Genomic DNA, 71,657 nt, shown 5'->3' on the forward strand with positions numbered 1-71,657 from the left:
GTTTGATAAAATTCTCCCAATTTCTCAACCTATTATTTCACCCAGCTCTAATGGAAATTTGATCGAATCCAGAGCTCCTTCCACCTTTCTCCCTTTCTTTCCGCCTTGCTTCATTCCCATCCTCCTTTTCGCGGTTTCCTGCCTCATTGGATAATGAGCCTGACTTTGATGTTAGCTCTGTAATCGACATCTTATCAGTTCCAGTCTTAACCTCGTCTTTTTGCAGATTTATTAAAATCTATTTGATGGAAACTCTCCAACATATAGGGCCAGAAATTCGGTGCCTCACGGATGAGTACGCGCTGGGTATTCTCGTGTAGCGCCAACGAATATGCCGGTTTCATGCATGCACTGCTCATGCACTGGAAACCGGAACTTCCGTTCCCTTGAAGGAAGGGGTTCACAGGTCGAATGCGTGCACCGGAGAGGCAACGAGCACGCCTGGAACTTCGTTTTTTTTACAGGTTTCTCCTGGAGGGTAAGCCTCCAGCAGCTGTGCGTTTAAAAAGCAGTCGCAAAGCCTGCTTTTAATATAGTAAGTGGTGAATTAAATAAAATTATAACATATTTTCCACAGGTTTATTACTTTTAAATACTTAAATGAAATGTAAATTTATTTTGACCCGCGTTAAAAACAGTAATAATTTTTTCAAAATTTAAATTTTTGTTTAAAACAGTTATTTTATGTAATTTATAGTTATTTTAAAAATGTGATTCTTTTTTTAATGTATTTGAAATTTAATGATGTTTTGGGGCTTATACTCTTTATAGGTTTGACAGCTCTTCCTGTCAAATTTATGAATGAAGCATTCCCTGCTACCATTGGCTCTCCATGGCTCACGTGATGCCAGTGGACGCATTGAAATAACTGCGCCCCTGGGATACACAAGAACAGCCTGCCAGCAGTTGGAGGAGGCCCAGGATTGGAACCCCACGCGGGCCCAAAGCACAATGGCCGGCGCGCCAGGTAAGTGCAGGTCAGGGGCTTGCAGCCGCAGGAAGCCCCCGACCCGAATTTCTGGGCCATCACCCGGTCCTGCTCCCGGTGCGCTGTGCTTGCATGTTCCAGTGGCGTAGTTAGTCCGATGCAACCCTGAGATCAAGTGAGCCATGGGCAGCCAATCGGAGGAGCGAAAAGCCCATTCATAAGATTGACAGAAAGCCCTGTCAAACTTATGAATACTCTGGCTCCCAAAACAGTAGTTAACCTTAAAATATGTTTTTATTAAATCACACTGTTTAAATAAACTATAAATTACATTAAATAACTATTTTAAACAATAATATAAATTTTTGAAAAAAATAACTTTATAAAAAAACGGGGCTAAAAATAAACTTACCTTACTTTAAAGTATTTAAAAATAATAAACCTGCAGAAAAATGTTTTAATTTTAATTAATTGGCCAGTTACCTTTTAAAAAGCAGGCCTTACGCCTGCTTTTCAAATATGTAAATCCTATAGGCTTACCCTCATGTGAAAACCTGTAAAAAAAACCTAAGTTCAAAGCGCACACGCAGTCTCACCTGCGCGCGCGTTCCACCTCTGAACCCGTTCTTTCAGGGGAATGGAAGTGCCGTTTTCCCACGCATGCGCAGTGCATGCACGAAACCAACACTTTCGTTCAGTCTACGCGTGAGTACCCCGTGCTTACTCACGTGTTGGGACCCGAATTTCTGGCATGTGTGGGGGAAGGTAAGCGTGATCTTGTATGTGAGAAGAGTGCAGAAACGTTTTGCCTGGAGCTGTCGCCCTTGTGGCAAGCTTTGTGTTGTTGGGTAAACTGCTGCAGTGCAAGCAGAAAATTAAAACAGAAAATGCTGCAAATATTCAATAGCTCAGGCAGCATCTGAAGAGAAATTTTCCTTTTACCAGGACGTCACTGTCCACTTTGAATTATACTTCACGTCACTCATATCTTACAATTTCAACACCTCCGTGCAAGAAACAGTTTGGGCTGAAATGAGGACTTTGCTGATTTGTGCAAATAGAGTGAGGCAGCAAAACAAAACTTCCCACTGCCGATTGGGCAAGGAAAGGACTCAGATACAGGAGTCTTGGATGTGTTGAAAAAGATCTAGTTTTAAATGCAATAACGGTAGAATTCGAAACAATGCGTGTAGAGCACAGCTGATTAGTGACCCACCGCCTTAAACTCTCAACCACCTCGCTCCATAAACACAGCTCAGAAAGCTCTTTTATTTCCTTCTTTCTCAATGCAAAGCCCTTGACTCAATGCAAAAGCAACAGGAGAGCTGGCTTTCAATTATCAGTCGCCAGTATCAGAAATGTGGATATGTTGGTGTGGTAGCGTGGCCGAGCGGTCTAAGGCGCTGGAATTAGTAGTTCAGTCTATTCACGGCCGTGGGTTCGGATCCCATTGCTGCCATAAAATTATGTTGATTTTGTTGTTGTGCGAAGAAATGCTCGCTGCAAAGTTCAAAATAAAAAATATATGATAGATGGAGCGTTGATCAGGTCAAGCAACATCTAGTGAGACAGGCACTTCATCAACAACCCCTTTATTAGGCAACATCATGCGCAAAAAAACTGTTCTTTTTATTCCTTCATGGATTGTGGGCCTCGCTGGCAATCCCTAATTGTCCTTGAGAAGGAGATGGTGAGCCGCCTCCTTGAACCACTGCAGTCCGTTTCATGAAGGTACTCCCACAATGCTGTTAGAGAGGGAGTTCCAGGATTTAGACCCAGCAACGATGAAGGAACGTTGATATATTTCCAACTCAGGCTGGTGTGTGACTTGGAGGGGAACTTGGAGCTGTTGGTGTTCCCAGGCGCCTGCTGCCCTTGTTCTTCTAGGTGGTAGAGTTCGTGGGTTTGGCAGGTGCTGTTGAAGAAGCCTTGGCGAGTTGCTGCAGTGCATCTTGTAGATGGTATACACTGCAGCCACGGTACGCCACTGGTGAAGGGAGTGAATTTTTAAGGTGATGAATGGGATGCCAATCAAGCGGGCTGCTTTGTCCTGTATGGTGTCGAGCTTCTTGAGTGTTGTTGGAGTTGCACTCATCCAAGCAATTGGAGAGTATTCCATCACACACTTGACTTGTGCCTTGTAGATGGTGGAAATGCCTTGGGGAGTCAAGAGATGAGTCAATCGCCGCAGAATACCCAGCATCTGACTTGCTCTCGTATCCACTGTTTTCAGCGGCTCCCAGGCATGCCTCAAGCCGGGACTGGCAGCTCTCCACCGGTAGTGGCTGGATTAGAGAGCGGGGATCCTGGCTGCTGCTGCTTCTGCCTCTTGCACTCCGAGAGCCCAGGTGGCGGTCTGCACCGATCTACCTTCTCTGGATTTGGCATCACTTGCTAACTGTGGACCAATGGTGGAACGCCAGTGTATCTGCATTCGCAGTAAAATGATGTGTGTTTGAATCACTGCGGGATCACTGAGCTTTCACAGTGTGCAGTTCTGAGTTTATATCACGGCAGTGTTTGAAGGATTGAATATCCAGTTTTGGGGCAATAATTATTTTCAGAGTTAAGTGCGCTTTTTCTGTTACTTCTGATTACACTCTCAGTTTATCTATTAGAGAGTATTTTTAAATTTTATATCTGAACAATGTTGAAGGGATGTCCTGCACTCACTGATTGTAGAATAACTCTCTCACCCACTTGATAGAGATTTCTGATGCTGTAACAGAGAGGGTTGATGAGCGCAATGCAATTGACGTGGACTTCCAAAAGGCGTTCGACAATGTGACACATAATAGGCTTGCCAGCAATGTTAAAGCCCATGGAATAAAAGGGAGAGTTGTAGCATGGATACGAAATTGGCTAAGTACAGGAAACAGAGAGTTGTGGTGAACTGTTGCTTTTCGGACTTGAGGATGTTTTACAGTGTTGATCCCGGGCTCGGTTCTGGGATCACTGCTTTTGTTGATATATATTAATGACTTGGGCCTGGGAGTTCAGGGCACAATTTCAAAACTTGCAGCTGATGCAAAACTTGGAAGTATATTGAACAGTGAGGAGGATAGTGATAGAGTTCATGTGGTCATAGACAGCCTGGAGGAATGGGCAGACACGTGGCAGATGAAATTTAATGCAGAAAAGTGCGAAGTGATACATATTGGTGGAAAGAATGAGGAGAGGTAATGTAAACTAAAGGGTACAATCATAAAGGGGGTGCATGAAGAGAGAGACCTGGGGGTATATGTGCACAAATCTTTGAAGGTGGCAGAGCAGATTGAGAAAGCAGTTAACAAATAAGCTGACGGGATCCTGGGCTTCATGAATAGATCTATAGAGTACAAAAGCGTGGTAATTATGATGATGCTGTGTAAAACACTGGCTCGGCTCCAACTGGAGTATTGTGTCCAATCCTGGGCACCGCACTTTATGAAGGATGTGAAGGCCTTAGAGACGGTGTGGAAAAAGATTTACGAGAATGATTCCAGGGATGAGGGACTTAAGTTACGTGGATACACCGGAGAAGCTCAGGTTGTTTTCCTTAGAGCAGAGAAGATTGAGAGGAGATTTAATAGAGGTTTTCAAATTCATGAGGGGTCTGGATAGAGTAGAGATAAACTGTTCCCATTGGCAGAAGTGTCGAGAACCAGAGGACACAGATTGAATATGATTGGCAACAAACCAAAGGTGACTGAAGCACAACCTATTGTTACACAGCGAGTGGTGAGGATCTGGAATGCACTGCCTGAAAAGGTGGTGGAGGCAGATTCAATCATGGCTTTCAAAAGGGAGTTGGATAAGTATCTGAAGGAAACAAAATGCAGGGCTACGGGAATGGGCGGGTGCCAGGGACTAGCTCAAGTGCTCTTGCCGACAGCCGACACGGCCTCGATGGGCTGAATGGCCTTCATCCGTGCTGTAACCATTCCATTCTATGATTCTATGAAAAGCGCTATATATATTCAAGTTGTTGTTGTTTTACAGTTTGTTATAATATTCGTAACATGGAAAATCTAAACTTTACAAAACTAATTCCACACAAAATGTCTGGGGCAATTATTTTGAAGGACATCCATTGCACTTTGCTCCGGGCCGAGTAACACATCTTTCTGTTTATTTGTCTTTCTTCGGTTTGCTGATAAACGTTTAACTGGCGGCCAGTTCCCGTTAATGGTCACAAGCAGTAACAGACAGACAGAGCGTGTCTGACCTCACCGAGATGTGCAAAAGGCATCAGTTTAGGACAAATGCATTTAATGACGCTAATTTCTTATTTCTCTTTAAATTCCACTGAATTAACTGACTGAAGAAATTGCTTCAACTCCACGTAATCGGCTCGGCTCATCCTTGGGCCGACTGGCGAGTGGTGCAAACAAATTCTGCAACTGAATCATTAATGTTCTTCAAGGAAGGGAAACTGCCCCCTACACTTCCTGTTATACAAGTGGCCCCGGTCCATTCCGACTTTCATGATGCTTAATCCCCTCTGAGTTGGACTGACGAACCATTTTCAAGAAGGAGGTTCATCGTCTGCTCGGCTGAAATGTCAATCTGCTGGATGTCCAGCTCTGCCGGACTGAATGTTGTTTCAATCTTTCTTTCCCCTTTTCTGCCCCTTTTGCGGGTTAGATCAGCCCTGGCGATCGATGTAAATGTAGCCCGGCAGCTCCAGCTCTTATTTATTCGAGCATTGTACGGAACTTTAAACAGTATCGCAGCAAGCAGGAAAACCCGAGTGGAATTCAATCCCAACGCATTAACCCTTCCGACCATTGCAGCTGCAAGCGGCAGGTGCTGCAAAGCCGGAGAGCATCGCTGCATGTATTGCTGTGTTATAATTGTATTTGCATTTATTCACGATTTATTTACAAGGAACATAAGTACAAATATATACACAAAATTTACATTAATAACGAATACAGATGCGCCGCAGCCCTGTCTCTGCAATTGTATTTGTTGTAGATCACTGGCAGCTGGCGGCAAAAGCTAGCGGGATATGGGCGCTCACAGGGAATGCTGCTTCTCATGGCTGCCTCACCCCCCGCGGGAGCTGGCGGGGGTTTGAAAGCATTCATGTGTCACACAGTTAGGATTTAAGAAGTGTTGTCTCAAAGTACCACCATAAGAAGGAAGCGCCTCTTTATGGGGGTTTTGGAGACACAACATGATTTGGGGAACTCGCCTGACTCCAGATCATAAGACGACGTGTCTGGGTTGCGGCTAAATTTTTTTACCAGATTGTGTGTGAATAACTCGAAACCCCTCACAATAAACACTGTCACTTTTCACTGTTTAGCGGACGAGTTTCTCGGAGTGATGTGCCTGATCCTCTCATTCATTCGTTTGTACAAACCTCGAGAAAGGACGGAGGTGGAAATGATTTACAGGGAAATTATCAAAACATATCTTCAAGTCTCGCGTTCACCCATAAAGAAGCTCAAACTTACGGATTCAGAATCTTCGAGTGTAATCGGCTCTGTGGGTGAATGGATAGCGCGTTGGCCTTCTAATTAATGGTGGGAAGGTTGTGGGTTGGAGTCCCGCCAGGGTCGCTGTACAGTCAGGTTTTAGTGATGAACTTTTGCAGCAAAACCACAACTCGTTCATTGATGTCCTTCAAGGAATGGAAATCGCCAATGAGTCCGTTTGAATTGTGATTAATTAACATGTCAGCTTCAATCTGCGCACCTCATGTCAGCTTCAATCTGCGCACCTCATGTCAGCTTCAATCTGCGCACCTCATGTAAGCTTCAATCTGCGCACCTGCTGGAAAATTTTTCTTTACTCCACGAGTGTTGTTTCGACAAACCCTGTGCCTTCTGTCCTCTGGAGCTCAAACATTCTCTGGAGAAAAGAGAATCCGACCTTCTGGAACGGTAAAATGCCATCATTTGAACCTGGGAACCTCCCCCATTCATACTTCAGATGAGGGACTGTCAAAATTGGCCGGTTTCACGCCAGATTCAGAATATAAAAAGTGTCGCCCAGATAATTAAAAGACCTTTGTAGGATTTAAACCTTCAATCTTCTGATAACTGTTTCGGTGCCAATCTCAGAGGAAGGAAGAAGGAAGAGAGGGTTCTCAGTCTCCGATTCGCGATCTCATCTCCACTTTCATTCAAGGTGGGTTGAGAAATTTCTTGGAATATTTTAATTTTAACAAGATATGAGCAATGCAGGGGCACAGACCAGCAACACCAGTGCAATTTCCACGAAAATGCATTGCAAGTAAGATTCAGTGAAATGCTTGCAAAGTGCATCAGCATCAAACGTGTAATACAGTAACGACGAGGATGGGATTCGTACCCACGCGTGCAGAGTACAATAGATTAGCAGTCCATCGCCTTAACCACTCGGCCTCCTCGTCTCACCAATGTACGGTTTTCAGACATTCCATTTCTTGCTTTTTACATCCAATTAGAACTACCCTGAAAGAAATTCAACTTCACCGCTTATCCTGCCCGTGCACACAGATCTACAATGTTGAAAATGTACAATCAGCTTAATGAAAGCAACAGGCCTTCCGTTACTTCAGATGAGGGACTGTCAAAAATGGCCGGTTTCACGCCAGATTCAGAATATAAAAAGTGTCGCCCAGATAATTAAAAGACCTTTGTAGGACTTGAACCTTCAATCTTCTGATAACTGAAGAATTTGCAACAGAAGTCAGATGCCTAATCCATTAGTCTATGCGGCCGCTGATGCCGCTGAATCTCTTTTTATGGGGCGAATTGTGAGCAGGTTCAAGGAAACTGCTCGAAAAAAGAAGTGGATTGAGGAAAAGATAAAAATATTTCAACTGTATTAACAGGTCCTCTGTGAGCTGGATTCGCACCAGCGCAGTGAAACTCAATACAAATGGGAAATGACATCGGCGGCTCGTTGGTCTAGGGGTATGATTCTCGCTTTGGGCATTTCACGATTAAAATGCGAGACGTCGCGGGTTCAAATCCCGGACGGAGCCCTGGCACATTTTCTTAAACTCAACAACTCGGTCATCAAAGCTGAAATCGCTCTGCTTCTAAAAAAAACGGCATGATCCGAGATTGTGAGCTCTGCCATTTCAAACAGACACAGAATGATCCGGGGCTGTGAGCACTCGCGGTTTAAACAGACCCAGAATGATTCGCAACTGACCGCGACCCCGCCCATTATAGACAGGCCTGATTTTCAACGCTTATGAAATCTATGGCAACATAAATCGGGCTGTTTCTAAAACGATGCCCGGTTTAATCTTGGACACCAAGTTGAAAATTTACTCCATTATCATTTTTCCCATTATCTCCGTCATTTTACTCCAGCCAAATGAACTGCGTTTAAGTGTCAGCCGTAGCTCAGCGGCAGCATACTTAAGCCTCACTCCAGAGACTTGAGTGCATAATCCAGGCTGACACTCCAGGGCAGTACTGAGGTAGTGCTGCACTGTCGGCAGTGCCGTCCTTCTAGTAAGATGTTAAACTGGGGCTTCAGATCCCATGAGAGAATGCTGAAAAGAACGAGGATTTCTCGCGCATTATTTATCTCTCAACCAAAGACCCAAAAACAGAAAATCTCGTCTTTAAGTTTGATAAATATTTTTGAAATTCCAAAGGAGAAATTTATGTTCCTGTTCCCTAATCATTTGCCTCTGTTGCCGCTAGTCTTTTCATTCGGTTCCAATCTCAAAGGAAGGAAGAAGGAAGAGAGGGTTCTCAATCTCCGATTCACGATCTCATCTCCACTTTCATTCAAGGTGGGTTGAGAAATTTCTTGGAATATTTTAATTTTAACAAGATATGAGCAATGCAGGGGCACAGACCAGCAACACCAGTGCAATTTTCACAAAATTGTATTTCAAGTAAGATTCAGTAAAATGCATCAGCATCAAACGTGTAATACAGTAACGACGAGGATGGGATTCGAACCCACGCGTGCAGAGCACAATGGATTAGCAGTCCATCGCCTTAACCTCTCGGCCACCTCATCTCACCAATATACTGCTTTCAGACATTCCATTTCTTGCTTTTTACATCTAATTAGAACTACCCTGAAAGAAATTCAACTTCACCGCTTATCCTGCCCGTGCACACAGATCTACAATGTTGAAAATGTACAATCAGCTTAATGTAAGCAACAGGCCTTCCGTTACTTCAGATGAGGGACTGTCAAAAATGGCCGGTTTCACGCCAGATTCAGAATATAAAAAGTGTCGCCCAGATAATTAAAAGACCTTTGTAGGACTTGAACCTTCAATCTTCTGATAACTGAAGAATTTGCAACAGAAGTCAGATGCCTAATCCATTAGTCTATGCGGCCGCTGATGCCGCTGAATATCTTTTTATGGGGCGAATTGTGAGCAGGTTCAAGGAAACTGCTCGAAAAAAGAAGTGGATTGAGGAAAAGATAAAAATATTTCAACTGTACTAACAGGTCCTCTGTGAGCTGGATTCGCACCAGCGCAGTGAAACTCAATACAAATGGGAAATGACATCGGCGGCTCGTTGGTCTAGGGGTATGATTCTCGCTTTGGGCATTTCACGATTAAAATGCGAGACGTCACGGGTTCAAATCCCGGACGGAGCCCTGGCACATTTTCTTAAACTCAACAACTCGGTCATCAAAGCTGAAATCGCTCTGCTTCTAAAAAAACGGCATGATCCGAGATTGTGAGCTCTGCCATTTCAAACAGACACAGAATGATCCGGGGCTGTGAGCACTCGCGGTTTAAACAGACCCAGAATGATTCGCAACTGACCGCGACCCCGCCCATTTTCGACAGGCCTGATTTTCAAAGCTTATGAAATCTATGGCAACATAAATCGGGCTGTTTCTAAAACGATGCCCGGTTTAATCTTGGACACCAAGTTGAAAATTTACTCCATTATCATTTTTCCCATTATCTCCGTCATTTTACTCCAGCCAAATGAACTGAGTTTAGGTGTCAGCCGTGGCTCAGCGGCAGCATACTCAAGCCTCACTCCAGAGACTTGAGTGCATAATCCAGGCTGACACTCCAGGGCAGTACTGAGGTAGTGCTGCACTGTCGGCAGTGCCGTCCTTCTAGTAAGATGTTAAACTGGGGCTTCAGGTCCCATGAGAGAATGCTGAAAAGAACGAGGATTTCTCGCGCATTATTTATCTCTCAACCAAAGACCCAAAAACAGAAAATCTCGTCTTTAAGTTTGATAAATATTTTTGAAATTCCAAAGGAGAAATTTATGTTCCTGTTCCCTAATCATTTGCCTCTGGTCTTTTCATTCGGTGCCAATCTCAAAGGAAGGAAGAAGTAAGAGAGGGTTCTCAAACTCCGATTCACGATCTCATCTCCACTTTCATTCAAGGTGGGTTGAGAAATTTCTTGGAATATTTTAATTTTAACAAGATATCAGCAATGCAGGGGCACAGACCAGCAACACCAGTGCAATTTTCACGAAATTGTATTTCAAGTAAGATTCAGTGAAATGCTTGGAAAGTGCATCAGCATCAAACGTGTAATACAGTAACGACGAGGATGGGATTCGAACCCACGCGTGCAGAGCACAATGGATTAGCAGTCCATTGCCTTAACCTCTCGGCCACCTCGTCTCACCAATATACTGCTTTCAGATATTCCATTTCTTGCTTTTTACATCTAATTAGAACTACCCTGAAAGAAATTCAACTTCACCGCTTATCCTGCCCGTGCACACAGATCTACAATGTTGAAAATGTACAATCAGCTTAATGTAAGCAACAGGCCTTCCGTTACTTCAGATGAGGGACTGTCAAAAATGGCCGGTTTCACGCCAGATTCAGAATATAAAAAGTGTCGCCCAGATAATTAAAAGACCTTTGTAGGACTTGAACCTTCAATCTTCTGATAACTGAAGAATTTGCAACAGAAGTCAGATGCCTAATCCATTAGTCTATGCGGCCGCTGATGCCGCTGAATCTCTTTTTATGGGGCGAATTGTGAGCAGGTTCAAGGAAACTGTTCGAAAAAAGAAGTGGATTGAGGAAAAGATAAAAATATTTCAACTGTATTAACAGGTCCTCTGTGAGCTGGATTCGCACCAGCGCAGTGAAACTCAATGCAAATGGGAAATGACATCGGCGGCTCGTTGGTCTAGGGGTATGATTCTCGCTTTGGGCATTTCACGATTAAAATGCGAGAGGTCGCGGGTTCAAATCCCGGACGAGCCCTGGCACATTTTGTTAAACTCAACAACTCGGTCATCAAAGCTGAAATCGCTCTGCTTCTAAAAAAACGGCATGATCCGAGATTGTGAGCTCTGCCATTTCAAACAGACACAGAATGATCCGGGGCTGTGAGCACTCGCGGTTTAAACAGACCCAGAATGATTCGCAACTGACCGCGACCCCGCCCATTTTCGACAGGCATGATTTTCAAAGCTTATGAAATCTATGGCAACATAAATCGGGCTGTTTCTAAAACGATGCCCGGTTTAATCTTGGACACCAAGTTGAAAATTTACCCCATTATCATTTTTCTCATTATCTCCGTCATTTTACTCCATCCAAATGAACTGAGTTTAGGTGTCAGCCGTGGCTCAGCGGCAGCATACTCAAGCCTCACTCCAGAGACTTGAGTGCATAATCCAGGCTGACACTCCAGGGCAGTACTGAGGTAGTGCTGCACTGTCGGCAGTGCCGTCCTTCTAGTAAGATGTTAAACTGGGGCTTCAGATCCCATGAGAGAATGCTGAAAAGAACGAGGATTTCTCGCGCATTATTTATCTCTCAACCAAAGACCCAAAAACAGAAAATCTCGTCTTTAAGTTTGATAAATATTTTTGAAATTCCAAAGGAGAAACTTATGTTCCTGTTCCCTAATCATTTGCCTCTGATCTTTTCATTCGGTGCCAATCTCAAAGGAAGGACGAAGGAAGAAGAGGGTTCTCAATCTCCGATTCACGCTCTCATCTCCACTTTCAATCAAGGTGGGTTGAGAAATTTCTTGGAATATTTTAATTTTACCAAGATATGAGCAATGCAGGGGCACAGACCAGCAACACCAGTGCAATTTTCACGAAATTGTATTTCAAGTAAGATTCAGTGAAATGCTTGGAAAGTGCATCAGCATCAAACGTGTAATACAGTAACGACGAGGATGGGATTCGAACCCACGCGTGCAGAGCACAATGGATTAGCAGTCCATCGCCTTAACCTCTCGGCCACCTCGTCTCACCAATATACTGCTTTCAGATATTCCATTTCTTGCTTTTTACATCTAATTAGAACTACCCTGAAAGAAATTCAACTTCACCGCTTATCCTGCCCGTGCACACAGATCTACAATGTTGAAAATGTACAATCAGCTTAATGTAAGCAACAGGCCTTCCGTTACTTCAGATGAGGGACTGTCAAAAATGGCCGGTTTCACGCCAGATTCAGAATATAAAAAGTGTCGCCCAGATAATTAAAAGACCTTTGTAGGACTTGAACCTTCAATCTTCTGATAACTGAAGAATTTGCAACAGAAGTCAGATGCCTAATCCATTAGTCTATGCGGCCGCTGATGCCGCTGAATCTCTTTTTATGGGGCGAATTGTGAGCAGGTTCAAGGAAACTGTTCGAAAAAAGAAGTGGATTGAGGAAAAGATAAAAATATTTCAACTGTATTAACAGGTCCTCTGTGAGCTGGATTCGCACCAGCGCAGTGAAACTCAATGCAAATGGGAAATGACATCGGCGGCTCGTTGGTCTAGGGGTATGATTCTCGCTTTAGGCATTTCACGATTAAAATGCGAGAGGTCGCGGGTTCAAATCCCGGACGAGCCCTGGCACATTTTGTTAAACTCAACAACTCGGTCATCAAAGCTGAAATCGCTCTGCTTCTAAAAAAACGGCATGATCCGAGATTGTGAGCTCTGCCATTTCAAACAGACACAGAATGATCCGGGGCTGTGAGCACTCGCGGTTTAAACAGACCCAGAATGATTCGCAACTGACCGCGACCCCGCCCATTTTCGACAGGCATGATTTTCAAAGCTTATGAAATCTATGGCAACATAAATCGGGCTGTTTCTAAAACGATGCCCGGTTTAATCTTGGACACCAAGTTGAAAATTTACCCCATTATCATTTTTCTCATTATCTCCGTCATTTTACTCCATCCAAATGAACTGAGTTTAGGTGTCAGCCGTGGCTCAGCGGCAGCATACTCAAGCCTCACTCCAGAGACTTGAGTGCATAATCCAGGCTGACACTCCAGGGCAGTACTGAGGTAGTGCTGCACTGTCGGCAGTGCCGTCCTTCTAGTAAGATGTTAAACTGGGGCTTCAGATCCCATGAGAGAATGCTGAAAAGAACGAGGATTTCTCGCGCATTATTTATCTCTCAACCAAAGACCCAAAAACAGAAAATCTCGTCTTTAAGTTTGATAAATATTTTTGAAATTCCAAAGGAGAAACTTATGTTCCTGTTCCCTAATCATTTGCCTCTGATCTTTTCATTCGGTGCCAATCTCAAAGGAAGGACGAAGGAAGAAGAGGGTTCTCAATCTCCGATTCACGCTCTCATCTCCACTTTCAATCAAGGTGGGTTGAGAAATTTCTTGGAATATTTTAATTTTAACAAGATATGAGCAATGCAGGGGCACAGACCAGCAACACCAGTGTAATTTTCACGAAATTGCATTTCAAGTAAGATTCAGTGAAATGCTTGGAAAGTGCATCAGCATCAAACGTGCAATACAGTAACGACGAGGATGGGATTCGAACCCTCGCGTGCAGAGCACAATAGATTAGCAGTCCATTGCCTTAACCTCTCGGCCACCTCGGCTCACCAATATCCTGCTTTCAGATATTCCATTTCTTGCTTTTTACATCTAATTAGAACTACCCTGAAAGAAATTCAACTTCACCGCTTATCCTGCCCGTGCACACAGATCTACAATGTTGAAAATGTACAATCAGCTTAATGTAAGCAACAGGCCTTCCGTTACTTCAGATGAGGGACTGTCAAAAATGGCCGGTTTCACGCCAGATTCAGAATATAAAAAGTGTCGCCCAGATAATTAAAAGACCTTTGTAGGACTTGAACCTTCAATCTTCTGATAACTGAAGAATTTGCAACAGAAGTCAGATGCCTAATCCATTAGTCTATGCGGCCGCTGATGCCGCTGAATCTCTTTTTATGGGGCGAATTGTGAGCAGGTTCAAGGAAACTGTTCGAAAAAAGAAGTGGATTGAGGAAAAGATAAAAATATTTCAACTGTATTAACAGGTCCTCTGTGAGCTGGATTCGCACCAGCGCAGTGAAACTCAATGCAAATGGGAACTGACATCGGCGGCTGGTTGGTCTAGGGGTATGATTCTCGCTTTGGGCATTTCACGATTAAAATGCGAGAGGTCGCGGGTTCAAATCCCGGACGAGCCCTGGCACATTTTGTTAAACTCAACAACTCGGTCATCAAAGCTGAAATCGCTCTGCTTCTAAAAAAACGGCATGATCCGAGATTGTGAGCTCTGCCATTTCAAACAGACACAGAATGATCCGGGGCTGTGAGCACTCGCGGTTTAAACAGACCCAGAATGATTCGCAACTGAACGCGACCACGCCCATTTTCGACAGGCCTGATTTTCAAAGCTTATGAAATCTATGGCAACATAAATCGGTCTGTTTCTAAAACGATGCCCGGTTTAATCTTGGACACCAAGTTGAAAATTTACTCCATTATCATTTTTCCCATTATCTCCGTCATTTTACTCCAGCCAAATGAACTGAGTTTAGGTGTCAGCCGTGGCTCAGCGGCAGCATACTCAAGCCTCACTCCAGAGACTTGAGTGCATAATCCAGGCTGACACTCCAGGGCAGTACTGAGGTCGTGCTGCACTGTCGGCAGTGCCGTCCTTCTAGTATAGATGTTAAACTGGGGCTTCAGATCCCATGAGAGAATGCTGAAAAGAACGAGGATTTCTCGCGCATTATTTATCTCTCAACCAAAGACCCAAAAACAGAAAATCTCGTCTTTAAGTTTGATAAATATTTTTGAAATTCCAAAGGAGAAACTTATGTTCCTGTTCCCTAATCATTTGCCTCTGTTGCCGCTAGTCTTTTCATTCGGTGCCAATCTCAAAGGAAGGAAGAAGGAAGAGAGGGTTCTCAATCTCCGATTCACGATCTCATCTCCACTTTCATTCAAGGTGGGTTGAGAAATTTCTTGGAATATTTTAATTTTAACAAGATATCAGCAATGCAGGGGCACAGACCAGCAACACCAGTGCAATTTTCACGAAATTGTATTTCAAGTAAGATTCAGTGAAATGCTTGGAAAGTGCATCAGCATCAAACGTGTAATACAGTAACGACGAGAATGGGATTCGAACCCACGCGTGCAGAGCACAATGGATTAGCAGTCCATCGCCTTAACCTCTCGGCCACCTCGTCTCACCAATATACTGCTTTCAGATATTCCATTTCTTGCTTTTTACATCTAATTAGAACTACCCTGAAAGAAATTCAACTTCACCGCTTATCCTGCCCGTGCACACAGATCTACAATGTTGAAAATGTACAATCAGCTTAATGTAAGCAACAGGCCTTCCGTTACTTCAGATGAGGGACTGTCAAAAATGGCCGGTTTCACGCCAGATTCAGAATATAAAAAGTGTCGCCCAGATAATTAAAAGACCTTTGTAGGACTTGAACCTTCAATCTTCTGATAACTGAAGAATTTGCAACAGAAGTCAGATGCCTAATCCATTAGTCTATGCGGCCGCTGATGCCGCTGAATCTCTTTTTATGGGGCGAATTGTGAGCAGGTTCAAGGAAACTGTTCGAAAAAAGAAGTGGATTGAGGAAAAGATAAAAATATTTCAACTGTATTAACAGGTCCTCTGTGAGCTGGATTCGCACCAGCGCAGTGAAACTCAATGCAAATGGGAAATGACATCGGCGGCTCGTTGGTCTAGGGGTATGATTCTCGCTTTGGGCATTTCACGATTAAAATGCGAGAGGTCCCGGGTTCAAATCCCGGACGAGCCCTGGCACATTTTGTTAAACTCAACAACTCGGTCATCAAAGCTGAAATCGCTCTGCTTCTAAAAAAACGGCATGATCCGAGATTGTGAGCTCTGCCATTTCAAACAGACACAGAATGATCCGGGGCTGTGAGCACTCGCGGTTTAAACAGACCCAGAATGATTCGCAACTGACCGCGACCCCGCCCATTTTCGACAGGCCTGATTTTCAAAGCTTATGAAATCTATGGCAACATAAATCGGGCTGTTTCTAAAACGATGCCCGGTTTAATCTTGGACACCAAGTTGAAAATTTACTCCATTATCATTTTTCCCATTATCTCCGTCATTTTACTCCAGCCAAATGAATTGAGTTTAGGTGTCAGCCGTGGCTCAGCGGCAGCATACTCAAGCCTCACTCCAGAGACTTGAGTGCATAATCCAGGCTGACACTCCAGGGCAGTACTGAGGTAGTGCTGCACTGTCGGCAGTGCCGTCCTTCTAGTAAGATGTTAAACTGGGGCTTCAGATCCCATGAGAGAATGCTGAAAAGAACGAAGATTTCTCGCGCATTATTTATCTCTCAACCAAAGACCCAAAAACAGAAAATCTCGTCTTTAAGTTTGATAAATATTTTTGAAATTCCAAAGGAGAAACTTATGTTCCTGTTCCCTAATCATTTGCCTCTGTTGCCGCTAGTCTTTTCATTCGGTGCCAATCTCAAAGGAAGGAAGAAGGAAGAAAGGGTTCTCAATCTCCGATTCACGATCTCATCTCCACTTTCATTCAAGGTGGGTTGAGAAATTTCTTGGAAAAATTTAATTTACCAAGATATGAGCAATGCAGGGGCACAGACCAGCAACACCAGTGCAATTTTCACGAAATTGTATTTCAAGTAAGATTCAGTGAAATGCATGGAAAGTGCATCAGCATCAAACGTGTAATACAGTAACGACGAGGATGGGATTCGAACCCACGCGTGCAGAGCACAATAGATTAGCAGTCCATCGCCTTAACCTCTCGGCCACCTCGTCTCACCAATATATTGTTTTCAGATATTCCATTTCTTGCTTTTTACATCTAATTAGAACTACCCTGAAAGAAATTCAACTTCACCGCTTATCCTGCCCGTGCACACAGATCTACAATGTTGAAAATGTACAATCAGCTTAATGTCAGCAACAGGCCTTCCGTTACTTCAGATGAGGGACTGTCAAAAATGGCCGGTTTCACGCCAGATTCAGAATATAAAAAGTGTCGCCCAGATAATTAAAAGACCTTTGTAGGACTTGAACCTTCAATCTTCTGATAACTGAAGAATTTGCAACAGAAGTCAGATGCCTAATCCATTAGTCTATGCGGCCGCTGATGCCGCTGAATCTCTTTTTATGGGGCGAATTGTGAGCAGGTTCAAGGAAACTGTTCGAAAAAAGAAGTGGATTGAGGAAAAGATAAAAATATTTCAACTGTATTAACAGGTCCTCTGTGAGCTGGATTCGCACCAGCGCAGTGAAACTCAATGCAAATGGGAAATGACATCGGCGGCTCGTTGGTCTAGGGGTATGATTCTCGCTTTGGGCATTTCACGATTAAAATGCGAGAGGTCCGGGGTTCAAATCCCGGACGAGCCCTGGCACATTTTGTTAAACTCAACAACTCGGTCATCAAAGCTGAAATCGCTCTGCTTCTAAAAAAACGGCATGATCCGAGATTGTGAGCTCTGCCATTTCAAACAGACACAGAATGATCCGGGGCTGTGAGCACTCGCGGTTTAAACAGACCCAGAATGATTCGCAACTGACCGCGACCCCGCCCATTTTCGACAGGCCTGATTTTCAAAGCTTATGAAATCTATGGCAACATAAATCGGGCTGTTTCTAAAACGATGCCCGGTTTAATCTTGGACACCAAGTTGAAAATTTACTCCATTATCATTTTTCCCATTATCTCCGTCATTTTACTCCAGCCAAATGAACTGAGTTTAGGTGTCAGCCGTGGCTCAGCGGCAGCAGACTCAAGCCTCACTCCAGAGACTTGAGTGCATAATCCAGGCTGACACTCCAGGGCAGTACTGAGGTAGTGCTGCACTGTCGGCAGTGCCGTCCTTCTAGTAAGATGTTAAACTGGGGCTTCAGATCCCATGAGAGAATGCTGAAAAGAACGAGGATTTCTCGCGCATTATTTATCTCTCAACCAAAGACCCAAAAACAGAAAATCTCGTCTTTAAGTTTGATAAATATTTTTGAAATTCCAAAGGAGAAATTTATGTTCCTGTTCCCTAATCATTTGCCTCTGGTCTTTTCATTCGGTGCAAATCTCAAAGGAAGGAAGAAGGAAGAGAGGGTTCTCAATCTCCGATTCACGATCTCATCTCCACTTTCATTCAAGATGGGTTGAGAAATTTCTTGGAATATTTTAATTTTACCAAGATATGAGCAATGCAGGGGGCACAGACCAGCAACACCAGTGCAATTTTCACGAAATTGTATTTGAAGTAAGATTCAGTGAAATGCTTGGAAAGTGCATCAGCATCAAACGTGTAATACAGTAAGGACGAGGATGGGATTCGAACCCACGCGCGCAGAGCACAATAAACTAGCAGTCCATCGCCTTAACCTCTCGGCCACCTCGTCTCACCAATATATTGCTTTCAGATATTCCATTTCTTGCTTTTTACATCTAATTAGAACTACCCTGAAAGAAATTCAACTTCACCGCTTATCCTGCCCGTGCACACAGATCTACAATGTTGAAAATGTACAATCAGCTTAATGTAAGCAACAGGCCTTCCGTTACTTCAGATGAGGGACTGTCAAAAATGGCCGGTTTCACGCCAGATTCAGAATATAAAAAGTGTCGCCCAGATAATTAAAAGACCTTTGTAGGACTTGAACTTCCAATCTTCTGATAACTGAAGAATTTGCAACAGAAGTCAGATGCCTAATCCATTAGTCTATGCGGCCGCTGATGCCGCTGAATCTCTTTTTATGGGGCGAATTGTGAGCAGGTTCAAGGAAACTGTTCGAAAAAAGAAGTGGATTGAGGAAAAGATAAAAATATTTCAACTGTATTAACAGGTCCTCTGTGAGCTGGATTCGCACCAGCGCAGTGAAACTCAATGCAAATGGGAAATGACATCGGCGGCTCGTTGGTCTAGGGGTATGATTCTCGCTTTGGGCATTTCACGATTAAAATGCGAGAGGTCCCGGGTTCAAATCCCGGACGAGCCCTGGCACATTTTGTTAAACTCAACAACTCGGTCATCAAAGCTGATATCGCTCTGCTTTTGAATAAACGGCATGATCCGAGATTGTGAGCTCTGCCATTTCAAACAGACACAGAATGATGCGGGACTGTGAGCACTCCCGGTTTAAACAGACCCAGAATGATTCGCAAGTGACCACGACCCCGCCCATTATAGACAGGCCTGATTTTCAAAGCTTATGAAATCTATCGCAACATAAATCGGGCTGTTTCTAAAACGATGCACGGTTTAATCTTGGACGCCAAGTTGAAAGTTTACTCCATTATCATTTTTCCCTTCATCTCCGTCATTTTACTCCAGCCAAATGAACTGAGTTTAGGTGTCAGCCGTGGCTCAGCGGTAGCATACTCAAGCCACACTCCAGAGACTTGAGAGTATAATCCTGGCTCACACTCCAGGGCAGTACTGAGGTCGTGCTGCACTGTTGGCAGTGCCGTCTTTCTAGTAAGATGTTAAACTGGGGCTTCAGATCCCATGAGAGAATGCTGAAAAGCACGAGGATTTCTCGCGCATTATTTATCTCTCAACCAAAGTCCCAACAACAGAAAATCTCGTCATTAAGTTTGATAAATATTTTTGAAATTAAATTGCCTCCAAAGGAGAAATTTATGTTTCTGCTCCCTAATCAATTGCCTCTGTTGCTGCGAGTCTTTCATTCGGTGCCAATCTCAGAGGAAGGAAGAGAGGGTTCTCAGTCTCCGATTCGCGATCTCATCTCCACTTTCATTCAAGGTGGGTTGAGGAATTTCTTGGAATATTTTAATTTTAACAAGATATGAGTAATGCAAGGGCACAGACCAGCAACACCAGCACAAGTTTCACGAAATTGTATTTCAAGTAAGATTCAGTGAAATGCTTGGAAAGTGCATCAGCATCAAACGTGTAATACAGTAACGACGAAAATGGGATTCCAACCCACGCGTGCAGAGCACAATAGATTAGCAGTCCATCGCCTTAACCTCTCGGCCACCTCGTCTCACCGAGGCAATGCTCTCAGACATTCCATTTCTTGCTTTTTGCATCTAATTAGAACTACCCTGAAAGAAATTCAACTTCACCGCTTATCCTGCCCGTGCACACAGATCTACAATGTTGAAAATGTACAATCAGCTAAATGTAAGCAACAGGCCTTCCGTTACTTCAGATGAGAGGCTGTCAAAAATGGCCGGTTTCACGCCAGATTCAGAATATAAAAAGTGTCGCCCAGATAATTAAACGACCTTTGTAGGATTTGAACCTTCAATCTTCTGATAACTGAAGAATTTGCAACCAGAAGTCAGACGCCTTATCCATTAGTCTATGCGGCCGCTAATGCCGCTGCATCTCTTTTTATGGGGCGAATTGTGAGCAGGTTCAAGGAAACTGCTCGAAAAAAGAAGTGGATTGAGGAAAAGATAATAATATTTAAACTGAATAAACAGGTCCTCTGTGAGCTGGATTCGCACCAGCGCAGTGAAACTCAATGCAAATGGAAGAATGACCTGGGCGGCTCGTTGGTCTAGGGGTATGATTCTCGCTTTGGGCGTTTCATTATTAAATGCGAGAGGTCCCGGGTTCAAATCCCGGACGAGCCCTGACACATTTTGTTAAACTCAACAACTCGGTCATCAAAGCTGATATCGCTCTGCTTTTGAATAAACGGCATGATCCGAGATTGTGAGCTCTGCCATTTCAAACAGACACAGAATGATGCGGGACTGTGAGCACTCCCGGTTTAAACAGACCCAGAATGATTCGCAAGTGACCACGACCCCGCCCATTATAGACAGGCCTGATTTTCAAAGCTTATGAAATCTATGGCAACATAAATCGGGCTGTTTCTAAAACGATGCACGGTTTAATCTTGGACGCCAAGTTGAAAGTTTACTCCATTATCATTTTTCCCTTCATCTCCGTCATTTTACTCCAGCCAAATGAACTGAGTTTAGGTGTCAGCCGTGGCTCAGCGGTAGCATACTCAAGCCACACTCCAGAGACTTGAGAGTATAATCCTGGCTCACACTCCAGGGCAGTACTGAGGTCGTGCTGCACTGTTGGCAGTGCCGTCTTTCTAGTAAGATGTTAAACTGGGGCTTCAGATCCCATGAGAGAATGCTGAAAAGCACGAGGATTTCTCGCGCATTATTTATCTCTCAACCAAAGTCCCAACAACAGAAAATCTCGTCATTAAGTTTGATAAATATTTTTGAAATTAAATTGCCTCCAAAGGAGAAATTTATGTTTCTGCTCCCTAATCAATTGCCTCTGTTGCTGCGAGTCTTTCATTCGGTGCCAATCTCAGAGGAAGGAAGAGAGGGTTCTCAGTCTCCGATTCGCGATCTCATCTCCACTTTCATTCAAGGTGGGTTGAGGAATTTCTTGGAATATTTTAATTTTAACAAGATATGAGTAATGCAAGGGCACAGACCAGCAACACCAGCACAAGTTTCACGAAATTGTATTTCAAGTAAGATTCAGTGAAATGCTTGGAAAGTGCATCAGCATCAAACGTGTAATACAGTAACGACGAAAATGGGATTCCAACCCACGCGTGCAGAGCACAATAGATTAGCAGTCCATCGCCTTAACCTCTCGGCCACCTCGTCTCACCGAGGCAATGCTCTCAGACATTCCATTTCTTGCTTTTTGCATCTAATTAGAACTACCCTGAAAGAAATTCAACTTCACCGCTTATCCTGCCCGTGCACACAGATCTACAATGTTGAAAATGTACAATCAGCTAAATGTAAGCAACAGGCCTTCCGTTACTTCAGATGAGAGGCTGTCAAAAATGGCCGGTTTCACGCCAGATTCAGAATATAAAAAGTGTCGCCCAGATAATTAAACGACCTTTGTAGGATTTGAACCTTCAATCTTCTGATAACTGAAGAATTTGCAACCAGAAGTCAGACGCCTTATCCATTAGTCTATGCGGCCGCTAATGCCGCTGCATCTCTTTTTATGGGGCGAATTGTGAGCAGGTTCAAGGAAACTGCTCGAAAAAAGAAGTGGATTGAGGAAAAGATAATAATATTTAAACTGAATAAACAGGTCCTCTGTGAGCTGGATTCGCACCAGCGCAGTGAAACTCAATGCAAATGGAAGAATGACCTGGGCGGCTCGTTGGTCTAGGGGTATGATTCTCGCTTTGGGCGTTTCATTATTAAATGCGAGAGGTCCCGGGTTCAAATCCCGGACGAGCCCTGACACATTTTGTTCAACTCAACAACTCGGTCATCAAAGCTGAAATCGCTCTGCTTCTGAATAAACGGCATGATCCGAGATTGTGAGCTCTGCCATTTCAAACAGACACAGAATGATGCGGGACTGTGAGCACTCCCGGTTTAAACAGACCCAGAATGATTCGCAAGTGACCACGACCCCGCCCATTATAGACAGGCCTGATTTTCAAAGCTTATGAAATCTATGGCAACATAAATCGGGCTGTTTCTAAAACGATGCCCGGTTTAATCTTGGACGCCAAGTTGAAAGTTTACTCCATTATCATTTTTCCCTTCATCTCCGTCATTTTACTCCAGCCAAATGAACTGAGTTTAGGTGTCAGCCGTTGCTCAGCGGTAGCATACTCAAGCCACACTCCAGAGACTTGAGTGTATAATCCTGGCTCACACTCCAGGGCAGTACTGAGGTCGTGCTGCACTGTTGGCAGTGCCGTCTTTCTAGTAAGATGTTAAACTGGGGCTTCAGATCCCATGAGAGAATGCTGAAAAGCACGAGGATTTCTCGCGCATTATTTATCTCTCAACCAAAGTCCCAAAAACAGAAAATCTCGTCATTAAGTTTGATAAATATTTTTGAAATTAAATTGCCCCCAAAGGAGAAATTTATGTTTCTGCTCCCTAATCAATTGCCTCTGTTGCCGCGAGTCTTTCATTCGGTGCCAATCTCAGAGGAAGGAAGAGAGGGTTCTCAGTCTCCGATTCGCGATCTCATCTGCACTTTCATTCAAGGTGGGTTGAGGAATTTCTTGGAATATTTTAATTTTAACAAGATATGAGTAATGCAAGGGCACAGACCAGCAACACCAGCACAATTTTCACGAAATTGTATTTCAAGTAAGATTCAGTGAAATGCTTGGAAAGTGCATCAGCATTAGACGTGTAATACAGTAACGACGAGAATGGGATTCCAACCCACGCGTGCAGAGCACAATAGATTAGCAGTCCATCGCCTTAACCTCTCGGCCACCTCGTCTCACCGAGGCAATGCTATCAGACATTCCATTTCTTGCTTTTTGCATCTAATTAGAACTACCCTGAAAGAAATTCAACTTCACCGCTTATCCTGCCCGTGCACACAGATCTACAATGTTGAAAATGTACAATCAGCTAAATGTAAGCAACAGGCCTTCCGTTACTTCAGATGAGGGGCTGTCAAAAATGGCCGGTTTCACGCCAGATTCAGAATATAAAAAGTGTCGCCCAGATAATTAAACGACCTCCGTAGGATTTGAACCTTCAATCTTCTGATAACTGAAGAATTTGCAACCGAAGTCAGACGCCTTATCCATTAGTCTATGCGGCCGCTAATGCCGTTGCATCTCTTTTTATGGGGCGAATTGTGAGCAGGTTCAAGGAAACTGCTCGAAAAAAGAAGTGGATTGAGGAAAAGATAATAATATTTAAACTGAATAAACAGGTCCTCTGTGAGCTGGATTCGCACCAGCGCAGTGAAACGCAATGCAAATGGAAGAATGTCATGGCCGGCTCGTTGGTCTAGGGGTATGATTCTCGCTTTGGGCGTTTCATGATTAAAATGCGAGAGGTCCCGGATTCAAATCCCGGACGAGCCCTGACACATTTTGTTAAACTCAACAACTCGGTCATGAAAGTTGAAATCGCTCTGCTTCTAAATAAACGGCATGATCCGAGATTGTGAGCTCTGCCATTTCAAACAGACACAGAATGATGCGGGACTGTGAGCACTCCCGGTTTAAACAGACCCAGAATGGTTCGCAAGTGACCACGACCCCGCCCATTATAGACAGGCCTGATTTTCAAAGCTTATGAAATCTATGGCAACATAAATCGGGCTGTTTCTAAAACGATGCCCGGTTTAATCTTGGACGCCAAGTTGAAAGTTTACTCCATTATCATTATTCCCTTTATCTCCGTCATTTTACTCCAGCCAAATGAACTGAGTTTCGGTGTCAGCCGTGGCTCAGCGGTAGCATACTCAAGCCACACTCCAGAGACTTGAGTGCATAAACCAGGCCGACACTCCAGGGCTGTACTGAGGTCGTGCTGCACTGTCGGCAGTGCCGTCTTTCTAGTAAGATGTTAAACTGGGGCTTCAGATCCCATGAGAGGATGCTGAAAAGAACGAGGATTTCTCGCGCATTATTTATCTCTCAACCAAAGTCCCAAAAACAGAAAATCTCGTCATTAAGTTTGATAAATATTTTTGAAATTAAATTGCCTCCAAAGGAGAAATTTATGTTTCTGCTCCCTAATCATTTGCCTCTGTTGCCGCTAGTATTTCATTCGGTGCCAATCTCAGAGGAAGGAAGAAGGAAGAAAGGGTTCTCAGTCTCCGATTCGCGATCACATCTCCACTTTCATTCAAGGTGGGTTGAGGAATTTCTTGGAATATTTTAATTTTAACAAGATATGAGTAATGCAGGGGCACAGACCAGCCACACCAGTGCAATTTTCACGAAATTGTATTTCACGTAAGTTTCAGTGAAATGCTTGGAATGTGCATCAGCAGTCGGTTTGCACACTGGGTTCCAACCTGGATCGGACCTGTTTTACACCTGACCATTTCTAACAATCACTGACCTCATGTAACGGAAATATCTAAATTCCTTTTGTTCACAGAAGCTGACTGTACATTTGCAACGCTGTGGATCCGGGTGCAACGGGCAGGACTTGCGGTGAAGAGGACTTTCATGCACATTGTTTCTGTTTGGATGTCATCCTTTTTATCTCCGTCATTTCACTCCAGCCGAACGAACTGAAGGAAGAAGGAAGAAAGTTCTCTCTCTGATTCGCGGTCTCTGTTTAACCTTCTTTGAAGAAGGTGAAGAATTCCAATGGTCTGTGTTGATTTAAACAAGATATGAACAATGAAGGGGCCAAGTCCAGTGGTTTGGACGAGATTAGAATTTAAAGCTAATTTTATGTAAGATTCAGTCAAATGCTGGGAAGGGTTTTCAGCATCAAACATTCAACACAATAAATAAGCACAATGGATTAACATTCCATCGTCTTAACCTCTCGTCTCCCGACTACGACAACTCAGACATTCCATTTCCTGCTTTTTGCATCCAAACAGAAATACTCCACAAGAAAGTCCACTTCACCGCTTGTCCTGCCTGTGCACCCAGATCGACAATGGTGAAAATGTAGAATCAGCTTCTGTAAGCAAAAGGCTTTCCATTAGTTCAGACAGGATGGAAAGTGCTTAAATGAAAGATGAGGTGTGCATCCCGTTTAATCAGACCAGGCAGGCTGCTCATGCCGGTTTGATTCCTGGCCAGTACAGAAACCTGTACGGTTTGAATTCGGCACACATAGGACCAATTCACAAGGCAGCTTCTCACATCCTTTCAGCGCCAGAGAAAGCAGGACTGACCAATATTCAGGGAAGAGGGTGTTTCAAGAAGATTGAAGCTGAATGTAAGTTTATCCCAATTCAGGCGAGCTCATGGATGCAGAAAGAAAAATGTAAAGTTCCTGCATTGGCCGGAATCGAACACGGGTGCAAGGCGTCCAATGAGACACCGAGCAGAATACACCTGGGAGCCTTTAACTTTTCTCAGTTGGTTGGTTTTCAGTTGCTTCAGTGAAGCTCTGTGATTTCGAAAGATATGGACAAAATGACACGAAATCACTTGTTTTTAATAGAAAGTATTTAAGTTTTCTGCAATGTTGATTGGCTAGAAGAAGCTCAGTTTTGACTAAAATGTAGCGGGACTCGTCCGGGATTTGAACCCGGGATTTCTCGCAACTGTGAAACACCAAAGCAAGATTGTGAGCAAACCTGTTTTAGCGGGGCTATAATAGGCCCCAGAGACCAGGTAAGGCCTCACAGCGTCGGCGGGAATCCTGAGCGGCAGAGCGGGGCTATAAAAGTCCCAGAGACCAGGTAAGACCTCACAGCATCGGCGGGAATCCTGAGCGGCAGAGCGGGGCTATAAAAGGCCCCAGAGACCAGTTAAGGCCTCACAGCGTAGATGGGAATCCTGATTGGCAGAGCGGGGCTATAAAAGGCCCCAGAGACCAGGTAAGGTCTCACAGCATCGGCGGGAATCCTGAGCGGCAGAGCGGGGCTATAAAAGTCCCAGAGACCAGTTAAGGCCTCACAGCATCGGCGGGAATCCTGAGCGGCAGAGCGGGGCTATAAAAGTCCCAGAGACCAGGTGAGGCCTCACAGCATCGGCGGGAATCCTGAGCGGCAGAGCGGGGCTATAAAAGTCCCAGAGACCAGTTAAGGCCTCACAGCGTCGGCGGGAATCCTGATTGGCAGAGCGGGGCTATAAAAGGCCCCAGAGACCAGTTAAGGCCTCACAGCGTCGGCGGGAATCCTGAGCGGCAGAGCGGGGCTATAAAAGTCCCAGAGACCAGTTAAGGCCTCGCAGCGTCGGCGGGAATCCTGAGCGGCAGAGCGGGGCTATAAAAGTCCCAGAGACCAGTTAAGACCTCACAGCATCGGCGGGAATCCTGAGCGGCAGAGCTTGGCTATAAAAGTCCCAGAGACCAGTTAAGACCTCACAGCATCGGCGGGAATCCTGAGCGGCAGAGCGGGGCTATAAAAGTCCCAGAGACCAGTTAAGACCTCACAGCATCGGCGGGAATCCTGAGCGGCAGAGCGGGGCTATAAAAGTCCCAGAGATCAGTTAAGACCTCACAGCATCGGCGGGAATCCTGAGCGGCAGAGCGGGGCTATAAAAGGCCCCAGAGACCAGTTAAGGCCTCACAGCATCGGCGGGAATCCTGAGCGGCAGAGCGGGGCTATAAAAGTCCCAGAGACCAGTTAAGGCCTCACAGCATCGGCGGGAATCCTGAGCGGCAGAGCGGGGCTATAAAAGTCCCAGAGACCAGTTAAGACCTCACAGCATCGGCGGGAATCCTGAGCGGCAGAGCGGGGCTATAAAAGTCCCAGAGACCAGTTAAGGCCTCACAGCATTGGCGGGAATCCTGAGCGGCAGAGCGGGGCTATAAAAGTCCCAGAGACCAGTTAAGGCCTCACAGCATCGGCGGGAATCCTGAGCGGCAGAGCGGGGCTATAAAAGTCCCAGAGACCAGTTAAGACCTCACAGCGTCGGCGGGAATCCTGAGTGGCAGAGCGGGGCTATAAAAGTCCCAGAGACCAGTTAAGGCCTCACGGCGTCGGCGGGAATCCTGAGCGGCAGAGCGGGGCTATAAAAGTCCCAGAGACCAGTTAAGGCCTCACAGCATTGGCGGGAATCCTGAGCGGCAGAGCGGGGCTATAAAAGTCCCAGAGACCAGTTAAGGCCTCACAGCATCGGCGGGAATCCTGAGCGGCACAGCGGGGCTATAAAAGTCCCAGAGACCAGTTAAGGCCCCAGAGACCAGTTAAGGCCCCAGAGACCAATCTCCAGTCTGGGAACTCGGAGGGAAGGAGAGAGGTAAAAAGTAATCCAAGTGTGACGTCACCAGAAAGCGTGTAAGTGATTGGTTGGTAAGTATTTCTCCCTTTTTAAGCTTAAATCTCTTCGGTTTATAGTTTCTAAGGTGTGTTATTCACCATCTAGAATCGGGGCAGAGGATATTTAAGAATAATATTAAGAAATTTAATTAATTACATAGAATGGGAGATCAGGTGATATGTTGCTGCTGCAATATGTGGGAGCTGGTGAACACCATTGATGCTCACGGTGATCACATTTGCAGTAAGTGTTGGCTGCTCGAGCAACTCTGGCTCCGTGATGAAGAGCTGGAGTCCAAGCTTCAAACACTGAGACACATCAGGGAGGGGGAGAGTTACCTGGACTCTGTGTATCACGAGGTATTCACACCAATTAGATTAATTAATTCAGATTTGGTCCGTGGCCAGGGTCAGGATGGTGTGACTAGAAGTGAGGCAGGTACGGGAATCCAGGAGGTAGTGTTGGAGGAGGCGCAGCCCTTGCACTTGTCCAACGGGTTCGAGGCTCTTACTCCCTGTGAGGATGGGAACAGGGACTGCAGGGAGGATGAGCAACCTGCTAACAGCACCATGGAGCAGGGGGCCATTTAAGTGGGGGGAGTTAAAAGAAATGTTGTAGTGGTAGGGGATAGTATCGTTAGGGGGATAGATAGAGTTCTTTGCAGCCGAGAGCGAGAGTCCCGAAGGCTGTGTTGCCTGCCCGGTGCCAGGGTTAAGGACATCTCCTCTGGACTGGAGAGAAACTTGGAGTGGGAGGGGGAGGATCCAGTTGTCGTGGTCCATGTTGGTACCAACGACATAGATAGGACAAGGAAGGAGGTTCTGCTGAGGGAGTTTGAGCAGCTAGGGGCCAAATTAAAATGCAGAACCACAAGGGTAATAAACACTTACCTGAGCCACGAGCGAATTTGGCTAGGACAAATAAAATTAGAGTGCTAAATGCGTGGCTCAAAGACTGGTGTGGGAGAAATGGGTTTTGCTTCCTGGGACACTGGCACCAGTACTGGGGCAGGAGGGAGCTGTTCCGTCGAGGGGCCACAGATTGAAGATTTTAGGCAAGAGATTCAGAGGGGGGTGTGAAGACAAAAAATTACGCAGTGAGTGATGATGACCTGGAATCCGCTGCCGAATTCACTCAATGTTTTCAAGGGGAGACTGGATAGGAACTTGAGAGAAATAAAATTGCAGGAATAGGGGGATAGTGCAAGGGAATGGTACTGACTTGATTGCTCTACAGAGAGATGGCACTGGCTCGATATGCCGAATCGCCTCCGTCTGTGCCATTATGACTGTATGATTAAACTGGGTGGGCGCACAGTCAGCATCATCAATTGTATAAGTCTTTTAACATGAGCGCGATTTTAGCTGTGATGATCCAGCTGTTAAGGTTGGCAGGGTTCAGTCCGGGATTTTTAAGTAGTGAAATTCCCTAAGCGAGAATCATACCCCTAGACCAACGAGCCACCGATTTTGGGCTCGAAGTTGCATTAGGTTTCATTGCGCTGCTGCGAACCCAGTTCACAGAGGATATGTTCATTAATTTGAAATATGCTTATATTTTCCTTAATCCAATTATTTTATCAGCAGTTTCCCTGAATCTGCTTACAATTCTCCCATAACAAGAAGTTTGCCGGTAGCAGTGGACGCGTGGCCTAATGGATAATGCATTTGACTTTGATGCGAATTCATCAGTTGTCAGAAGATTGCATGTACGTGTCCTGCCGCGGTCGTTTAAATAACTGGGCGAAACTTTTTCTTCCCTGTTCTGAATCTGGCTTCAAACCGACCAGTTTTGACAGTCTCTCACCTGCAGATAACGGAGGGCCTTTTGCTTACATGAAGCTAATTGCACATTTTCGACATAGTAGATCTGTGTGCACGGGCAGGCCAAGTGGGGAAGGGGAATTTCTTTCAGAATATTTCTGCTTAGATGCAAATAGCAGGAAATGGTACGGCTGAGCGCAGTGGATTCGTGAGATGAGGTGGCCGAGGGGTTAAGGTCATGGACTGTTAATCGGCTGTGCTTTGCACGTGTGATTACGAGTGCCATCCTCGTCTTTATTACGTTGCAAATGTGATGCAGATAAACCTTCCGAGCATTTCACTGAATTCTGCCTCATACAGCCTTTGTGATCGCAATCTCGTCAAAATCGCACTGGTGATTCAAATCTGTGCCCCTGCACTCTTCATATCTTGTTAAAATTAAAACAGAGCACTGGAGTTCTTGAATGAAGGTAGAGCGGGAATCGGAGATTAAGAACCATCTCTACCTGTCTTCGTTCCTCTGCGATTGGCACCAAATGAAAGACTAGAGGGAACAAAGCCAAATGAATAGAGAGCAATAATATAACTTTATCGTTTAGGAGGCAATATAATTTCAAACATATTTATCAACCTTAATGACGAGACTTTCTGCTTTGCTTTCTTTGGTTGAGAGATAAATAATGGGCAGAAATCCTCATTCTTTTCGGCATACTCTCATGGGATCTGAGGCCTCGGTTGAACGTCATAAAGGAAAGACGACACCGCCGACAGTGCAGCACTACCTCAGTACTGCACTGGAGTGTCAGCCTGGATTATGTGCTCAATTCTCTGGAGTGGGGCTTGAGTATGCTGCCGCTGAACCACGGCTGACACCTACACTCAGTTCATTTGGCTGGAGTGAAATGACGGAGATAGAGGGAAAAATGATAATGGAGTAAACTTTCAACTTGGCGCCCTAGAAAATTCGCGCATCCTATTCGGCCGCCCGTTATAGAAACAGCCTGATTTATGTTTCCCTCGATTTCATAAGCAATAATAATCAGGACTGTCTATATTGGGCGGGGTCGTGGTCAGTCAAGGATCACCCTGTGTTTGTTTTAAACCGCGTGTGCTCACAGTCCCGTATCATTCAATGTGTTAGTCTTTTATAAACAAAAGCGATTCCAGCTGTAATGATCGAGTTGGTGAGGTTTAACTAAATGTGGCGGGGCTCGTCCGGGATTTGGACCCGGCACCTGTGGCATTTTAAACAGCGAAGTTCCCAAAGTGAGAATCATACCGCTAGACCAACAAGCTGCCGATTTTGTGTGTGAGCTTGCCTTAGGTTTCCCTGCGCTGGTGCGACCCCAGTTCGCAGAGGACCTGATCATTAATTTGAAATATGTTTATCATTTCTTAAATCCACTTCTTTATATGAGCAGTTTCCCTGAATTTTTTCACAAATCTCCCCATAACAAGAATGTCGGCGACAACCTAATTGTGGATATGGTGTTTGGGCGATTGTCTGTACGTAACTTCCGTCCTTGTATTTCTCAACATCATGTTCAGGTGAATCGTTGTTTGTGTTCAACATGATGTCGGAAACATGTACAGATAACTCGTGAGTTTACACATCATCTCGTTGGTGCCAAAGTCTCAGTCACTGTGTTGAAATCGAAACTCTTTCCAGCACGTTATTGTTTGCCAGATAGTTGCTGGTTTAACAGTTAAAACTGGCCCCACCTTCCCTCCTGTCAATAAGTAACACTGAAGGGCTCCTTTAAAGCTCCCATCAATTATTGCAACACGGTGGGCCGGAGGATCCTAAGCGCCGACGTGGAACAACTAATAACTAGACAGTTTGCGGAATATCACACCGCAAAAACATTAGCTGCTTTAAATGATGCTCGAACTCACAACCTCGGCATTTAGCTCCAAGTCTGATAGTTATTGTTATGAACAGTACCGCACGCTAACCGATTGCGCAACTGGAGCTGTGCTTGACCTGTGCTATTTATCCATGCTCATTTACTTGCACATCTCAGGTTGTCTAATCGTGCGGGGGTGCAATGTTGTTTAATTAAGGCACATTGCCTGGGTTTATATGAAAGAGTGAAGCAGGAGTTACTCTCATGTGTTAGCGAGCTGGTGAATTTACCAAAGGCTGCACCAGATCCTGGTGTCATAAGCACTGAACAGTTTTACCCAACTCCTAAAATACAGTCTGCAATATGAGAACCGATGAAAATTCATCATTTCCAAAACACAAAAAACGTTTTAAAATTTTGTCCATGATTCGTTAACCATGTGAGTTACCGGTTGATTAATGACGATTACAATAACGTTTTCACACAGTCTAAGAGTTTTATGTAATAGAACAGTTTTCTTAAAGCTAACTCCTCGACTGGAATGGAATCCGTCGTAGGGTAAGAGTATTTGTAGATTACAATTGCTGTTCTGAGCTGTTTCTCTAATTATTCAAAGAGCAGCGGTTTCCGAAGTGTAGCGGTTATCACTTCCATCTAAAGTACAACAGGTCCCTGGTTCAATCATCTTTTGTAGCTAGAGATTAATAAAATACATTAACAGCCGTTAATCTATACAGTTCTGTACACACTCAAACGCTACAGAGATACCGACTGTGTGAGAGATCATTACAGGATCCTGCAGCGCTGCCTCGGTCAATAGCAACAGTTCGGAGCCGCATTTCAGGTGCCGCTACAAACCCATGAGTTGGTTTGTTGTTCCCCAGCTCCCGGAGTCCGTGAGGCCGCGACAGCAGCGAAGTTCAGGCCGTCTGTCCGGTCCCGCTCTCGCCAAGCACCCTCTGCCAGCGGAAAGCAGCAATTGCAGCCTCAGAGAGCATAAACTGCCCATCGCTGCGAAACAAAATGTCACTGAAGCAGAGGAGCGCAGAAATTTGCATCTATAGCGTAGTTAAGGATGGTCGAGGTTGATATCGATCGACTCATTGTTGTTGGAACCGCTGAAATTGAATCTTTCTCTGGCAGATGTTGCAGGTTTACGTATGAAATGTGCCCTCGAGGTGCAATCGACAAATTTGGAGATGCGGTGTAGTGTAACAAGTTAAAGGATCAGCACAGTTAATGCCGAGAACAAATTAAACAGTAGCTCAGGTTGATGAACCTTGCACTGGTGAAAATCCTGGATGGAGATTTAGAGGAAGCGACAGTGGGAAGGGCTGTACTGCGATTCTAACACTTCTCCAAGCACATTCCGGGCAAGTCATCGACAGTAAATAGAGGGCTTGGAACCGGAATGGAACTGCGGGCACACGTCTCAGTCAAAATGCAATGGAAAATACATGACAAATCCATTTGATTTTACGTTTGATAACCAGTTGATGAGGCCTGTATTCTAGACAGAGTGACTATTTAATCTAGGTGTAAGAATCTCGCTTTCGGGACTGTAGATTGCGATTTGCGAAAGGTCCCACATGAGCCCCTTTTTAACGTCGACTTCTAATATTGGGCTTGCACTCAAACTTGTTTTAATCCGCCTAAGAAATGATCGTTCAGGACCCAAATCATTCTCTATCAATCTCCAGCTGCTCAGGAGGAACGTCAATGCAGCTGCCATGTAAATATCATGGCTTTAAAGACAAACAATTAAGGTATCTTTTCAGCAAACAATCACGAGTGATGGTTATAAATATATTTGTGTGTGTCCATATTAGATAAAATTAGATAGGTCCCGGCAGACTAGAAAACTGCAAATGTAACATCCTTTTTAAAAAGGGCAATAGACAGAAGGCTGGAAACTATAGACCGGTTAGCCTAACATCTGTGGTAGGTAAAATTTTGGAGTCCATTATTAAGCAGACAGTAACAGGACATTTGGATAATCATAATTTAATAGGACAAAGTCAGCATGGTTTTATGAAGGGGAAGTCATGTTTGACAAATTTGCTGGAGTTCTTTGAGGAAGTAACGTATAGGGTGGATAAAGGGGAACCAGTGGACGTGGTGTATTTAGACTTCCAAAAGGCATTTGACAAGGTGCCACACAAAAGATTATTGCTTAAGATAAAAAATCACGGGATTGGGGGTAATATTCTGGCATGGATAGAGGATTGGCTATCTAACAGAAGGCAGAGAGTTGGGATAAATGGTTCATTCCCAGACTGGCAATCAGTAACTAGTGGTGTTCCGCAGGGGTCTGTGCTGGGTCCCCAACTCTTTACAATCTATATTAACGATTTGGAGGAGGGGACCAAGTGTAACATATCAAAGTTTGCAAATGATATTAAGATTGGAGGGAAAGTAGTGAGTGAGGAGGACATAAAAAACCTGCAAGGGGACATCGACAGGCTAAGTAAGTGGGCAGAGGTTTGGCAGATGGAATACAATACTGGAAAGTGTGAGATTATGCACTTTGGCAGGAAAAGTCGTAGAGCAAGTTATTATCTTAATGGCAAGAAACTGGAAAGTAATGAAGTACAAAGTGACCTGGGGTCCTGGTGCACGAAGCTCAAAAGGTTAGTATGCAGGTGCAGCAAGTGATTAAGAAGGCCAATGGAATGTTGGCTTTCATTGCTAGGGGGATAGAATATAAAAATAGGGAGGTATTGCTTCAGTTGTACAAGGTATTGGTGAGACCGCACCTGGAATACTGCGTACAGTTTTGGTGTCCATACTTAAGAAAGGACATACTTGCTCTCGAGTCAGTACAAAGAAGTTTCACTCTGTTAATCCCGGGGATGATGGGATGGACATATGAGAAGAGGTTGAGTAGATTGGGACTCTACTCATTGTAGTTCAAAAGAATGAGAGGTGATCTTATTAAAACATATAAGATTGTGAAGGGGTTGGATCGGGTGGATGCGGGGAAGATGTTCCCGATGATGGGTGAAACTAGAACTAGGGGGCATAGTCTTAGAATAAGGGGCTGCTCTTTCAAAACTGAGATGAGGAGGAACTACTTCACTCAGAGGGTGGTAGGTCCATGGAATATGCTGCCCCAAAAAGCTGTAGAAGCTACATCATTACATAAATTTAAAACAGAAATAGACAGTTTCCTAGAAGTAAAGGGAATTAAAGGTTACGGGGAGCGGGCGGGAATTTGGACATGAGTCTAGATTCGGATCGGTCATGCCCGTGTGGGTAGCGGAGCGGGCACAGGGGCCGTGTAGCTTGATCCTGCTCCTATTTCGTTTGTCTAATTCTGCTAGATTCAGGAGATGGTTCTGTGATAGTGGATTGGCGGTTAGGATCAGATCAGCCATGATCTTATTGAATGGCGGAGCAGGCTCGAGGGGCCGATTGGCCTACTCCTGCTCCTATTTCTTATGCTCTTATGTTCTTATGTTCTTAAATGTATTTGTGAGTTGCTATTGTGTTAGATGTAAATGCTTTTGCACCACTGTTCGTTTCAAGTATATTTAGATGTATCTGTATTATTTATTATTGTATTGAGTGGGGGAATCTGTGTCAGCTATAAATGTATTGCTGAGCTCTGTAAATGTCCAGTCCGGCCCCATTCTACCTTCTCATTGCCCCCACGTGGGACACGGCAGAACATCTGTTACATTCGGATTTAACTTTTGCTTTAAGTGATACTTAGAAAATGTGATGTTTAGAAAGTAATAACCCTGCATCCAACAGCCTCTCTGATACCTCCTCAGCACCCCTTACCCTGTCTGATAGGCTCTGAGCATCCCTTACCCGCTCCAGAACCTCTTGAGCATCCCTTACCCTGTCTACTACATCCGGAGGGTCCTTTACCCTGTCTGGTACATCGGGAGCGTCCCTCACCCTTTCTGAAACATCCGGAGCGTCCCTTACACTGTCTGGTACATCGGGGGCGTACATTACACAGTCTGGTACATCCGGAGCGTGTCTTACACTATCCGATGCATCCGGAGCGTCCATTACCCTGTCTGATACAGCCGGAGCGTCCCGTACCCTGTGAGATATATCCGGAGCGTCCCTTACCCTTTTTGGTACATCTAGACTGTGCCTTAACCTGTCTGGTATATCCGGAGCGTCCCTTACCCTGTCTGGTAAAACAGGAAAGTCCCTTACCATGTATGGCAAATTCGGAGCGTCCCTGAAACTGCCTGGAACATCCGGAGCGTCCCTTACACTGTCTGTTACATCCGCAGTGTCCTTTACCCTGTCTAGTACAACAGAAGCGTCCCTTACACTGTCTGGTAAATCTGGAGCGTCCCCGAAACAGTTTGGTATATCCGGAGCGTCCCTTCCCCTGTCTATTACGTCCGGAGCGTCCCTTACTCTCCTTCATAAATCCTGAGCATCGAGTTTCCTTTTTGACAACCAGTTTGCCAAAATTGCATATTTCACCCTTCATCCGCAGCAATGTAGCGCTTCCCGTCGCTCACGCTGATCAACTGTTTAGGGAGAAGCATCAACTACCAGGTGAACAAATCCAATTCTTCAGTTAGCCTCCCCAGTGCACTTCATTTCCCAAGGAATGTTCTTGTACAATCGGGCTGCTTTGTTTCCAAAGGCCGGCCCTGCTTTCGCAGAGCTTGTCTGTCGAGAGGTCCCGCAGGTCTAAATCTATCGACTCGCTTCAATGCACCAATTCACATTGGGGCGAATGGGACATGTGCCCCAGGATCAGCGGTGGGAGCAGAGCACACTTAGCGGTTTAAGTAGGAGAAAGTGAATGTTAGATTAAGGTAATACCGCAGGAAAGTTACAATGACATTGAAGGAGGGAAATAAAGGAGGGCTATTGTATGCGCAAGGAAGGGAAATCTGTGCCGTGACTCGGATTCGGACCGAGGTTGCTGCGGCCACAACGCAGAGTAATAACCAGTATATGATCATGGCGCCACACATCAAATACTGGAGCTCTGCTCTGACCACAACAAAGTAACACACGGCACTGCTTAGAAAAGATGGAGAATAGGTGAAGAGTTAAAAATCAGCACCGCCAGAAATTAGGAAGTGGTGAAATTCGACCCAGGCCCCGCAGCGACTGGAGCCTTCATCCAGAATGGGAACTAGTGCAGCCGCAGTTACATTTAAAAGAATTTTAGCCTTTTCACACGAGAAGAAGCTCATCCCTAGAGATTCATTAAAAAAAAATGACCCTGCTGGGAGTCGAACGCAGGATCCCCTGTTTAACTAGACAAACAGCTTGGACCAGCTAAGCCACGGTGCCGAATCCCAATACAATTTCTCGCCTCCACTCATTGATATCTATCAGCTACCATTCACTGTCTTCTGGACTCTCAGGCCGTTTATTATTTCTCCAACTCTCTTGTCTATTCCTCCACGTGTCCCGATGCTGTCTGTACCTCCCACTTAATTTACCTCAGTGTCAATCTGTGAGGTGATTCTGAATGATTACCCTATGTTTGTGCCATATATGAAATAAATGAGGGGATCAGACAATACTTCTTCTGACACTGGGGAACTAATGAGCCAACATTTATAATAAGATATTGTTTATTGTGATGCAGCAAAAATAATATTCCATCTTGAAAGATTCAGGTTCAATTCTATGCAAAAGAAACTTTGACCCCAACGTGTTTGCAATTGGCCGCATTTTAATTTGACGTCACAAACGCCATCATTGCACCTCAAGGTGATTAATATCTAAGAAACAGAGAAGTCATGCAGTGAAAGTGTATTTGTGGAAAGGGTTGTGAGACTGTGGAATGCACTGGCCCAGCAGAGCAGCAGATTTAAAACAAGGTTTAAAAACCGGCTGCGTGTGGGAGGAAGGGGAGAGGGAGGCAAGACATCCACAGAAGATCACAACAGAAAATGCTGGAAAAACTCAGCAGGCCAGGCAACATCCGTGGAGAGAGAAATAGAGTAAAAGTTTCAGGTCAAAACACTTTCCCAAGACTGAAAAACACAGGAAATGAAACAGATTAAAATGCCAGGCTGGGAGAGAACAAAAGAGAAGTGAAGAGACATGAAGGGATATTCAAAATGAGACAAGATGGTGATAGGAGTAGTGGAGACAAAAGGTGGCTCTAGATTAGGTGTGAAATGCGCTGGCAGAATTGGAGACAGCTGGCATGTGGGAGAGAAAAAAAGGGGGAGCGCAAAAACAAAGGTGTGGATAAAAAATATAAGTAAAAATGTAATGGGGGCCGAGGTTATAATTTGAAAATTTTGAATTCTATGTAAAGTGCCTAATCAGAAGATGAGGTGCTGTTCCTCGATCTTACGCTGAGCTTCCATGGAACAATGCAAGAGGCCGAAGATGGTGAGGCCTGAGTGGGAATGGGGCGGTGAATTAAAGTGACAGGCGACCGGAAGTTCAGGGTCATCCTTATGGACTGAACAGAGCAGTTCCGCAAAGCAGTCACCCAATCTGCGTTTGGTCTCCCCAATGTAGAGGAGGCCACATCGTGAGCATCAAATACAGTATACTAGATTGCAAGAAGTACAAGTAAATCGCTGTTTCACCTGGAAGGGGTGTTTGTGGTCCTGGACAGTGGGAAGGAGGGAGGTATAAGGGCAGGTATTGCATCTCCTGCACTTGCACGGGAAGGTGCCAGGTGAAGGGGAGGGGGTGTTGCGGTTATAGAGGAGTGGACTAGGGTATCACGGAGGGAGCGTTCCCTAGGGAATGCTGAAAGGGGAGGTGAAGGGAAGATGCGTTTGGTGGTGGGTTCAAATTGGAGGTGGCGGAAGTGGTGGAGGATGATCCGTTGAAAGTGGAGGCTGGTGGGGTGAAAGATAAGGAGAAGGGGAACCCTACCGTGGTTCTAGGAGGGAGTTGCAGTGGTGAGGGCAGAAGTGCGGGAGATAGAACGGACATGGTCGAGGGCCGTGTCAACCATGGTAGAGGGGATTCATCGGTTGCGGAAAAGGGAAGTCATGTCAGAAGTGCTGGTGTGGAAGGCGACATCCTCGGAGCAGATGCGGCAGAGATAGAGAAACTGGGAGAATGGAATAGAGTCCTTATAGGAGGCGGGGTGAGGAGGAAGTGTAGTCCAGGTAGCTGTGGGAGTCAGTGGGCTTGTAGTGAATTTTGGTCAATAACCTATCCCCAGAGATGGAGACGGAGAAGTCGAGGAAGGGAAGTGGAGATTCGGAGATGGACCGTGTGAGGGTGAGGGAAGGGTCGAAATTGGAGGCAAAGTGAATGAAATGTCTAGTTCAGGGCGAGACTGGAAACTGCACCAATACAGTCATCAATGTACCAGAAAAAGAGGTGAGGGAGGTGTGGTAAATCACTGTTTGTATTCCACTGTGTACATGCCTGTACATGTCTCGGCTGACTCCTTCCACGAGTCCAGGTATAAAGGTGACTGCTCCACAGTCCCTCTCGATTCTGGACCGGTCGACCACTCGAGGCACACCTTCATTCTCTTGTTAATAAAAGCCTGTTAATTACTCGCTTAATCTCAATCTTTTGAGTTATTGATAGCGCATCAATTTTATTAACAAGATTTTATAATGGAGAAGATCCTCACACCAGCATGCCTAGACTTAAACCATCGGGAGGCGGACACATCCACCAAGTTTACTCACTGGCTGAGGTGCTTTGAAAAATTCCTGGTCACCTCCGCTGCAATGGTCAAATCGGACGTGGACAAACTGGATGTCCTGACCTCCAAAGTGAACCACCGAGTGTACTCAGTCATCCAGGACGCAATCTCGTATGCGGATGCAATCAAGCTCCTCAAGGACCAGTACACGCGCCCAGCGAATGAAGTGCACGCCAGGCACCTTCTGGGGAGTCGTAAACAACAACCTGGGGAGTTGACCGAGGAATACCTTCAGGCACTGTCTGTGCTTGGCCGGGCCTGTGGTTGTAAGGATGTAAAGGCTGCCGTGTACACAGAGGAACTTATCCGGGATGCTTTTGTAGCGGGCCACAGGTCCAATTACACCCGACAGCGACTGTTGGAGCAGAGTGACCTCGATCTCAAGAAGGCCACTGAACTCGCACTATCATTGGATGCAGCCTACCGGGGCATGGATGCCTACTCCTCTGCACCGTGGATGCCGCGGGGAACGACAGCCTGGGACACGGTAGGACCGTCTCATAGCGCCGTGCCACCCCAGCCACATCCCAGCAACGGCCCAACTACCGCAGCAGTGTCCCAAGGCCAGACAGCAATGCCCCAAGGCCAGAAATGCTGCTTCTGTGGCCAGGCCAAACACCCCAGAGCACGCTGCCTGGCGAAAAATGCGATCAGCTCGGGCTGCAGGAAGAAGGGACACGACGCCAGCATCGGCAGGACCAAAACCACCCCGAACCCGAGCAGCGCCGCGTGTGGGCCGTGCGGGCCGCCATCTTGGGCCTCCACTGCCATGTGCGATCCACCGGAACAGCAGCCATTTTGGACACCTCCAGCCACATGGGGATCATGGACGCCGCCATCTTGGATGACAGCCGGGACACAGCAGGCCAATGACACCGCCTCATCTGATACTTGCAGCGACACACCGACCCCTACGCTGGCCTCCATTACACTGGACCAAGCGAGACCGCACCAGCTGGCCCGGTCCACAATGGACATTAAGGTAAATGGTCACGAAACAATCTGCCTTTTTGACTCTGGGAGCACGGAGAGCTTCATCCACCTCGACACGGTGCGGCGTTGCTCTCTCCCAGTCCTGCCTGCACACCAGCAGATTCCTATGGCCTCCGAGTCCCAGTCGGTGGACATTGGCAGCTACTGCATGGTGACACTCGTAGTAGACGGGACAGTGTATGATAATTTTAAGCTTCTGGTCCTGCCCCACCTCTGCGCTGCCGTTCTACTGGGGTTAGATTTTCAGTGCCACCTTAAAAGTGTTACGATGGCGTATGGTGGACCCCTCCCCCCACTCACAGTCCGCAGCCAGCAGCTTCCAAATTGCCAGCCGTGCACCAGGTGCAACCTCTCCACACTCAGAGTCACCCCCCCCCCCCACTGTTCGCTAACCTCACCCCCGACTCTAAGCCCATCGCCACAAAGAGCAGGCGATACAGTGCCGGGGACAGGGTTTTCATTAAAACTGAAGTGGAGCATCTCCTGAAGGAAGGGATTATTGAGGGCAGCACCAGCACCTGGTGAGCCCAGGTTGTGGTCGTTAAGACCGGCGAGAAGCAGCGCCTGGTCATCGACGGCAGCCAGACAATAAATCACTACACCCTGCTGGACGCTTACCCACTCCCCCGCATAGCTGATATGGTCAAGCAGATCGCGCAGTACCGCATCCTCTCGTCCATTGACCTGAAATTAGCGTACCACCAGCTTCCTACCCGCCCTGAGGACAGCCAGTATACTGCCTTTGAGGCAAACGGCCGCCTCTATCACTTCCTTAGGGTTCCCTTTGGCGTCACCAACGGGGCCTCCGTCTTCCAAAGGGAGATGGACTGGATGGTCGATCAAAATGCTTTGCAGGCCACTTTCCCATATCTGGACAATGTGACCATCTGCGGCCAATACTTGCAGGACCATGACGCAATCCTCGAAAAATTCCTCTGCACTGCCAAACTCCTCAACCTGACGTATAACAAGGAGAAGTGCATATTCCGCACAACCCACCTCGCCATCCTTGGCTGCATTGTGGAACACGGAGTCATCGGCCCCGATCCCGACCGGATGCGTCCCCTTATGGAACTCCCACTGCCCCACTGCCTCAAGGCCCTGAAGAGGTGGCTAGGGTTTTTCTCTTATTACGCCCAGTGGGTCCCCTACTATGCGGACAAGGCCCGTCCGCTGATCAAGTCCACCTCTTTTCCCGTGATGGCAGAGGCCCGCTTAGCCTTCCACCGTATCAAGGAAGACATTGCCAAAACCACCATGCATGCAGTGGACGAATCCATCCCCTTCCAGGTGGAAAGCGACGCGTCCGACTTTGCCCTGGCCACTACCCTCAATCAGGCGGGGAGACTAGTGGCCTTCTTTTCACGAACCCTCCAGGGCTCGGAGACCAGGCACTCCGCTGTTGAGAAGGAGGCCCAGGCTATTGTGGAGGCTGTGCGTCATTGGAGGCACTACCTGGCCACAAAACGAGTTACCCTGCTCACTGACCAGCGTTCAGTTGCTTTTATGTTTAAGAACAAGTAGAGGGGCAAAATCAAAAACGACAAGATCTTGAGGTGGAGAATCGAACTTTCCATCTACAATTACGAGATCTTGTACCGGCCCGGGAAGCTCAATGAACCCCCGGATGCTCTATCGCGTGGCACCTGCGCCAGCGTGCAGATCGATAGGCTGCGGGCCCTCCACAATGACCTCTGCCACCCGGGGGTCACCAGGTTCTTCCACTTCATCAAGGCCCGCAACCTGCCTTACTCCATTGAGGAGGTGAGGACCATGACCAGGAACTGCCAAGTCTGCGCCGAGTGCAAGCCGCACTTTTATAGACCAGACAGGGCTCACCTGATAAAAGCCACTCGCCCCTTCGAGCGCCTGAGCGTTGATTTTAAAGGGCCTCTCCCCTCCTCCGACCGCAATGTGTACTTCCTCAACATTATTGATGAGTACTCCCGTTTCCCATTCGCCATCCCCTGCCCGGACATGACCAGTGCCAGGGTCATTAAATGTCTGAACGACCCCTTCACCCTGTTCGGTTTCCCCAGCTATATCCATAGCGACCGGGGCTCATCGTTTATGAGCGACGAACTCCATCAGTACCTGCTAGCTAGGGGTATTGCCTCAAGCAGGACCACCAGTTACGACCCCCGGGGGAACGGACAGGTGGAAAGAGAGAATGCGACAGTTTGGAAGGTCGCCCTGCTAGCCTTGAAGTCTGGGGGCCTTCCGACCTCCCGCTGGCAGGATGTGCTCCCCGATGCACTCCACTCTATTCGGTCACTGCTCTGCACTGCCACTAACGCCACCCCTCATGAGAAAATGTTTGTCTTCCCAAGGAAGTCCACATCGGGGACATCGCTACCGCCATGGCTGACGTCCCCAGGGCCGGTCCTACTGAGAAGACACGTGAGGACCCATAAAATGGACCATCTGGTCGAGAGGGTCGACCTCCTCCACGCCAACCCCCAGTACGCTTACATTGCGTACCCGGACGGGCAGGAGGACACAGTCTCCATACGAGACCTCGCACCCTCGGGGGCCGCAGTAACCCACTACCCACTACCACCGCCCCCCACGATCCGATATCCAGCCCGAGCAGACAGCAGGACTGGGCCCTGCGACCTGCTCGACACCTACGAGGACTACACACCAGTGCCCCAGCCTACGCGGGACTCGACGCCGGAAGCTTCACTACCCCTGCCGTCGCCACGTCGATCACAGCGGCAGACAAGACCTCTGGAGAGACTCCAATAGACTAACTTTTAATACACTTCACCCCGCCAGACTCATTTTTAAACAAGGGATGAATGTGGTAAACCACAGTTTGTATTCCACTGTGTACATGCCTGTACATATCTCGGCTGACTCCTCCAACGAATCCAAGTATAAAGGTGACTGCTCCACAGTCCCTCTCTATTCTGGACCGGTCGACCACTCGAGGCACACCTTCATTCTCTTGTTAATAAAAGCCTGTTAATTACTCGCTTAATCTCAGTCTTTTGAGTTATTGATAGCACATCAGGAGGGGACCCGAGTAGGACTGGATAAAAGATTGTTCCACATATCCCACGAAAAGGCAGGCATAGCGAGGATACATGTGGGTACACATAGCAACATCTTTCATTTGGAGGAAATGAGTGAAGTCAAAGGAGAAGTTGTTATCGTACAGGGAAGATCACCTTGGAATCTATTGGCACCGAATCTGCTTTAAATCCCCCCACTGTATTGAAACAGATTTAATGTCGTATTCACATTTTGAAGCATTTGAGCAATATTTGAGATTTAAAAGAGAAACATAGAAACATAGAAGATAGGAGCAGGAGTAGGCCATCCGATCCCTCAAGCCTGCTCCGCCATTCAATGCGATCATGACTGATCATCGAAATTCAGTTTCCGGTCCCTGCTTTCTCCCCATACCCCTTGATCCCTTTAGGCTTAAGAAATATATCCAACTCCTTCTTGAATATATTTGATGAATTGGCCTCTACTGCCTTCTGTGGTAGAAAATTCCACACGTTCACCACTCTCTGGGTGAAGAAATTCCTCCTCATTTCCCTCATAAATGGATTACCCCTTTTCCTTAGACTGTGACACCTGGTTCTGGACTCCCTGACTATCGGGAACATCCTTCCTGCATCTAGTCTGTCCAGTCCTGTCAGAATTTTATAAGTTTCAATGAGATCCCATCTCATTCTTCTAAATTCCAGGGAGTACAAGCCCAATCGACCCAATCTCTCCTCATACATCATTCCTGCCATCCCAGGTATCAGCCTGGTGAATCTTCGCTGAATTCCTTCCATGGCAAGAACATCCTTCCTCAGATAAGACGACCAAATCTGCACAGAATACTCAAGATGTGGTCTCACCAAGGCCCTGTACAACTGCAGCAAGGCATCCTTGTTCCGGTAATCAAACCCTCTCGCTACGTAGGCCAACATACCAATTGCCTTCTTACCTGCCTGCTGCACCTGCATGCTTACCTTCAGCGACTGGTGCACAAGGACACCCAGGTCTCGTTGCACTTCCCCTTCTCCCGATCTATTGCCATTCAGATAATAATCTGCCTTCCTGTTTTTGCCACCAAAGTGGATAACCTCGCATTTATCCACGTTATATTGCATCTGCCATGCTTCTGCCCAATCACCCAACCTGTCCAAATCATCCTGGAGTTTCTCGGCATCCTCTTCACAGCACACACGCACACCCAGCTTTGTGTCATCTGCAAATTTGGAGATATTACATTTAGTTCCCTTGTCTAGATCATTAATATATATTGTGATTAGCTGGGGTCCAAGGACTGAACCCTGCGGTACACCACTAGTCACTGCCTGCCACGTGGAAAAAGACCGATTTATTCCAACTCTTTGCTTTCTGTCTGCCTACCAGTTCTCTATCCAAGTCAATACCTTGCCCCCAATCCCATGTGCCTTAACTTTACACGCTAATCTCTTATGTGGGATCTTATCGAAAGCCTTCTGAAAGTCCAAATACACCAGATCCACTGGTTCTCCCTTATCTATTTGACAAGTTGCATCCTCGAAGAATTCCAGTAGATTAGTCAAGCACGATTAAGCTTTTGTAAATCCATGTTGACTTTGTCCGATCCTGTCACTGTTTTCCAAGTGCTCTGCTATTAAATCTTTTATAATGGGCTCTAGCATTTTCTCCACTACCGATGTCAGGCTTACCGGTCTATAATTACCCGTTTTCTCTCTACCACCATTTTTGTACAGTGGGTTAACATTAGCATCCCTCCAATCCATGGGCACTGTTCCAGATTCCATAGAATGTTGGAAGATGATAAGCAATGCATTCACTATTTCTAGCGCCACTTCCTTAAGACCCTAGGATGTAGATTATCAGGCCCTGGGAATTTGCCGGCCTTCAATCCCATCAATTTCCCGAACACAATTTCCCTACAAATACTGATTTCTTTCAGTTCCTCCCTTTCGTCAGACCCTATGTTCCCCGACATCTCTGGGATGTTATTGTGTCCTCCTTTGTGAATACAGAACCAAAATATGTATTTAATTGGTCTGCCATTTCTTTGTTCCCCATTATAAATTCCCCTGATTTTGACTGCAAGGGACCTACGCTTGACTTCACCAATCTTTTCCTCTTCACATATCTATTAAAGCTTTTACAGTCAGTTTTTATGTTCCCAGCAAGCTTACTCTCATATTCTATTTTCCCCTTCTTAATTAATCCCTTTGTCCTCCTTTGTTGAATTCTAAACTGCTCCGAATCCTCAGGTTTAATGCTTTTTGTGGCCAATTTATATGTCCACTCCTTGGATCTTATGCTATCCCTAATTTCCCTTGTTAGCCACGGTTGCTCCACCTTTTTTGTTTTATTTTTATGCCAAACTGGGATGAACAAATGCAGTAGTTTTTCCATGCCGTCTTTGAATGTTTGCCATTGCATATCCACTTTGAGGGACATGCCCCAATCAATCTTACTCAATTCGTGCCTCAGCCCATCGTAGTTTCCTTTATTTAAATTCAGGACCTTAGTTTCTGAGTCAACTACTTCATTCTCCATTTAATGAAGAATTCTATCATATAATGATCGCTCCGACGCAAGGGGCCTCTTACAACAAGATTGCTAATTAATCCTTTCTCATTACCTAATACCCAGTCTAAGATGGCCTGACCTCTGGTTGGTTCCTCGACATATTGGTCCAGGAAATCATCCCGTAAACACTCCAGGAATTCCTCCTCCACAGTATTGTTACTAATTTCCTTAGCCCAATCTCTATGTAGATTAATGTCGCCCATGATGTCTACTGTGCCCTTACTGCACGCTTCGCTAATTTCCCTTAATGCTGTCTCTGATCTGCGATATCTGCTTTATGTATGTGAAATGTTAAGTGCTGAGTTTAAACAGTCTGTGCAGGGTTAGCGGCTCTTTCTTCTCGCGGTGTGTTTCACGTTTTGGGACTTCACATCAATTAAAATGCAAGAGGTGCCGGGAATCAAATCCCGGACACGCCCCAATATTTTAATAGAAGCACTTTCCTCGGCCAGGAGACATTCAACAAGTCTTCAAATAATAACTGCCAGAAAATCAGCATGTGTTCAGTACATTGCAAGAAAACGGCAATTTTATTATTTAAAGCAGGAATTCAGTCCCAGAAGTGCTGAAACTGTGAGGTAAATATGTAAATCCATTTGTTTCCAGAAGCCTTCTCCATATTTTCCACATTGTCAATCTGGGAGCACGGGCAGATTGATTCTACCGTTTGGAAACAGAAATACTGAAATAAAAGGGATTTTTGGATGATTCCTTTTGGATAATAATGTTAGTTCGAGGTTGGTGAGAGGTTAAAGTCTCAGGACTGTTAATCGAGTTGGAAGATACGTAGACTGAAAATGTTACAGTCCCCAAGTTAGACGATATTTTCTCTCCCTGATTGGTAAAACTCTCCCAATTTCTCCACCTAATACTTCACCCAGCTCTAATGGAAAGAAGCTGGAATCGAGAGCGCCTTCCTTCTTCTTCCCTTCCTTCCCTCCTTGCTTCATTCCCTTCCTCTATGTTCGTGCTTCCCTGCCTCATTGGACAATGAGGCTGACTTTGATTTTAACGTTGTGATCGATATCTTACCAGTTCCAGTCCTAACCTCGTCTTTTTGCAGATTTATTCAAATCTATTTGATGGAAACTATCCACCATTTAATAAAACCGCCCATTAATGCCTGTGAGTTAAAACAGGCGTTTTAGTGGTGAAGGAAATATTAAAGGACCAGAACAACTCACTCAGCAATCGAAATAAAGTCAGTGCCCAGTTCTGCTGTTCGGGGTAATCCTCGTCTCCTCGTGTTTCATTTTCACGTCGCTGGGAATAGCTGAGAGCGAACTCCAATCTACACGGGCTTTACACAGGTTAACAGACATAAAACAAAGAGGAGGGATAAACGGGTCTTTTTCAGGATGGCAGGCATTGACTAGTGGGGCACCGCAAGGATTGGTGCTTGGGCCCCACCTATTCACAATCTATATCAATGATTTGGGTGAGGGGACTAAATGTAACATTTCCAAATTTACTGATGATACAAAGCTAGGTGGCAGGGTCCGTTGTGAAAAGGAAGTGAGGAGGCTTCAAGGGGATCTCGACAGGCTCAGTAGTGGGCTAGAACATGGCAGATGGAAGATAATGTGGATAAATATGAGGGTATCCACTTTGTTAGAAAAAACAGAAAGGCAGAGTACTTCCTAAATGGTGAACAATTGGGGAATGCAGATGAGCAAAGGGACCTGGGTGTCCTTGTATATCAGTCACTGAAAGTGAATGTGCAGGTGCAGCAACTCATTAGGAAGGCAATTGGTATGCGGGCCTTCATTACAAGATGATTTGGTTACAGGAGTGAAGAAGTCTTACTCCAAATATATAGGGCATTGGTGAGGCCACACCTGGAGTACTGTGTACAATTTTGATCTTTCCCATGGAAGGATATACTTGCCATAGAGGGGCTGCATCGAAGATTCACGAGATTGATTCCTCAGATGGCGGGACCATCCTATGAGAAGACATTGAGTAAACTAGGCCTATATTCTCTTGAATTCAGAACAATGAGAGAGGATCGCATTGAAGCGTGCAATATTATAATAGTGTGGATGCTGGGAGAATGTTTTCCAAGGCTCGGTAGTCTAGAACCAGGGGCCACAGTCTCAGGTTAAAGGGTAGGCCATTTAGGAATGAGATGAGAAGACATTTCTTCACACAGAGGGTGGTGAATATTTGGAATTCTCTAGCCCAGTTGGCTGTGGAGGCTCTTTCATTGGGTATATTCAAAACAGAAGTCGATACTTTTCTGACTAGTAAGGGCGTTAAGGGATATGCCGATTGGGCCGGTGAATGGAGTTGAGGCAGAAATCAGCCATGATCTCAATGAATGGCAGGGCAGGCTCGAAAGGCCGAATGGCCTACTCCTGTTCCTATTTCTTATCTTCTTATGTTCTTACACCGCTTGAAAGATTAACAGAAAAAGCAAATGATGAGGGAGCTGGAAGAAAGGGTTAACTTTATCCTTTGGAAATGAATTTAATTTCAAACTTTCACTGATCACAGACCAGTGCAGTTTTCTGATTCGCAACAAGTCAGTACATTTTATTTCTGTTATCTTTATCCCTGCTCCCACTCTTCATAAAGAACACAGGGTCTCGTGCCACGGGCATTCAAAAACATTTCAATTATGGCCAACCTCCTGTAATCGCTGCATTCACCCACGAGTGCTCTTTCCATTTATCATCTACAACTGGGGGTGCCCGGCGTTGCCAGGGCAATTTTGGGCTGCGCGGTCTCCCTGCCCCCGTCTGTCCCCCCTCTCTCCCCCTCTCCACCTGTGCTGTCCTCCCCCTCCCTCCTCTCCCCCTCCCTCCCCTCTCCCTGCCTAGTGCCTGAGGCCCGGTGCCGTTGTGATAGCGGCCATGAGGGGCCTAGCGCTTCAGGGCCGAGGACGGCCGGCCGCTGCAGCTCGCTGGACCACGGTGTGTGTCGCGCCCAGCAGTTGCGAGGCACGGCCCGAGTGAGCCCAACTTACCTGCCGCTCCGGTGGGGCGGGAGCGGGATCGGGAGCCGCAATGTGGGGGTTTCTTTTGCTGCTTCTGTCCCTGTGGGGATGGGAAAAATGGCGGCGAAATTTAGGGAGACTGGAGGATTAGGACCCGCCCGTGCTGCACTGATTGGTCAACCATCAGGTGAGTGAACTGTAGAATTGGTCAAGCAGCACATCACTTAACGCTAATGAGAGGTAGGATTGGTCAACAGCTAATGAGTGGATTTTTGAGGATTTTTGAAAGTTATTTGTATACTGTCCAAACAATTTTTGTCTGACAAAAAAGTAAATACACCTACGAGAGTCGCCTAACGATAAGGTTTCTTTCAATACAACGTACGTGTAGGTACGCTCTATAACTTTTGATTGTATAGCCGGACAGTCAGAAAGACAAAGAGGCAGACAGAGAGACAGACAGAGAGATGTACCGATTTATATATATAGATTTATTGCAATCACACACTTCAAAAGACTTGTTAAGATTAAGACGGAACACTTCCGATCTAACTGCAACATAACAGCGGGCCAATAGCTCAGATTTCACCCCTCGTTGGCAGCTAGGTAACGCTGCCTGTCGCTCACGCACTGCAAAAGTTTTGGGAAAAGCGCCAGCCAGCATCAATACAGAACCCACTTCTTCAGTTAACAAGATATCACAAGATTCTCCAAGGAAATTTCGTGAACAATCCCGCCGCTGTCCTTCTAAAGTCCAGTCCTGCTTTCGCAGCGCTTATCTGTCAAGTGGTCACACAGATCTAAATGTATCGACTGGTTGTACATTGCTGCGAATGGGACATGTGCCGCCATGAACCGCGGTGGTAGCAGAGAGAAATTAACCACGTAAGCACATGAAAGTGAATGTTAGATTAAGGTAATACCGCAGGCAAGTGACAATGAAATGTTAGGAGGCAAGTAAAGAATGGCTACTGATTGTTGAAGAAGAAAAAGCTGGGAGAAGAGGCGGGTTTGAATTATGGAGCATCAAGGTCAGGCATGTGAGAGCGCGGGTTTAAAAGGAGTAAATAGCTTTTCACCGCCAACAAAACATCATTTTTAATGTCGTAAAGATTGATTTTTCAGTCTGTTCCATTAGCAGGTTCCGCAGAGGACAGAAGATGCAAAGCGAGCTGTGACGTGATTTAAGTTTGAACCGAGGTTACTGCGGTCACAATGCAGGGCACTAACCATGATACCATCACAGCGCCACACGTCGGCTTCACGTAAGTCTTCTGACCACAGCATAGTTGCGCACGGCCTGGATATTTTTGCTGTTAAATATGAATAAAATGCGATGTATGTTTGCAGCTGTTGACGTTTCTGTCCTGTTACTGTCAGAGGAACATAGAAACAGCAGGAGGCCATTCAGGCCCTCGAGCCTGCTCGCTATTCAATTAGATCATGGCAGATCTGCATCTGAAATCCAGCTACCTTCGATGATTCCATAAACTTTCACATCCTCGCCGAACACAAACCTATCGATCTCATTTTGAAATTGTCAATTGATCCCCAGCCTGAACAACTGTTTCGGGAAGAGAGTTCAAGATTCCTACTACCGTCTGTGTGAAGAAACGCTTCCTTACATCATCCCTGAACGGGGTAGCTCTGATTTTACGGTTGTGCCCCATTGTGCTGGACCCTCCCAACAGAGGAAATAGATTCTCTCTCTCTTAAACCTATTTGTTTGCCGCTCTGACGGAGGTGCTCACCCCAGGACATTAACTGACCCTCTGATCCTGTCGCTCTAATTTGGATTTTGAGTTCATGCCTCTTTCCCTGATGATTCTTTGTGCCCTGTACCTGCAAATGTATTTGTTGCTTTTAACTGGCAGCAGTCGGCAGAAGCAAGCGAGATATGGGCACTGATAGGGAATGCTGCTTCGCAAGGCTGTCTCACACCCCGCGGGACCTGGCGGGGGTTTGAAAGCCTTCATGTGTCACACAGTTAGAATTGTTGGTGTGGCATCTCAAAGTACCACCCTATAATGGAAGAGCCTGTATATGAGGGTATTTGAGATGCAATAGGATTTCGGGAACCCGTCTGACTCCAGATCATAAGACCGCCTGCTCGAATCAGGCCCAGATCGCGGCGACTTTTATACCAGAATAAATCTAAACCGCTCACAATAAATACTGTTAACATTCAATGTTTAGTGGACGATTTTCCCCAAGCGATGTATCTGATCCTCTCATTAATACGTTTGTACAAACTTTGGGAAAAGACGGAGCTGGCAATTATTTACAGGGAAATCATCTGAACATATCGTCAAGTCTCCCGGTCACCCACAAAGAAGCTCAATCTCATCGATTCAGCGTCATCTGCCGTAATCGGCTCTGTGGCGCAATGGGTAGCGCATTGGCCTTTCTAGTGTAATGGCTGGAAAGGTCATTCAAAGGTTGTGGGTTTGAGTCCTGACAGAAGTCGCTGTTCAGTCAGGTTTCGGTGATGAACTTTTAAAGCAAAACCACATTGATGTCCTTCAAGGACTGAGAATCGCCAATGAGGTCAGTTGAGTTGTAAACAATTATCATGTCAGCTTCAATCTGTGCACATTCTGCAACTGTACAAAGACAGCGTTTGAATCTGGGAACCTCTCCCATAGCAACCAATGAAACCCCTCGAGCGAGATTCAAACTCCGAGACAAACAAGCCGCTGGTAAACGAAGCTGTAAGATTTCTTTCAGACTGCTTCTGTCCTTCCAATCTCGAGTTCCTATAAAATGTACAGCAATATCAAATGGTACCCGAAATATTTCAAGTCAACAATATCATCCTGACTTCACCGGGTTCGGTCTGAAAATTCGAATATGACTTTTTAAATACGTCCCCTGCCGTCTCAGTCATTGTTTCTTTCTTTACCCTTTCCTGCTGGTGCGGCAGGTTAGATCAGACTTGGCAGTTGAAGGAAGCCTGAGACGTCCATCAGTGGAAAACACAGAGAGACAAGACACAGAGACGTGAGACATTGAAAGATAGCGTCTAGCGGTATGATTCTCGCACAGAAAAATCCATTGATTTAAAAGCGAGAGGTGAGGACCCAAATCCCGGATGAGCCCCCGCTCTTTAATCAAAAATCCCCAATTCCCTCAGTTTGGCGACATTGCAGAAGATTTAAAACAATAACTGTCAAAAATTCCGCGATTTTATAATTAAAAGCGGGAATTCAGTTCCAGATGTGCGGAAACTGTGAGGTAAATATGTAAATCCGCTTGTTTACAGAAGACTGCTCCACATTTTCCACATTCTCAATCTGGGAGAGCGAACGGCACATATCTACAAGTTTGCCGCTCACCCACAAAGCAGCACAAACTCACGGATTTAGAAACAGCTCATAGATGAAGAATGAAAGATAAACACAACTAGAGAAACCTGCAAAACTGAAGTCAATGGGAATCAAGGGGAAAACTCTCCATTGGTTGGGATCATACCTAGCACAAAGGAGGTTGACTGTGGTTGTTGGAGGTCATTCATCTCAATCACATGACATCACTGCAGGAGTTCCTCAGGGCAGTGTCCTAGGCCAAAATATCTTCAGCGGTTTCATCAATGACCTTCCCTCCATCATAAGGTCAGAAGTGGGGATGATTGCACACTGTTCAGCACCATTCGAGACTCGTCAGATGCTGATGCAGTCTGTGTCCATATGCAGCAAGACCTGGACAACATTCAGACTTGGGCTGACAAGTGGCAAGTAACATTCGCACCACACAAGTGCCAGACAATGACCATCTCCAACAAGCGAGACTCTGACCATCTCCCCTTGACATTCAATGGCATTACCATCGCTTAATCCCCCACTATCAACATCCTGGGGGTTACCATTGATCAGAAACTGAATTGGACCAGCCATATAAATACTGTGGCTACAAGAGCAGGCCAGAGGCTGGCAATTCTGCGGCGAGTGTGTCACCTCCTGACTCCGCAAAGCCTTCCCACCATCTACAAGGCACAAGTCAGGAGTGTGATGGAATACTCTCCACTTGCCTGGATGAGTGCAGCTCCAACAACACTCAAGAAGCTGAACACCATTCAGGATAAAGCAGCCTGCTTGATTGGCAATCCATCCACCACCTTCAACATTCACTCCCTCCACCACCGGCGCACTGTGGCTGCAGTGTGTACCATCTACAAGGTGCACTGCAGCAACTCGCCAAAGCTCCTTCAACAGCTCCTTCCAAACCCGCGGCCTCTACCACTTAGAAGGACAAGGGCAGCAGACGCATGGGAACATCACCACCTACAAGTTCCCCTCCAAGCCACACAACATGATGACTTGGAACTGTATCGCCGTTCCTTCACTGTCGCTGGGCCAAAATCCTGAAACTCCCTTCCTAACAGCATTGTGGGTGTACCTACACCATATGAACTGCAGCGGCTCAAGAAGACGGTCACCACCATCCCCTCAAGGGCAATTAGGGATGGGCTCCAAATGCAGGCCTAGCCAGCCAGCGACGTCCACATCCCATCGATGATTTAATTTTTTTGTTTTTAAACATTTAACACAGTAACGAGAAGGATGGCATCCCAACCCACGCGTGCAGCACACAATGGATTAGCAGTCCGTTGCCTTAGCCTCTCGGCCACCTCGTCTCACCGATGCACTGCTCTCAGACATTCCATTTCCTGCTTTTTGCATCTAAGTAGGATACCCTGAAAGAAAGTCAACTTCACCGCTTATCCTGCCCGTGCACACAGATCTGCAATGCTGAAAATGTACAATCAGCTTAATGTAAGCAAAAGGCCTTCCGTTGCTTCAGGTGATGGACTGTCAATAATGGTCAGTTTGAAGCCAGATTCAGAACAGAAACAGTGTCGCCCAGATAATTAAACAACCGTGGCAGGACGCGAACCTGAACTTTTCTGATAACTGAAGAATTCGCAACCGAAGTCAGAAGCATTATCGATTAGTCTATGCGGCCGCTGATGCTGCTGAATCTCTTTATATGGGGTGAATTGTGAGCAGGTTCAAGGCAACTGCTCGAAAAAAGAAGTGGATTGAGGAAAAGATAATAATATTTCAACTGAATAAACAGGTCTTCTGCGAACTGGATTCGTACCAGCGCAGTGAAACTCAATGCAAATGCGAAGATGACATGGGCGGCTCGTTGGTCTAGGGGTATGATTGTCGCTTTGGGTATTTCACGATTTAAAATGCGAGAGGTCCCGGATTCAAATCCCAGACGAGCCCTCACACATTTTGTTAAACTCAAAAACTCGGTCATCAAAGCTGAAATCGCTCTCCTTCGAAAAAAAACGGCATGATCCGGGACTGTGAGCACTCCCGGTTTAAACATACCCAGAATGATTCGCAACTGACCGCGACCCCGCCCATTATAGACAGGCCTGATTTGCAATGCTTATGAAATTGATGGCACCATAAATCGCGCTGTTTCTATAACGATACCCGGTTTATTCTTGGATGCCAAGTTGAAAGTTTACTCCATTATCATTTTTCCCTTTATCTCCGTCATTTTACTGCAGCCAAATTAACTGAGTTTAGTTGACAGCCGTGGCTCAGCGGCAGCAAACTCAAGCCCCACTCCAGAACTTGAGCACACAATCCAGGCTGACACTCCAGTGCAGTACCGAGGGAGTGCTGCACTGTCAGCAGTGCCGTCTTTCTATTAAGACATTAAACTGGGGCTTCAGTTCCCATGAGATAATGCTGAAAAGAACGAGGATTTCTCGCGCATTATTTATCTCTCAACCAAAGACAGTAAAACAGAAAATCTCGTCATTAAGTTTGATAAATATTTTTGAAATTGAATTGCCCCCAAAGGAGAAATTTATTTTTCTGCTCCCGAATCATTTGCCTCTGTTGCCGCTAGTCTTTCATTCGATGCCAATCTCAGAAGAAGGAAGAGAGGGTTCTCAATCTTCGATTTGCGATCTCTGCTCCACCTTCATTCAAGGTGGTTGAGGAATTCCAGTGGAATGTTTTAATCTTAACAAGACATGAGCAATGCAGGGGCACAGACCAGCAACATCAGTGCAGCTTTCACGAAATTGCATTTTAAGTAAGATTCAGTGAAATGCTTGGAAAGTGCATCAGCATCAAACAGTTAACAGGAGGAGGAGGCTGCAAAAATATCCCCATCCTCAATGATGGTGGAGCCCAGCACGTCAGTGCAAAAGTCAAGGCTGTAGCATTTGCAACTAACTTCAGCCAGAAGTGCCGAGTGGATGATCCATCTCGGCCTCCTCCTGAGGGCCTCAGCATCACAGATGCCAGTCTTCAGCCCATTCAATTCACTCCACGTGATGTCAAGAAACGGCTGAAGATACTGGATACTGCAAAGGCTATGGGCCCTGACAACATTCCGGCAATAGTACGGAAGACTTGTGCTCCAGAATTAGCTGCACCCCTAGCCAAGCTGTTCCAGTACAGCTACAACACTGGTATCTACCCGGCAATGTGGAAAATTGCCTAAGTATGTCCTGTCTACAAAAAGCAGGACAAATCCGACCCGGCCAATTACCGTCCCATCAGTCTACTCTCAATCATCAGCAAAGTGATGGAAGGTGTCGTTGACAGTGCTATCAAGCGGCACCTACTCAGCAATACCCTGCTAACTGACGCCCAGTTTGGGTTCCACCAGGGCCACTCGGCTCCTGACCTCATTACAGCCTTGGTCCAAACATGGACAAAAGAGCTAAACTCAAGAGGTGAGGTGAGAGTGAATGTCCTTGACATCAAGGCAGCATTTGATCGAGAGTGGCATCAAGGAGCCCTAGCAAAACTGTAGTCAATGGGAATCAAGGGGAAAACTCCCCATTGGTTGGAATCATACCTAGCACAAAGGAAGTTGGCTGTGGTTGTTGGAGGTCATTCATCTCAATCACATGACATCACTGCAGGAGTTCCTCGGGGCAGTGTCCTAGGCCTAACCATCTTCAGCTGCTTCATCAATGACCTTCCCTCCATCATAAGGTCAGAAGTGGGGATGTTCGCTGATGATTGCACACTGTTCAGCACCATTCGAGACTCGTCAGATACTGACGCAGTCCGTGTCGATATGCAGCAAGACCTGGACAACATTCAGACTTGGGCTGATAAGTGGCAAGTAACATTCGCACCACACAAGTGCCAGGCAATGACCATCTCCAACAAGCGTGACTCTAACCATCTCCCCTTGACATTCAATGGCATTACCATCGCTGAATCCCCTACTATGAACATCCTGGGGGTCACCATTGATCAGAAACTGAACTGGACCAGCCATATAAATACTGTGGCTACAAGAGCAGGCCAGAGGCTGGGAATTCTGTGGCGAGTGTCTCACCTCCTGACTCCCCAAAGCCTTTCCACCATCTACAAGGCACAAGTCAGGAGTGTGATGGAATACTCTCCAGTTGCCTGGATGAGTGCAGCTCCTACAACACTCAAGAAGCTCGACACCATGCAGGATAAAGCAGCCCGCTTGATTGGCACTCCATCCACCACCTTCAACATTCAATCCCTCCACCACCGGTGCACTGTGGCTGCAGTGTGTACCATCTGCAAGATGCACTGCATCAGCAAATTGCATCAGCAAAGTGCATCAGCAGCAAACATGTAACACAGTAATGACGATGATGGGATTCAAACCCACACGTGTAGCACGCAACGGATTAGCAGTCCATCGCCTTAACCTCTCGGCCACCTCGTCTCGCCGACGCATTGTTCTCAGACATTCCATTTCCTGCTTTCTGTACCTAAGTAGAAAGACCCATCGGTGGCTCGTTGGTCTAGATGTATGATTCTCGCTTTGGGTATTTGACGATTTAAGAATGCGAGAGGTCCTAGGTTCAAATCCCGGACGAGCCCTGGCGCGTTTAGTTAAACTCAACAACTCGGTCATCAAAGCTGAAATCGCTCTACTTCTAAAAAATAAAGGCGTGATCCGGGATTGTGAGCTCTGCCATTTCAAACAGACACAGAATGATCCGGGACTGTGAGCACTCCCGGTTTAAACAGACCCAGAATGATTCGCAACTGATAACGACCCCGCTCATTTTTGACAGGCCTGATTTGCAATGCTTATGAAATCGATGTCAACATTAATCTCGCTGTTTCTATAACAATGTCAGGTTTATTCTTGGACGCCAAGTTGAAAGTTTACTCCATTATCATTTTTCCCTTTATCTCCGTCATTTTACTCAAGCCAAATGAACTGTCAGCCGTGGCTCAGCGGTAGCAAACTCAAGCCCCACTCCAATGACTTGAGCACATAATCCAGGCTGACACTCCAGTGCAGTACTGAGGTAGTGCTGCAGTGTCGTCTTTCTAGGAAGACGTTAAACTGGGGCATCAGATCCCATGAGAGAATGCTGAAAAGAACGAGAATTTCTCGCGCATTATTTATATCTCAACCAAAGAGAGTAAAACAGAAAATCTCGTCATTAAGTTTGATAAATATTTTTGAAATTAAATTGCCCCCAAAGGAGATATTTATGTTTCTGCTCCCTAATCATTTGCCTCTGTTGCCGCTAGTCTTTCATTCGGTGCCAATCTCAGAAGAAGGAAGGGAGGGTTCTCATTCTCCGATTCGCGGTCTCTGCTCCACCTTCGTTCAAGGTAGTTGAGGAATTCTAGTGGAATGTTTCAATTTTAACTAGATATGAGCAATGCAGGGGCACAGACCAGCAACACCAGTGCAGTTTTCACGAAATTGCATTTCACGTAAGATTCAGTGTTAATGCTTGGAAAGCAAAAGGCCTTCCGCTGCTTCAGTTGAGGGACTGTCAAAAACGGTCGGATTGAAGCTAGATTCAAAAGATAAAAATTGCCGCCCAGTTAATTAAACGACCGCGGCAAGACTCGGACCAACATTCTTCTGATAACTGAAAAACTCGCAACCGAAGTCAGACGCCTTATCCATTGGGCCACGCGGCCACTGATACTGGTAAGCCTCTTTTTAAGGGGAGAATTGTGAGCAGATTCAAGGAAACTGTTCGGAAAAAGAAGCGGATTGAGGAGAAGATAAACATTTTAACTGAATGAACAGGACTTCTGCGAGCTGGGTTTGCACCAGCGCAGGGAATCGCAATGCAACATGCAGCAGAACATTGGCGGCTTGTTGGTGTAGGGGTATGATTTTCGCTTAGGGTAATTTTGTGGCTTAAAATGAAAGAGGTCCCGGGTTGAAATCCCGGACGAGCCCCGCCGCATTTAGTTAAACTCAACACATTGGTCATGAAAGCTGAAATCGCTCTACTTTTAAAAAAACGGAATGATCCGGGACTGTGAGCTCTGCCATTTTAAACAGACACAGAATGATCCGGGACTGTGAGCACTCCCGCTTTAAACAGACCCAGATGATTAACAACTGACCACGACCCATTCCATTATAGACAGGCCTGATTTTCAATGCTTATGTAATCGATGGCAACATAAATCGGACTGTTTCTATAACAGGCGGCCGATTACAATGCCCGCTTTTCTGTTGGACGACAAATTGAAGGTTTACTCCATTATAATTTTTCCCTTTATCTCCGTCATTTCTCTCCAGCCAAATGAACTGAGTGTAGGTGTCAGCCGTGGCTCAGCGGCAGCAAAGTCAAGCACCACTCCAGAGACTTGAGCACATAATCCAGGCTGACACCCCAGTGCAGTACTGAGGTAGTGCTGCACTGATGGTGCCTCCGTCTTTCTAATAAGACTTTAAACCGGGCCCTGCGATCCCATGAGAGTATGCCGAAAAGAACGAGGATGTCTCGCCCATTATTTATCTCTCAACCAAAGACACTAAAACAGAAAATCTCTTCATCAGGGTTGATCAATATTTTTGAAATTACATTGCCTCCTAAAGGAGAATTTATGTTTCTGCTCCCTAATCATTTGCCTCTGGTCCCGCTACTCTTTCATTCGGTGACAATCTCAACAGAAGAAAGGAGGAGTTCGACAATCTCTGAATCGCGATCACTGCTCCACCTTCATTCAAGAATTTGAAGAATTGCAGTGGTCTCTTTTAATTTTAACAAGATATGAGTAATGCATGGGGCACAGCCCAGGAGCACCAGGGGGATTCTGACGAAATTGCATTTGAAAGCTTAATTGAGGCAAGTTTCAGTTAAAAGCTCTGAAAGTGTACCAGTATCAAACTTAATAACGACGAGGATGGGATCCGAACCCTCACGTACAGATCGGCAAATGGGTAAACAGTCCATCGCCTTAGCCTGTCGGCCACCTCGTCTCAACCATACACTGCTCTCAGCCATTCCATTTCCTGCTTTTTGCATCTAAGCAGAAATACCCTGAAAGAAAGTCCACTTCACCGCTTATCCTGCCCGTGCACACAGATCTACAATGTTGAAAATGTACAATCAGCTTAATGTAAGCAAAAGGCCTTCCGCTGCTTCAGTTGAGGGACTGTCAAAAACGGTCGGATTGAAGCTAGATTCGGAACAGAAAAAGTGCCGCCTAGTTAATTAAACGACCGCGGCAGAACTCGAACCTGCAATCTTCTGATAACTGAAAAACTCGCAACCGAAGTCAGACGCCTTATCCATTAGGCCACGCGGCCGCCGATACTGTTGAGCCTTTTTTTATGGGGAGAATTGTGAGCAGATTCAAGGAAACTGCTCGCAAAAAGAAGCGGATTGAGGAAAAGATAAACATTTTAACTGAATGAACAGAACTTCTGTGAGCTGGGTTTGCACCAGCGCAGGGAATCGCAATGCAACTTGCAGCAACGCATCGGCGGCTCGTTGGTCTAGGATGCATGATTCTCGCTTAGAGAATTTTCGTGGCTTAAAATGCGAGAGGTCCCGGGTTCAACTCCCAGACGAACCCCGCCGCATTTAGTTAAACTCAACACCTTGGTCATGAAAGCTGAAATCGCTCTTCTTCAAAAAAATCGGAATGATCCGGGGCTGTAGTGTCCGTGTGTAGATAAAGACACTGAAGACAGGAGTTGGTACATAGGTATTTACTAAGCAAGTCTGGGGGGGGTTTCGAAAGGATATACACAATACACAGGCTTATATAGCCCAAGTGGCAATTACTGGCATTATGCACACCTGGGGCTCTTAGAGGCACATACACCATAATTGCTCTTAAAGGCACATACACCACAATTTCTCCCCTTCTAGCTAACTAGTACATCATATTTTAAGTAATTATTAATTACATGTTATATGCAAAATAATATACATTGCTGTATTAATTAATTATAAGTTAGTCTCTCAGGAGGCTTCCTGACTCGGTCCGGATAATGCCTCGGGGGTGTCGTAGTTTCTGGTGGTGTAGTAGGTTCTTCTGGCAAGGCTGATTCGGCTTGAAGGCCAGTGTCGGGTTCATCGGGCTCCAGTATCACTGGATCGGAGGTAGACATGGGTATCTCTACTTCATCGTTAGATGTATAGAGTGGTGGTGTAGGTTGTCCCTTTTCGGATGACTTGATGATTTGGTCAGCATGGCGCCTTATTATGCTGTCTCCGATGTCCACGGTATACATCAGTGGTCCTAATCGTGTGCAGGTAGTTCCAGGCTGCATTTCTCGGTACGGTAGTCCCGGGCCAAAACCGGTTGGCCTATCTGGAAGGCCCTAGTTGGCCTTTCATTCATGCCCTGAAACTGCCGGTTCTCCACGTCCCTTCGGATGTTGGGCTTGACCAAATCCAGCCGGCATCTTAGGTTTCTATTGTAGAACATCATGGCGGGAGTTTGGTTAGTAACCATATGCGTTGCATTCCTATATGCAAATAAGAAGTTATCCACCTTGTGCTGAAGTTTTATGTCTTCATTACCCATGGCCTTGATGGCCTTGTTGAAGGTCTGGACAAACCTTTCAGCCAATCCATTGGTGGCGGGATGGTATGGGGCGGACGTGTAGTGCTTTACCCCATTGTTCTTTAAGAACTTTCTGAATTCTTCGGACACAAATTGCGGTCCATTATCAGAACAAATCTGCTCCGGCAGCCCATTCCTGGCAAATATGGTCCTTAATACTGTGATGGTTTTTTCCGTGGTGGTGGAGGACATCTTTATTACCTCCGGCCACTTGGAGTGTGCATCAACTGCGATTAAGAACATTGAGTCCATAAATGGACCAGCAAAGTCGATGTGCACCCTTTGCCAGGGAGATGAGGGGCACTCCCATGGATGTAGAGGGGCCTGTGGCAGAGCATTTTGGACCTTCTGGCATCCTAGGCAGCTCTTCGTCATGTCTTCGATGTCTCCATCGATACCTGGCCACCATACAAACGCCCTGGCTAGGTTCTTCATTTTCACTCCACCCAGATGCCCCTCGTGAAGCTCGTTTAGCGCTTTATCCTGGAGTTTGGGTGGAATCACCACTCTGGATCCACACATCAAGGTTCCTCGGCAAACTGATAGCTGTTCTCTTCTTTGCGAGAATGCTGGCAACAGTGGTTCACCATGTGCTGGCCATCCCTTCACTGTTAAATTGTGGACCCGTGAGAGAGTAAGGTCATTTCTTGTCTCCCTTTCAATGGCAGAATTTGTCACTGGTAGACATTCCACTATGGTAGAGTGGAATATCTCTACTGGGTCTACTGTAGGTGCCTCTTCTATCGTTGGCAATGGTAGGCGTGATAAACCATCAGCATTCCCATGCTGTTTTGACCCTTTGTATTCAATGTTGTATTGGTGTACCCCTAGAAAAAGGGACCACCTCTGTAGTCTTTGTGCCGTCATAATGGGGACACCTTTTTTAGGGTTGAATATGGAGATGAGGGGTTGATGGTCAGTCAGCAAGGTAAATTATTGTCCGTGTAGGTAATGGTTGAATTTCTTCACTCCCCATACCAGGCTGAGTGCTTCCCTGTCTACCTGGGCATAGTTACGCTCATCTGAGTTCAATGAGCGTGACGCAAAAGCTATCGGCCGTTCCGAGCCATCAGGGAATCTATGGGACAATACTGCTCCTATGCCGTAAGGGGATGCATCGCACGCCAGTCTGATTGGTAGTGATGGGTTGTAAGGAGCCAAAATTTTCTCGGATGTGATTAAGTCTTTACATTTATGGAAGGCACGTTTACAGTCTTCGTTCCATTTCCAAATCACTCCTGTCTGTAGAAGATCATTAAGAGGGTGTAGAATAGTTAATAAGTTCGGTAAAAATTTATGATAGTAATTTATTAATCCCAGGAATGACCTTAATTGTGAAACATTTTCAGGTGCTGGGGCTTTTATAACTGCTTCAATTTTTTCAGGTGACTTATGCAACCCTTCCTTATTAATTATGTGGCCACAATATGATATCTGATTTTGGAAAAATTCGCACTTGGGGTGATTTGCTCGTAGGCCCCGTTCTTTCAGCCTAGTGAGCACCTGCTCCAAATTGGCAAGGTGCTCGTTGTCGTTTTCTCCTGTTATAAGGATGTCGTCTAGGTAGCATTGAGTCCCCGGAATCCCTTGCAGGACTTGCTCCATAGCTCTTTGCCAGATAGCTGGAACTGATGCTATTCCAAAAACCAGTCGATTGTACTGGTACAGGCCTTTGTGTGTGTTTATTGTGAGATATTTTTTAGAGGTCTCCTCAACCTCCATCTGTAGATATGCCTGTGCCAAGTCAATTTTTGTGAAACGTTTCCCTCCGGATAGTGAGGCGAAAATATCTTCTATCCTCGGAAGAGGATACTGTACCGTGTGAAGGACCGGGTTTACAGTCACCTTAAAGTCCCCACAGATGCGAATTTTTTTCTGTTCCTCAGAGTTATTTTTCAATGTTTTTTTCATGACTGGAACGATGGGTGTTGCCCATTCGCTTCAGTCTATTTTGGATAATACGCCTGCCTTTTCCAAATTCTTCAGCTCTGCCTCGACTGCCGGACGTATTGCATATGGCACCGGTCTTGCCTTAAAAAATTTTGGAATTGCTGTATCTTCCACTTTTATTGAGGCGGTGATGCCTTTCAAGGTTCCTAGTTTCTCTTGAAACACTTCTTTGGCGTTGGCCAAGATGTCTTTTAATCGTTCAGGTATGATGTCATCATTGTTTTTTTCCTTACTGGTCACCGTCAGTGCCTGAATGGAGTGCCAGTCTAAACGTATCTTCCTTATCCATTCACGTCCCAACAACGGTGGACCACCATCTTGTAGAATGTATAAATACAACTTTTGTATTTCTTTGCCGTTGTATATCACAGGCACCCTTATTTTTCCTTTGGGGTAGACTTTCTGCCCTGTATATGTTTTTAAGATAATGGATGTGTCTTTTAGAGGCATATGCAAAAATAGCCTCTCGTAATCTCATCGATTTATTATGGTTAGAGCTGATCCTGTATCTAGCTCCATTTTAACTGGGGACCCTGCTATTGTGAGGGTAACCCAAATGGTTGGTAATCCTCTTTGGCAAGTACATTATGTAATTTGAGACAGCTTATTCTCTTGTTTCCGGAGTCGCTATCGCTATTCTGGTCTTCGGAGCTATTGTCCGTCATCATTTGTACCTTCCTGTACTTTTCTTTATTGATTTTTTGTTTTCTGTCAGTTGATCTTTTTTGTCCAGATTGGCATACCCGTGCAATGTGTCCAATCTTACCACATTGCCTGCATGCTTTGCCCTTGAACCAGCAGTCCCTCTGGTTATGGGTGGATCTGCCGCAGCGATAACATCTTCCGAACTCCTGTGTCATTTTATGGGTGCCGAAGTCCTGTGTCTCTTGTTGTATCTCTGCAGCTCCTTTTGCTGCTGCTTCGTATGATACAGCCATACTGAAAGCTTTGTCCAATGTTAAATCTTTTTCAGAAAGCAGTCTTTTTTGTGTTCCTTCACTTAAGAGACCGCAAACGAATTTGCCTCGAAGATAATCCGATAGTCCTGCTCTGAATTGGCAGTACTTTGATAGCTTTCTTAATTCGGTTAGGTAATCAGCGTTACTTTCATTCTTGTGTTGATTTCTCTTGAAGAACTTGAATCGTTCCGCTATCAGCAGCGGTGTTGGGTTTAAATGCTCCTGCAGGGTATCAACAATTTCTTTAAAAGTCTTGTCCTTTGGTTTGGCTGGAGTGATTAAATTTCGTAACAGCCTGTATGTCTTCGCGCCCATTAAGTTCAGAAGTACTGAAGCTTTTTTTTCATCTGTTATTCCATTTGCAGTGCAATAAACCTCTACTCTTTCCACGTACGTGGTCCAATCTTCTATTTCGCCATCAAAAGCCTCAATATTACCAGATTTAGGCATTTCAGAAAAGATATGGCGCTTCCCGCGCTTTTTTTTATCTCTCCGTAGCAACGATATGGCGCTTCCCGCGCTTTCCCGCCGCTGCTACCGATAACAACGCTGTTTTACTGTGGTTTCCGTTTATTCACTGTTGGAGACTCGTTCCCGACGGAGGTCTAAACACTGACCTGCTTGCCGCGCCGGCCGTCTCGCTAGTGCACCCTCCCAGTCCGTTATTGCTTGCCTCCGATTTCGCTGCCTGTCTCAGCTGTAGAGCCCGCCGCTGGAACTCCAGCCTGACGCCCAGGAAGGATTAGCGCAGTACCTGTCACCAGCTTGGCCAGCTGGTGAAACCACAGTTTCTCTTACTTCCTTGAGTCTTCTGGACGCTGGAGGAATCGATGTCCTTGAGGTGCTGCCGAATTGCAGGTAAGTCCGTTTCCACTTCGTCACCACTGTAGTGTCCGTGTGTAGATAAAGACACTGAAGACAGGAGTTGGTTCATAGGTATTTACTGAGCAAGTCTGGGGGGGGGTTTCTGAAGGATATACACAATACACAGGCTTATATCGCCCAAGTGGCCATTACCGGCATTAAGCACACCTGGGGCTCTTAAAGGCACAAACACCATTATTGCTCTTAAAGGCACATACACCACAGGGGCTGTGAGCTCTGCCATTTTAAACAGACACAGAATGATCCGAGATTGTGAGCACTCCCGTTTTAAATAGACCCAGAGTGATTAACAACTGACCATGACCCATTCCATTACAGACTGGCCTGATTTTCAATGCTTATGAAATCGATGGCAACAAAAATCGGACTGTTTCTATAATAGGCGGCCGATTATGATATCCGCTTTTCTGTTGGACGACAAATTGAAGGTTTACTCCATTATAATTATTCCCTTTATCTCCGTCATTTCTCTCCAGCCAAATGAACTGAGTGTAGGTGTCAGCCGTGGCTCAGCGGCAGCAAAGTCAAGCACCACTCCAGAGACTTGAGCACATAATCCAGGCTGACACCCCAGTGCAGTACTGAGGAAGTGCTGCACTGTTGGTGCCTCCGTCTTTCGAGTAAGACGTTAAACCGGGCCCTCCGATCCCATGAGAGTATGCCGAAAAGAACGAGGATTTCTCGCCCATTATTTAGCTCTCAACCAAAGACACTAAAACAGAAAATCTCATCATTAAGGTTGATAAATATTTTTGAAATTACATTGCCTCCTAAAGGAGAAATTTATGTTTCTGCTCCCTAACCATTTGCCTCTGGTCCCGCTACTCTTTCATTCGGTGACAATCTTAGCAGAAGAAAGGAGGAGTTCGACAATCTCCGAATCGCGATCACTGCTCCACCTTCATTCAAGAAGTTGAAGAATTGCAGTGGTCTCTTTTAATTTTAACAAGGTATGATCAATGCATGGGGCATAGACCAGGAGCACCAGGGCGATTCTGACGAAATTGCATTTGAAAGCTTATTTTAGGCAAGATTCAGTTAAATTCTCGGAAACTGTACCAGTATCAAACGTAATAACGACGAGGATGGGATCTGAACCCTCGCGTATGGATCGGCAATAGATTAAGGGTCCATCGCCTTAACCTCTCGGCCACCTCGTCTCAACCACACACGGCTCTCAGCCATTCCATTTCCTGCTCTTTCCATCTAAGCAGAAATACACTGAAGGAAAGTCCACTTCCCGCTTATCCTGCCCGTGCACACAGATCGACAATGTTGAAAATGTACAATCAGCTTAATGTAAGCAAAAGGCCTTCCGCAGCTTCAGTTGAGGGACTGTCAAAAATGGTCGGATTGAAGCTAGATTCAAAACAAAGAAATTGTTGCCCAGTTAATTAAACGACCGTGGCAGGACTCGAACCTGCAATTTTCTGATAAACTGAGAAACTTACAACCGAAGTCAGATGCCTTATCCATTAGGCCACGCGGCCGCCGATATCGCTGAGCCTCTTTTTATGGGGAGAATTGTGAGCAGATTCAAGGAAGCTGTTCGCAAAAAGAAGCGAATTGAGGAGAAGATAAACATTTTCACTGAATGAACAGGACTTCTGCGAGCTGGGTTTGCACCAGCGCAGGGAATCGCAATGCAACTTGCAGCAAAACATCAGCAGCTCGTTGGTCTAGGGGTATGATTCTCGCTTAGAAAATTTCTGTTGCTTAAAATGCAAGATATTCCGGGCTCAAATCCCGGACGAGCACCGCCGCATTTAGTTAAACTCAACACCTCGGCCATGAAAGCTGAAATCACTCTACTTCAAAAAAAATGGAATGATCCGGGGCTGTGAGCTCTGCCATTTTAAACAGACACAGAATGATCCGGGACTGTGAGCACTCCCGGTTTAAATAGACCCAGAGTGATTAACAACTGACCACGACCCATTCCATTATAGACAGGCCTGATTTTCAATGCTTATGAAATCGATGGCAACATAAATCGGACTGTTTCTTTAACAGGCGGCCGATTACGATATCCGCTTTTCTGTTGGACGACAAATTGAAGGTTTACTCCATTGTAATTTTTCCCTTTATCTCCGTCATTTCTCTCCAGCCAAATGAACTGAGTGTAGGTGTCAGCCGTGGCTCAGCGGCAGCAAAGTCAAGCACCACTCCACAGACTTGAGCACATAATCCAGGCTGAGACTCCAGTGCGGTACTGAGGTAGTGCTGCACTGTTGGTGCCTCCGACTTTCTAGTAAGGCGTTAAACCGGGTCTTCCAATCCCTTGAGAGTATGCCGGAAAGAACGAGGATTTCTCGCTCATTATTTATCTCTCAACCAAAGACACTAAAACAGAAAATCTCTTCAGTAGGGTTGATAAATGTTTTTGAAATTACATTACCTCCTAAAGGAGAAATTTATGTTTCTACGCCCTAATCATTTGCCTCTGGTCCCTCTACTCTTTCATTCGGTGACAATCTCAGCAGAAGAAAGGAGGAGTTCGACAATCTCCGAATCGCGATCACTGCTCCAACTTCATTCAAGAAATTTGAAGAATTGCAGTGGTCTCTTTTAATTTTAACAAGATATGAGTAATGCATGGGGCACAGACCAGGAGGATTCTGACGAAATTGCATTTGAAAGCTTATTTTAGGCAAGATTCAGTTAAATGCTCGGAAAGTATACCAGTTTCAAACGTAAAGTAATGAGGAGGATGGGATCCGAATCCTCACGTACAGATCAGCAATGGGTAAACAGTCCATCGCCTTAGCCTGTCGGCCACCTCGTCTCCAGCATACACTGCTCTCAGCCATTCCATTTCCTGCTTTTTGCATCTAAGCAGAAATATCCTGAAAGAAAGTCCACTTCACCGCTTATCATGCCCGTGCACACAGATCTGCAATGTTGAAAATGTACAATCAGCTTAATGTAAGCCAAAGGCCTTCCGCTGCTTCAGTTGAGGGACTGTCAAAAATGGTCGGATTGAAGCTAGATTCAAAACATAAAAATTGTCGCCCAGTTAATTAAACGACCGCAGCAGGATTCGAACCTGCAATCTTCTGATAACTCAAACGCTCGCAACCGCAGTCAGACGCCTTATCCATTAGGCCACGCGTCCGCTGATGTTGCTAAGCCTCTTTTAATGCGGAGAATTGTGAGCAGATTCAAGGAAACTGTTCGCAAAAACAAGCGGATTGAGGAGAAGATAAACATTATAACTGAATGAACAGGACTTCTGCGAGCTCGGTTTGCACCAGCGCAGGGAATTGCAATGCAACTTGGAGCACAACATCAGCGGCTCGTTGGTCTATGGGTATGATTCTCGCTTAGGGAATTTCGTGCCTTAAAGTGTGAGAGGTCTCGGGTTCAAATCCCGGACGAGCCCCCCTGCATTTAGTTAAACTCAACACCTCCGTCATGAAAGCTGAAATCGCTCTACTTTTAAAAAAACGGAATGATCCGGGCCTCTGAGCTCTGCCATTTTAAACAGACACAGAATTATCCGGGACTGTGAGCACTCCCGGTTTAAACAGACCCAGAGTGATTAACAGCTGACCACGACCCATTCCATTATAGACAGGCCTGATGTTCAATGCTTATGATATCGATGGCAACATAAATCGGACTGTTTCTATAACAGGCGGCGGATTACGATGCCCGCTTTTCTGTTGGACGACAAATTGAAGGTTTACTCCATTATAATTTTTCCCTTTACCTCCGTCATTTCTCTCCAGCCAAATGAACTGAGTGTAGGTGTCAGCCGTGGGTCAGCGGCAGCAAAGTCAAGCACCACTCCAGAGACTTGAGCACATAATCCAGGCTGACACTGCAGTGCGGTACTGAGGTTGTGCTGCACTGTTGGTGCCTCCGTCTTTCTAGTAAGACATTAAACCGGGTCCTCCGATCCCTTGAGAGCCCGGTATAAAAACCGGCGACCAGCGAGACCCGAGACCAGTCGGAACACGGAGCAGGGAGGTGAGGAGCCCGGTATAAAAACCGGCGACCAGCGAGGCCCGAGACCAGTCGGAGCACGGAGCAGGGAGGTGCGGAGCCCGGCAAAAAAATCGGCGACCAGCGAGGCCCGAGACCAGTCGGAGCACGGAGCAGGAAGGTGAGGAGCCCGGTATAAAAACCGGCGACCAGCGAGGCCCGAGACCAGTTGGAGCACGGAGCAGGGAGGTGAGGAGCCCGGTATAAAAACCGACAACCAGCGAGGCCCGAGACCAGTCGGAGCACGGAGCAGGGAGTTGAGGCATACCAACTCAGCAGCGGGGAGAGAGGTAAAAAGTAATCAGAGTGTGACGTCACCAGGGAGCAGGTAAGTGACTGGTTGGTGAGTATTTCTCTTTTTTAAACTTTAACTCTGTAGTTTATAGTTACTAGGTTCTTTTCTGGTATAGCAGGGACTGTTGGTAGACTATACAAGCGCCTTAGAGATATCTTTAATTGGTGATAGTAAATTAATTAAAATTAATTAAAGGGAAGGTCATGCCAGGAGAGCCCAGCCCCGTGATATGCTCCTCTTGCTCTATGTGGGAATTCAGGGACACTGCCGGTGCCCCTGATGACCACGTGTGCCGGAGATGCATCCATCTGCAGCTACTAGCAGACTGCATTGAGGCACTGGAGCTGCGGGTGGATGGGTTGTTGAGCATTCACGATGCTGAGACGGTCGTGGATAACACGTTTAGTGAGTTGGTCACACCGCAGGTAAGGGCTGCACAGGAAGATAGGAAATGGGTGACCACCAGGCGGAGCAATAGAAGCAGGCAGGTAGTGCAGGAGACCCCTGTGACCATTCCCCTCTCAAACAGGTATACCGATTTGGATACTGTTGAGGGGGATGACTCACCAGGGGAAGGCAGCAGCAGCCAACTTCCTGGCACTGGGGGTGCTCCTGCTGCCCAGGAAGGGAGGAAAAAGAGTGGGAGAGCAATAGTGGTAGGGGATTCTATAGTAAGGGGAACAGATAGGCGTTTCTGTGGCCGTAGACGTGAATCCAGGATGGTTTGTTGCCTCCCTGGTGCCAGGGTCAAGTATGTCACTGAGCGGCTGCAGGGCATTCTGGAGGGGGAGGGTGAACAGCCAGAGGTCGTGGTCCACATTGGTACCAACGACATAGGTAAAAAGAGGGATGAGGTCCTGCAGCAAGAATTTAGGGAGCTAGGTGGAAAATTAAAGAGCAGGACCTCAAAGGTTGTAATCTCTGGATTACTCCCGGTGCCACGTGTTAGTGAGTATAGGAATAGGAAGATAGAACAGATGAATGCGTGGCTAAAGGGATGGTGCAGGAGGGAGGGCTTTAGTTTCCTGGATCTGCTTCTGGGAAAGGTGGGACTTGTACAAGTCGGACGGTTTACACCCGAACCAGAGGGGAACCAATATCCTTGCTGGGAGGTTTGCTAGCACTGCTGGGGGGGGGGTTTAAACTAACTTGGCAGGGGGATGGGATACAGAGTGGAGCTATAGTAGGGGGTGATTTACAGCCAAATACGGAGGAAAAAACAAGTCAGCTGGGAAGGCAGAGCAAATATGTAAAGGCAAAAGGGAATATGGCAGGGCTGGAAGGCATTTATTTTAATGCAAGGAGTCTTGCAAATAAGGTGGATGAACTGAAGTTGTTGTTGAAAACATGGTAGTACGATATTGTTGCTGTCACGGAGACATGGTTGAGGGAGGGTCAGGACTGGCAGCTCAATATTCCGGGGTATAGAATCTTCAGGCGAGACAGAGGGGGGTGTAAAAGGGGAGGGGGTGTTGCAATATTAATTAAGGAGTCAATTACTGCTGTAAGGAGGGACGATATATTAGCGGGTTCCTCTAATGAGGCCATATGGGTAGAACTAAAAAACAAAAAGGGGGCAAGCACTTTGCTGGGAGTGTACTATAGGCCCCCAAACAGTCAGGGGGAGATAGAGGAACAGATATGTAGGCAAATCTCAGAGAAGTGCGAAAATAATAGGGTAATAATAGTGGGGGATCTCAACTTCACCAATATTAATTGGGATAGTCAGAGTGTGAAAGGGTTAGAGGGTGCAGAATTCTTAAAGTGCATCCAGGAGAGCTTTTTGAGCCAACATGTGGAAAGTCCTACAAGAGAGGGGGCGGTAATGGACCTAATTCTTGGGAATGTAGCCGGGCAAGTGGTGGAAGTGTCAGTAGGAGAGCATTTTGGCGACAGTGACCATAATTCGGTGAGATTTAAGGTGGTCATGGAAAAAGACAAAGACGGCCCGGAAAAAAGGGTTCTAAATTGGGGGAAGGCCGATTTTAATATGATAAGGCAGGATCTGGCCAAAGTGGACTGGGAGCAGCTACTTATAGGAAAATCCACGTCAAAACAGTGAGAGACTTTCAGAGGGGAAATAGAGAGAGTACAACGCCAACATGTTCCTGTAAAGGTCAAGGGTGGGACCAACAAGCAAAGGGAACCTTGGATGACAAGGGATATACAAAAATGCATTTGGAAAAAAAGGGGGGCATTTGGCAGTTACAAAAGACTAAAGACAGAGTATAAAAAGCGCAGGGGCATACTTAAAAGAGAAATTAGGAGGGCGAGGAGGGGCCATGAAATAACACTGGCGAGCAAAATAAAGGAAAATCCTAAGATGTTTTATAAGTTTATTAAGGGCAAGAGGATAACCAGGGAAAGGGTAGGGCCGATTAGGGACCAAAGTGGCAATCTGTGTGTAGAGCCAGATGATGCAGGCGGGGTTTTAAATGAATGTTTTGCATCTGTGTTCAATATGGAGAAAGACGATGTAGGCATAGAAATCGGGCAAGGGGACTGTGACATACTTGAACATATTAGCATCGAGAGGGAGGAGGTTCTAGCGGTTTTAGCAGGCCAAAAACTGGATAAATCCCCAGGCCCGGACGAGATGTATCCCAGGCTGTTGTGTGAGGCAAAGGAGGAGATTGCAGGGGCTCTGACACAAATTTTCAGAACCTCTCTGGCCACAGGGGATGTACCAGAGGACTGGAGAACAGCTAACGTAGTACCATTATTCAAGAAGGGTAGCAGGAATAAACCAGGGAATTACAGGCCAGTGAGCCTAACATCTGTGGTAGGGAAATTATTGGAAAAAATTCTGAGGGACAAAATTAGTCACCACTTGGAGAGGCAAGGATTAATTGGGGATAGTCAGCATGGCTTTGTCAAGGGTAAATCATGTCTGACCAATCTGATTGAATTTTTCGAGGGGGTGACTAGGTGTGTGGATGAGGGGAATGCTGTGGATGTGGTTTACATGGACTTCAGTAAAGCTTTTGACAAAGACCCGCATAGGAGACTGGTCAAGAAGGTAAGAGCCCATGGGATCCAGGGTGCCTTGGCGCATTGGATCCTAAATTGGCTGAGTGGCAGGAGGCAGAGGGTGATGGTCGAAGGTTGCTTTTGTGACTGGAAGCCTGTGTCCAGTGGGGTACCTCAGGGATCGGTGCTGGGTCCCTTGCTGTTTGTGATCTACATAAATGATTTGGATGAGAATGTAAAAGGTATGATCACTAAATTAGCAGATGACACGAAAATTGGTGGTGTGGTAAATTGCGAGGAGGAAAGC

The 71,657-nt window shown here is 46.0% G+C and overlaps 10 non-coding genes across 10 annotated transcripts; 4 read left to right on the plus strand and 6 right to left on the minus strand.

Moving 5' to 3' along the window:
* Positions 1 to 8,808: 8,808 nt before the first annotated feature.
* trnas-gcu (transfer RNA serine (anticodon GCU)) lies at positions 8,809 to 8,890 on the minus strand. Its single transcript has one exon. It is a non-coding gene; the product is annotated as a tRNA-Ser (tRNA).
* A 1,517-nt stretch (positions 8,891 to 10,407) lies between these two features.
* Positions 10,408 to 10,489, minus strand: trnas-gcu (transfer RNA serine (anticodon GCU)). Its single transcript has one exon. It is a non-coding gene; the product is annotated as a tRNA-Ser (tRNA).
* A 1,517-nt stretch (positions 10,490 to 12,006) lies between these two features.
* Positions 12,007 to 12,088, minus strand: trnas-gcu (transfer RNA serine (anticodon GCU)). Its single transcript has one exon. It is a non-coding gene; the product is annotated as a tRNA-Ser (tRNA).
* A 3,125-nt stretch (positions 12,089 to 15,213) lies between these two features.
* Positions 15,214 to 15,295, minus strand: trnas-gcu (transfer RNA serine (anticodon GCU)). The gene has a single exon. It is a non-coding gene; the product is annotated as a tRNA-Ser (tRNA).
* Positions 15,296 to 15,804: 509 nt separating this feature from the next.
* Positions 15,805 to 15,892, plus strand: trnap-ugg (transfer RNA proline (anticodon UGG)). The gene is given in 2 exon segments: positions 15,805 to 15,840; positions 15,857 to 15,892. It is a non-coding gene; the product is annotated as a tRNA-Pro (tRNA).
* Positions 15,893 to 16,819: 927 nt separating this feature from the next.
* Positions 16,820 to 16,901, minus strand: trnas-gcu (transfer RNA serine (anticodon GCU)). The gene has a single exon. It is a non-coding gene; the product is annotated as a tRNA-Ser (tRNA).
* Positions 16,902 to 19,009: 2,108 nt separating this feature from the next.
* Positions 19,010 to 19,097, plus strand: trnap-ugg (transfer RNA proline (anticodon UGG)). The gene is given in 2 exon segments: positions 19,010 to 19,045; positions 19,062 to 19,097. It is a non-coding gene; the product is annotated as a tRNA-Pro (tRNA).
* A 1,522-nt stretch (positions 19,098 to 20,619) lies between these two features.
* On the plus strand, positions 20,620 to 20,706 carry trnap-ugg (transfer RNA proline (anticodon UGG)). The gene is given in 2 exon segments: positions 20,620 to 20,655; positions 20,671 to 20,706. It is a non-coding gene; the product is annotated as a tRNA-Pro (tRNA).
* Positions 20,707 to 22,228: 1,522 nt separating this feature from the next.
* trnap-ugg (transfer RNA proline (anticodon UGG)) lies at positions 22,229 to 22,315 on the plus strand. The gene is given in 2 exon segments: positions 22,229 to 22,264; positions 22,280 to 22,315. It is a non-coding gene; the product is annotated as a tRNA-Pro (tRNA).
* Positions 22,316 to 67,123: 44,808 nt separating this feature from the next.
* trnar-gcg (transfer RNA arginine (anticodon GCG)) lies at positions 67,124 to 67,213 on the minus strand. Its single transcript is given in 2 exon segments — positions 67,124 to 67,159; positions 67,177 to 67,213. It is a non-coding gene; the product is annotated as a tRNA-Arg (tRNA).
* Positions 67,214 to 71,657: the final 4,444 nt, after the last annotated feature.

This window comes from Somniosus microcephalus, unplaced genomic scaffold (assembly GCF_052327205.1).
Source record: "Somniosus microcephalus isolate GS21.2 unplaced genomic scaffold, FLI_Smic_1.0 unresolved_chr1, whole genome shotgun sequence".
Taxonomy (NCBI): Eukaryota; Metazoa; Chordata; class Chondrichthyes; order Squaliformes; family Somniosidae; genus Somniosus; species Somniosus microcephalus.